The sequence below is a fragment of the Olea europaea genome, chromosome 8 (genome assembly GCF_002742605.1).
Source record: "Olea europaea var. sylvestris chromosome 8, O_europaea_v1, whole genome shotgun sequence".
NCBI lineage: Eukaryota > Viridiplantae > Streptophyta > Magnoliopsida > Lamiales > Oleaceae > Olea > Olea europaea.
The window spans coordinates 1374677-1440842 of record NC_036244.1 but is presented as its reverse complement, the minus strand read 5'-3'; the positions used below and the strand labels follow the sequence as shown (position 1 = coordinate 1440842).

The following is a 66166-nucleotide window of genomic DNA, read 5'->3' as shown; positions in this document are numbered from 1 at the left end:
AATTTTCAACAGCCCCTCGAGACATAGCCCAGTGGTGCAAAGGATAGGAGTGAGGTTATCTCACGCCTTACTGACAGCAGCAGTGTAGGGGTTTGATTCCTGAGACATAGAATTTGACTTCTTGTAAGCGCAGTGTACAGGCAGCTCTTGTTCCCTGGCCTGCTGGAGCACATCCCGCGATTTACCTTCTTCACAAAGTGTTGGATATTGGTTAAATAAATTGAGAATTGAAAATCGATTAAAGTTCGTATCGAATTCGGTCAAATACTCAAAAGCTCGACTCAATCCGTTTAGGCAAAATTGTTTGCCACTTCGCCACTTCGGGGCGCACAAACGGGGATCGACCTGGTGCATGGTTTGGCCTCAACCATTTCGTCCACACCCCTTCATGGTCTATAAATAGGACCCTTTGGGTGTCCTATTCCTCACAGTTTGATATGCAAAAACGTCTCTCATCCTCTCTTCTATCCAAAATCAAAATCATTTCATTTATTTTGATTTTCTTTCATTTCATCTGTGGAGTACATAAGCCTACATTGGGTTCGTTGTACTTGTGTTTTGGAGTGCTACAAACACAAGTGTAGCCGTTGTATCTTGGGAGTCGATTGTCGAAATCTGTAGGCACCGTTGCGGGGCAAATTCGACTTAAGGACAAAGAGTCCAACTCTTGCCTCGGCTTTGTCACCATCATTATACTTATTTCGGCGTCACTATTCACAAAATTCTTCCAACACAAAGCTCTAGGAGCGGAACGATGGAGGTCCTCAAGGTTGAGGTTCAACTTTTTTTTTTTTTTTTAATAATCAATTTTCAACAATATTATCTAAATCACCAACTGTATATTATTGGGCAATGGAACATCCAATGCCCCAATTTCGAATTGCATGGTTGTCAGAAGAAGTGGAGGGGATGGAGCTCACACCATATTGAGAAGGATTTTTTGATTGAAAAATTCAATACTATTAGTTTTGTCTCAATTTGTATTTTATAATGTCATTAGGAAAACACTTTTCAATGCTTCTAGATCCATTGGTGGTGTTCCCAATGTCTGAAAGCCTCCAGAAATAGGAGAATTTGGAATTGTAGGTTCGCAGAGTCAACAACCAAATTTGAATCTAAAAAATTGAATCAATTGGTGAATGATTTGGACCAATTTGATGCATATCCATTGAAGTATGAACCTAATTTGAAATGCCCATGGATGAATGGATAGAATGGAGCATGGTGGGCCAATGAATTGAAGGTGCTGGAGGGCGTTCGAGTTCGGTAGGTAGTTTGTGGTCAAACTTGGATCAATTTGGCTGTTAATTGGGGTAATTAAATTCACACCCACCATTGTGTGATGTTAACAAGGATTAATTTGTGGCAAATTATGTGAATCAACCCTCTCAAACCCATGAATTGAAAGAGGCATACTGGCCATGGTTTCTACACACAATAAAAGGGAATTACAAGGCATATCAGTATCATATTGTACTTTTGTTGTGATGTTTCTCCATGAGTATGGGTGACTAGATGAGATGGATTGACCAACAATAGTGGACGACCATGGGCATTGACGGAATGGCCAAAACCAGTGAAAAAGTATTGAATTTCTTATTGTATCTAGGGCTGATTTTGAGTCGAATTTGTGGCTGTTTACATAATTGTTTGGTTGTGATGGATCAAGGGAGTATTGGAACCGATGGAGAGGTGAAATTTTGGTGGTCTTGGAGGCGGCAACACGATGGATTTGAGAGGAATTGGTGGCAGCTCCATAGAGGGGCACCCTTTTGAGAGAAAAATGAGGAAGGTTAGGTCATAGATTCCAGGACATATCACTGAATTTGGACAATTCTCCAATTTCATAGAAGACTGAGGCACCAAAAGGATGTGGTTGTAGTGGTGGTGGAAAAGAAAGAAGTAAAGAAAGTGATTTTTGTTTTTTAATTATTTAGTTGGGATTTGTTTGTACTTTCTGAAAATTTTGGGAATATAGTTACAATTTATTTTATATTTTTCTTTTCGTTTTATTTTAATAACAGGGTATATTTGTCATATCACAATTTTTAGTTGAAAAAATGGATGAAAATAATGATTTCTGCAATCAAATGTGAAAATTTGAGGTAAAAATGCGAAACAAACGAACAAGGTAACGTTTTGTGCTAATTACAAATCCATATAAATGTTGTTTGTGTCAATTTTCCTAAAAGAAATAGTAAAGGCTTCCTAATATTATTGAGCATATGGAACTTTTTCTATGAAAATAGTTGTCGGAAAAATACATAAATAAGGTAGTTAAAAATACAATTTCAAAATTAAGTAACTTGTTTTAAAGTTTCAAAAATCAGGTCATGATTCAAATTTTATTAATTAAATAGATAATTAAAAACATATTATTAATTAAATAGGTAATTAAATATATTAAGTCACAATATCATAGAGTTTATGGTCACAATCATCGCAGAATGTTACAATCATAAATTTTATGTGCCACAACTTATTTATTGATCGCATATCATCAAATTAATTGGTCAAGCATTTTTTATTTTATTTTTATCAATAACGGATCACAAATTTTATAGATCAATAAATTTATCATCACAAATTATCAAATTAATATGTCACACATTATTATTCGGTACAAATCACAAAATTTATAGGACACAACTTATTCACGGTCACAAATTGTCAAATTAATTTATCACAGCTTAATACATTGTGAGTCATGATTAAAATTTAGCCATAATCTCACATTTTTTAGCTCACATATTATTTATTGGTCACAAATAACGAACGCCACGCTACCTCAACACCACCAACAACCACCATTTGAAATTGCAAAACAAACATCAGCACAAACCACAAGCAACGACCAGCAAAAACTATCCCAGGACTTTGGCTAAGCATGTCAGATTAGATTAGATGAAGAAGAAACCACCCCAAAATCATCGTCGTCACAAAACAACGCTGCTTAGCGTTGCTGCGTGCAATGGTGGATGAAGGCAAAAAGGCAGTGGAGGATGCAGAGTTGATGATGGAATGAAAGTGGTTGTCAACAAAAGCGAGTGGCTGTGGGAGTAGGGTTTAGATAGAGAGATAGAGATTTAATAATAATATCATTAGTGTTAAAAATTTGAATTATGACCCTATTTTTAAATAAGTAACTTTTTAAATATAATTTTTGAAGTTAAAAGTTGAAAATCATGTGTGGGTATAATTTTCACATAGCAGTGCTTCTTCGTTAGATCGTTTTATTTTGGATTCTTTTTGTTGCTTATAAGTCGAGAAAACTTATGGGACCCTTAGACAAATTCCCACAATATCAAGGGGTCCTTGGAAAAATCTGGTGAAAAAAAGTTACAAGGAAAAAAAAAAAAAAGTCTAAAGTTGATTAGGTTTTCATTAAAGTCACATGTTATGCACCTCTCTCTCTCTAATATTATTTTGATTTATTTGAAATATATAATGTTTGGCTAAGCTTAATGGTGATTAATGAAATGTTGTCTGTGAATTAAAATGATGCATTAGAATATGACATTCAGCATAATTTTTAAATGATATAAAGAACTTTTAAAAGTCACATAATTTTTATTTTGACTTATGTCAGATAGGTTCAGCATACTTGGTCGAGTTTAAAATGTGATTAAAGAACATTTAAATGATATTTAGTTGTAACTTTTTGCTTACAAAATTGTACACAGCGTAACTTTTTCTCTAAAAGTTTTATCAAAAATTCTATGTACAGAATTATGCCCTATAGAAGAATTCTAGATACTCACATGCGGAGTGAGCTCCACGTGAGTATAATAATCCAAAAAATAACTCACTCATCCCATGCTGTGTGTATTCTGTAAGATATCTGTAAAAAAAATTGTTCTGTACATGTGGCAGAATTCAAGTTTTATTTCAACTTATGTGACATACCATGATTCATTGAGTTTATAGTATAATTAAGGGGCCTTAAGATGATATTTAGCTGTAATTTTCCTATTTACTCTGCTGCCTATGAAAAGTCACATACAGTGTAACTTTTTATTTAAAAAGTCATATAATATTTATCTTAACTTATTCAAAATAGGATCTTTGGCTAAGTTTAAATAGTGATTATAAGACCCTTTAAGATGATATTTAGCTCTATTTTTAATGTTTTGTTGGATTGAGTGTGAAATAAAATGATGCATTAAAAAGTTATCTAGTATGCAACTTTCTGTAAAAAGTCACATAATGTTTATCTTATTTGACGTAGCATGCTTGCTCAAGTTTGACTCAAGAATATCTTGTTCACAACTTTAAAATTCACCCGACAGTGTCTGTTAGCAATGAAATTTTTTATCGAGTGTAAGCCTATCAACATACAATATTGCTAATTAAACATTTTGTATGAACCAATTCATATTGTTATAGTTTGTAATCAAGTTCAATCATGGTGGCATTTAGCACAATTTTCAAGATATACAAGGTAAAATCAATAAATTGATAATACTAATATCATCAATTATCTAATAAAAATCCACCCAAACTCCCGCTTTGCAATAACTATTCATACGCATAATGTTATTACGTAGAAGTAAATTTCAGTTGGGACATATTAGTGTGTCTACGAAAATCAGAGGAAAAGAGTGTGCAATTTAGCCCAAGTATCTAATCCAACATATTGTAATAGCAATTTTTCGATGCAATTCTACACAAACCCATCACAATCTATGACCAAAACTCCTTCAAATATATTCGAATTTTAACTTTAAAAAATGTTTAAGCCATATTACCTAGAAATTCATATGCTCACAGTTCTTGAAATTTGAAAAAGTTCCTTCAATACTCTTACGTTTTCTCTTGATTGGATTCAACTCACGGCACTAGTTTTATCTACTTCAACCATGGATAAATTTGACATAAAATCAACAAAGATTCACAAATAGCCAAGAAGCTATGATGCAAGAGAAGATTTTTGCTCCAAAATCGCCAAATCATCCAAAGATTTAGGGTCTCCGATTATGTAAAATAAATTTCATGTTTTTAACCCTTAGTGATTTTTGAGTTTAAGCAACATATTTTCTACTTTTATTTAAAATTCAGTATATTTTTCAAAGTCTTAAGTTTTGAACCATACTAGACCTAATTCATCCAAAACTTATAATTTGTAGGAATTGCTTTAATAATTATTTAAATTTACAAATTATAGAAAAAGTGAGGCCCTTGTTAATAATATAAACTGATCTATAAAAATATTAAAGAGGAATAAAATTTAGGGTATAATTAAAAAATACATTTAAAAGTTTATTTAATTTCAAACTTACTTTTAAATCTTTTTTCGTTCTAAAATTACTTTTCTTGTTTCAGTATAGAGAACCCCAAAAAAAATAAAAAAAATCTAAAACCAAAAACTCATTACCACTTTTCTTGTTTCAGGATAAAGAACCCCACCCTCTGAGGTTATTCCAAGATAGGCGAGCTGAAATCAATGGTGAGGCCGTACATGCTAAAACTCGCTGCCACTCAGAGAAGATGACATCTAAAGCGGAGCTGAAAGAATTCTTCATTTCCGCCAAAAAAAAAAAAAAAGGAAGGTTTTGTCGACAAGTAATTTCCTAATGAATTTGCATCTAGTTTCATAATGAAATCATGTCTTGTATCAAAAATCAGATCTGATCTCTGTCTCATTGGGATAGCAAAGGAGTATAGTAGAGGCAGGTGGTGGTACGGTATTGGTAATGGTGGTAAATGGAGGTGCTGGCGGTAGTGGTTGTCAACGGCCATAGATGATGGTGTAGGGAATAAAAAGTCAGTATTTAGATAATTAAAAAAGAAAAAATGACAAGTAAATTTAGAATTTTACCATGCTTAACACGTACAGAATTTTGATAGAAGAAGAATCTTAATAGGACAAAGCCTATTATTGGGAAAAAATAGAATTTCAAACAGTAATTTTTAAGAGAAAATGTGATTAAAAAGTAAGAAAAATTTTTAAATCCACGTACAAAATATTTTATTGTGTAAACGTGTAGTTGAAAATGAGTGTATAAAAAATGAAATTGAAAATAATGATCGTCAGAGGGTAAATCTATATACTATCACGATTTTCATGTAACATTTACCCGAGAGAGAGAGAGAGAGAGAGAGAGAGAGATTAAAATCTTCAATGGTGTAACACTTCATTTTTGCATTGTGATGTCGAACTGCATGTTCATTGAAAGAAAAAAAAGAAAAGAAAAAAGGATTAAAATCCAGACTAAGAACTTCATAATTTCTCCATTATGAAAAATGATTCAACGATATACATCTTCCTGCAATAGATACTCTACAATAATATATATAACCATAAAAGCATGAATTTTCAGCTCCCGAATTTAGGCATATAAGTTTTCCTCCATAAAAAAACAAGAACAAACATAGAAGCAAGCATTTATATTTGTTGATGAAATCAAATTAAATTTATGCAAACTAATTGGTGGCTCGTTTTTCGGGAGGTCCTATGAACAATGCCGTCTCGGCTTCCTTAATTTGAGCAAGAGCCCCCAAGTCTGGAATTATTGACAGTGACAATGTCACCATCTCACACTGCACATACCGAATATTTAATCAATTGCTTTAGTAATAATCAATGAATAATAATATCAATGAGAAGTTATTTCCACTCCATACAATTAGATCTGTCAAACGTAATGAGTTGAGTCAATCTATATTGGCAAACTGTAATGAGTGAAGCTCAAGTTGATGATGAACTCACTCAAAATCAGTACCAAATTGAAGGCCACGGTCCAAGGAAGCTGCAACTCAAACTCAATTTCATAAAATAATCACAAATGGGAAAATAGGCAAAAAGAATTTAAGTAGTAGAAGAAGAAGAATAGCGGAGAGAAATTTAGAAGAGGAAATAGAATAACTGAATTGGTTTTGTATCCAAAATCTCCTTGCCTCACTCGTCTGGTCTCTATATATATGCTACTGCAATTTAAAAAAAAAAAAAAAAACATATTCAAATACAAGAAAAATAATAGACAAAAACAACATTTAATTGCCAGGTGTGGACCCCACTCTATTCCCATTTGATGGTTGGTTCTCTTCTTCATTCTTTCCCACTTCTTCCACCGAGTTGCTGCCTCTTCATCATGACATCCCTCCTCTTTATCTAAACCTTTTCCCAAGGTTTAAAATTAAGATACTTCTTCTGTATGTCCAGTGAATCTTCCCAAGTAGCCTCTTCTGTGGTCTGTCCAGTCCATTTGATTAGTCACCCAGCTCCTGCATGATTTCCCTTTTTGAAAATTCTGGTTTGAAGCACTTCTTCTAGTTGTTCCACCACCTCCTCTCCAAATGGTAACTACTCTACAACCACTGTTCTGCTTCCTATCTTCTGCTTAAGTAGTGATACATGAAATTTGGGATGAATTTTTGCTTGGTTGGGAAGTACCAATTTGTATGCTACATTTCCAATCTTCTTTTCGATCTGATAAGGGCCATAGTATCTAGGACTCAGCTTCTGATTAATCCTCTTGGCAATGGACTGCTGCTTATATGGATGTAATTTCAAGTATACCCAATCCCCTTCTTCAAATTGCCTCTTGGTCCTATTTTTATCAACATACATTTTCATTCTGGCTCTTGCTTGTGCTAGGTTCTCCTTTAATTGCTGATCCATTTTATAGCTCTCTTGCAAGGTGTCTTCTAGCATAGCAACACTTGTTTGTTGATAAGGTCCCATGGCTAACTGGGGTGGTGGAATCCCATATAGTGCCTTAAAGGGTGTTCGCTTAATGGCTGAATGGTAAGTGGTATTGTACCACCATTCAGCCAAAAGTATCCATTTAGCCCATGCCTTAGGTTTGTGGTATGTCATGCATATGAAATATAGCTCAACGCACTGATTCAACCTCTCAGTTTGGCCATCTATTTGTGGATGGTAAGATGAGCTGAGCCGTAAAGTAGTTCCCATGAGCTTAAACAACTCCTGTCAAAAGGTGCTAGTAAAAATCTTATCCCTATTAGAGATAATACTCTGAGGCATGCCATGGAGTCTATAAATATGATCCAAGAACAATTGGGCCACCTTTTTGCTGTAAAGGGATGAGAAAGTGGCCATACTTAGTGAATCTGTCTACTATCACTAAGATAACATCCTTCCCTTCATATTTTGGTAGCCCCTCAATGAAGTCCATGGATATACGACTCCATGAATGCTGAGGTTCAGGTAGGCTGGGATATAGCAAGTGTTCATCTTTACATTTCTGGCATATGTCACACTGCAGCACCTCTCTTCTAATTTCTTGTGTCATGCCTGGCCAATAAAAATTTTGTTTGGCTCTAAATATGCTAGCTTGTATTCCGGATTGTCCCCCTTCTTGTGAGGCATGTATAGTCTGGATTAATTTTCTCCTGATATCCCTTCCACTACCAATATATAGCTTATCCCTGTACTTAAGAATGCCATTTTTATACTGATAATCAGGCTTCGTTGTTGCATCAAGAAGCAGGGCTGCGATTTTCTGTTCAACAAGATCATCTCCTTCATAACTAGAAATCACCTCTTCTACCCATGTTGGTATTAAGTGAGTAATAGTAATACATTCCCCATCAGGGACAGATCCAAGACTGGACTACAAAATTTCAAATCGGGCACGTGGGAAAAAAAAATTTACACAAAAAATTGGTTTTTTACCAAAAAATAAAAATAAAAAATACCTTAAAAAAATGTTATTGGGCCTGAGTGTAGGGGACTATAGCCCAGCCTAGCCCCCCAAATCCATCTCTGTTCTCCATCACTTTCCACCCTCCTAGAGAGTGCATCTGCTACCACATTCTTTGTCCCCCTTTTGTACTGAATCTCTTAATCTAGACCTATTAATTTAGTAAGCCACTTTTGCTACAAGGATGTGGTTATCCTCTACTCAAGCAAGAACTTCAAGGATTGATGATCAGTTTTAATGATGAAATGGTGACCCATCAAGTAATGCCTCTATTTCACCACCGCAGTGACTAAAGCCAAGAGTTCTTTCTCATACATTGACATTCCCAAGCTCCTTGGCCCGATAGCCTTGCTGATGTATGCCAAGGGCTTCCTATCTTGCATCAGTATTGCTCGTATGCCTCCATAACATGCATCTATTTCCACAACAAAAGGTTGTTCAAAGTTGGGTAAAGTTAGCACTGGAGTGGAGTTCATAGCTAATTTAAGATTATTGAATGTTGTTTCTGCTACATTAGACCATACAAAATTATCCCTCTTAAGCAAATTAGTAAGGTGCCCCTTTACAAACTTCCTATAGTAGCCAATCAAGTCAGGAAATCCCCTTAGTTGTTTGATGTTAGTTGGCACAAGCCATGACTGCATTGCAACCACTTTCTTAGGGTCCACTGATACCGTTGTTCCTTCTTTTGCCCAAAAGAGCATTTACTCAACTTAGCATACAACTGATGTTTTCTGAGTAGTTGTAGTACAGCTCCCAAATGCTCACAGTGGCTGGGCATATCTACACTATATACTTGTATATCATCAAAGAAAATTAGTATATACCTTCTCAACTGCCCTTAAACACCTCATTCATCAGGCTTTGGAATGTAGCGGGGGCATTGGTCAGCCTAAAAGGCATGACCTTAAATTCATACAGGCCTTGATGAGTCTTAAAAGCTGTTTTATAAACATCCTCTACTTAACTCTTATCTGATGGTATCTCGCTCTAAGATCAATCTTCTCTAAGTATTTAGCTCCATAGAGTTCATCAATTAATTCATCAATCAAGGGCATAGGGTATTTGGCATAGGGTATTTTTCCTTCACAGTCAAGCTGTTGAGCTGCCTATAGTCAACACAAAACCTCCAAGTTCTATCTTTTTTCTTGACCAATAGTACAGGTGACGCAAAAGGGCTGCTACTAGGTTGAATGATTCCCGATTCCATCATCTCTTTAACCAATTGTTCCACCTCAGTCTTTCGAATAAAGAGACATCTGTAGGCCCTGAGTTTGAAGGGTTGAGCTCCTTCTTTAAGGTTAATCTGATTATCATGGCTTCGAGTCGGAGGTAGTCCCTTAGGTTCAGCAAATACATCCTGGAAGTAAGTTAAAACTGGCTTTAGTTCTTCTGGGGTTTCTACTTAATCCACATCTGTGATGGCATACAGCTGTCCCATGATCCCATATCCTTGCTTTCCCATCCATCTATCCATCTGCTCTCTGCTGATCATTTCGATCCTACCGCTTGTAAGTTTACTGCTTAGCTCTACTTCTTTCCCATCATGCATGAATCTAATATATACCTTCGTAAAATCAAAGGTTATTGGCCTAAATTGACTAAGCCAATTCACCCCAATACTATGTCACTTTCCCCGAGTTTTAGGGACCTTAGTCTAAATTGGAACTCCAGCCCTTGCACTTGCCAAGTCATTGGCTGGTATACATCCTTACTCTCAAGCTTTTCTCCATTTGCCACAGCCACCATAATTGGTTTGGTATTATCTGTCAAGTATCCTAACGAATGAACTAGTCTCACATCTATAAAGCTATGGGTGCTTCCACTATCAATGAGTAGATTTGCGTAATTTCTTCCCCCTCAAACTCCTCATTCCCTTTTCCATCAGGATCACCAGTCTCTCTATCATCACCCTTATCTTATTCATCCACCACCATAAAGTTCAACATCCTATTCTTGCAAACATGCCCTAGGGTGTACTTCTCATCACACCTAAAGTAAAGCCTTAGGTTTCTTTTGGTTTGGATATCAGTTGGGAGATGGTCTTATAGGGTGGGGGTTGAATTTTCTGAACTCGACTAGATATTTTAGGGGTTAGGTTGTGTGGTTCAGGCTGAGGAGTATAAAGAGTGTTTGATGTAGTAAATGGCTTAGTGGTTTTAGAGTTCTTATTTATAGTAAAGATGGTGGTCTCTTGGAGTTGAGCTATTTTAAAGGATTGGGTTAGTGTGCTAGGTTTGAACATCTTGACCATGGATTTAATTTCTCCTTTCAGTCTACTGGTAAAAATGCTAATATGGTAGGATTCAGGTAGGTTGGGTAGGGCTTACATAGCTTGAGCTTTTAAATCCTCAAATTTCTCCATGTATTTAGCTATTCCACCATATTGTTTGATCTTGCTAAAGGTCTCCACTACATCATCGCCAATGGCCTCCGCAAACCTTCTACAAATTTTCGCAACCAACAGGTTTCAACTAGCACTGGGATTACTAGCTAGGAAGCCATGGAACCATATGTCAGCCCTTCCTTTCAAATACATTTCTGCAATTTCCACCTTCAATTCTTCTGTCACTTGATGTATTTGGAAATATTTATTGGCTTTTCTTACCCACTCTCTTGGGTTATCTCCCTCAAACTGGGGAAAATCGATTTTGGGGATTTTGGTGTTCATTCTAACATCAAAAGGACCCCCTCCTGATATGTCTTCCTTACCAGACTTCACACTTAACGCTCCACCATCAAAATTCGATCCACAGTTGGATCCTTCTACTCGTTTCTCTTGAGATGCAATTATTTTAGCCAGTAGAGCAACAACAGCCTCATGTATCTCATTCATTTGATGCATATATCGATCAATATTATCAAACTTTGAATCAACCTTATCAATGAGAGAAGCAACAACAGCACCCTACTCACTCAATTCCTTATCAAGGCTCTTTAGATTTTCTTCAGTAGCTTTCTATCTAGTCTCCATTCTTATCTAGGAACTAAGTGCTCTGATACTAAATGTAATGAGTGAAGCTCAAGTTGATGATGAACTCACTCAAAATTAGTACCAAATTGAAGGCCAAAGTCCAAGGAAGCTGCAATTCAAACTCAATTTCAGAAATAATCACAAATTGGAAATGGGCAAGAAGAACTTAAGTAGTAGAAGAAGAAAAAGAAGAACAGCAGAGAGAAATTCAAAAGAGGAGATAGAATAACTGAATTGGTTTTACATCCAAACTCTCCCTACCTCACTCGTGTGGTCTCTATATATATGCTACTGCAATAAGAAAAAAAACGTATTCAAATACAAGAAACGTAATAGACAAAAACTACAATTAATTGCCAAGTGTGCACCCCCCTCGTTCCCATTTGAAATATAGTTACGGTTGGTTCTCTTTCTTCATTCTTCTCCACTTCTTCCACTGAGTTGCTACCTCTTCATCATGACACAAATGGCAGACAAATTTTGACGAACCAGTCCATCCATAAAAATGATGCCCTACTCGAGAAGTCTCTCCAAACGCGGCAAGGGCAAACCTGACTAAGGTGCAACCCAACCCAACATTACACCTCTAGATACAACCCTAACTCAAAATAATTGGCTTCTGGTAGACTTTGTTGAATTGATAGTCCTATTATTCCTCAACTCATCAATCGTCCATCGATATAGACACATTATGATATTGTCTAGTACTACAGTCTATGTCTTACCCTATAGGTCATTATGGCATGTTTGGTTGTGTGCTGAGTAAACTTGAACTGCATAGGACAATGAACAAACATTTCACGTGTTTCTTCTTTAATAGTGTCTAATCTTATTCAATCTAACAGAGAGAACATGCTCTAAATTTGATTTTTCACTTGACTCATACTTTTACCGCATAAACTAGAAAGCCAAAATTGAAGATGTAGAGATCAAACATCACTTTCTTTAATAAAATTAGTGTGTAAGACTCACCTTTCTCCTTAATTCTTTGTTTTGTTTTGCTAGGATTTTCTCCTGCATTATCAAAGAAAAAGGCTCAAAATATTTTCAAAATATTTAACAAGCACTGGCAGAACATTTTTGTACATAAAAATGTGAATTTTTTACATGAGAAATCTTGATTTTTAAAGACATAAATTACCTGTTCTTTCAGCTGATCAATCTGCGCTTTGAACAATAAATTCTGAGCATTTTCGAATAACATTCTTAGTCAAGATTATTTTTCATGTCAGCAGTTTGTTTTAAGGACTGGAAAAAATGTTATGACATACCTTTCTTGCCCTAATGCTGATTAAACTTTGTTGCAACTGTTCTTCGATTTCTTCTAATTCTTCCATGGAACGTGCATCCAAATCATCACCCAGAAGCTTTCTGTATGAGTCGAAGATTCGAAGTTGCTGAATGTCTCTCAGTCGCATACTTTAAGTTACTTCTAAGTATGTTTTTGTTTACAAATGTAGTTTGATAATTTACATTTTTAAGGAGAAAAAAGTTACTTTCAAATCAATCAATAACTTTTTGTCAAAATTAAAAACTTAACTGTTCAAAGTTCAATTAATGCAAAGCGATTTATTTAAAACATATTTACAAGTACTCCTTTTGGGTTTAGCCAACATGAAGTAACCTTTTAGGTGTGCAATATTAACAATTAGCAGCTTATAAGGAAAGAATCAGACTAGGAGAACAACCTCTTTGAATCCTCAAGGAGCTCGATCTTCCTCATCAAATCAGCAGTCTCGCTTCTCAAATTCTGCCATAGATCCAGTAAACAAAAGGTAGAGCAAAAATAAAAAAATAATCTTTTGGAACTCAAGAACGTGACAGCATTTAAAAGATGGACGTACTAGACAGTTATAAACCGTGATCATACATTTAATCTAAATAGAACAGCTAAGATGATGAGTTGTAATAATAAAGCTATTCAATAATATTTGAACAGTGTAAACATCACAATAAGTAAGAATTAAACCGAGTTTGAATGCAATCAAAAGTTCTAATAAAAAACATTTAGCTGCAGATACACAGAATCCGTTTATGTACCCCAGTCGCGTTCATTTTTTTCACAACTTGGGTATTCCCCTTCTCTAATTTGATGAATTAATGTTCTGATGCATTGTATTAAAAATTTTAAGAGTTTATAATGATCCCTCCTTTAGTATCAAAATAAGTGATTAAAATTTAAATATTTTAACATATTTAGATCGGTTTCTCCTGTGCAAAAGTTGGTGCCAGACCATGTTCATTTGATTAGTTGAACAATTGAGCTTATAACTAACATCATCGAATTAATGGAAAGGCAAAAAAAGAAGACAAAGAACAAGTTAAGCTGTTGATTGCAGCTTATCAATCATACAACAGAATAATTAGCTTGACTGAGAAGAATGCTGACCTGAATATTTTCTTCAGTTGGTTTTTGTTTGATAGCTCTGTTCTTGACATCCTTCTGATAGCGTTGTATGGTTTTATTGACACTACAAAAACCACAACGGAGAAATATTCATCCAAAGTAAACCTTAGTCTCGTTGTGGAGATCATGAAATTTAAACGTACAACTTAGTAGATGTTGCGCATTTTATTGGATGTTAAACCATTTGATCTAAAAGTTTAAACTATTAAACAAGGCAAAATGTATATCACTTGAATATTATCTTTAACACGCCCCTCACGTGTAAGCGAAATTTTTATTTTTATTTTTTTAATGAAAGCCTTGCACTTGTACAATTTTTAATAAAATGGGTGGTGAAAGACTTGAACCCTGGGCCTTTGCATGTAGTGAATCTAGTGATATCATGTTGAACCATTTAATCTAAGAACTTATACTGTTAGATAAGATCAAATGTATATAATTTAAACATTGATTTCAACAATTGGAAACGTCTATCAAAGCAAGAATGCTTCCCAAAGGACAATAGACGGAAACAAAATCACTATACATGCATAAAGCATGTATATATAACTCTACTACATTAATCAACATTCAGCTATCATAGTATATCACATCAATGTAATTGCATACTGTTTACCAAGTTTGCAGCATTGTTTCTCCCATCTTGAAAGAGAAGACTTAGCCTAACTTTTTCTCCCCATTAGCACTTTGTTACTACCCTAAAAATAAACCTAGACAAATGCACAGAATTAGCCTACTTGTTTATCCCCCTTAGTGCTTTGATTCTACCATAGTTTTTAAGATAAAAACTAGACTAATGCATAAGATGGGCGCTACACTTCAGTATGCATAATTGCCGTTTACCAACAAAAAAAAAATAAAAAAAAAAAAAAAAAAAAAAAAAAAAAAAAAAAAAAAAAAAAAAAAAAATATATATATATATATATACACATATATATGGGGAAAAGATGAAAGGGAATTATCTTTCGGTTTCTCTTTGAGATTCTTTACAATCTCACTCAGTACACACTTTTATTGAGGATTCGTTTCAAGTAATTTGTAGTCTTTTCATATATTTAAAATATTATGTAGTTTCTGGAAATTTTGGTGTCTAAATATTTTCTACTGTCTGCATTCTTCGCTTTAGTTAATAGTGTAGTTCTTTTTGTATTGGTCCTTAAACTTTGGCCGGTGTTGAATAATATTATCCAGCTTTAAGGTCTCCACACAACACGTCACAGAAAAGAAATGAGAGGTTGTCAAGGGAGCAATTCACAAAAACACTTCAACAACAAAAGTGATTGAGATATTACTTTGTTTTTTGACTAATACTTATGAGCAACAATATTTTCTTGGCCATTTAGCCTGTTGATAACTGAGGTCTGTGTGTAGAATATTTCTGACAAAACCAAAATACCAGGAATTAAGGAATATTAATTCTTGGAAATACCCTGATATTTCGACCATCAAGAGTCTTACGTCAATTTTACAATCAAATTAAGCATGCCTATTAAGGAAAATTATGCACTTGATCAATACATTTAAAGTTCATGAAGGCAAACTGAGAAACATACTTAGGATCCATTCGACATCAGATAAGGAGAGGAGGAGGAGAAGGGAGAAGATCTTCAAATCAACCAGCAAGAATGTCTACTTCAATGAAACACGAAGTTGATACGCTGTTTTGGTTTAGATCATTAAAGGGGTGAAGGATATGTTACAGGATACTAATGATATTCCAAGGTATATTTAAAATTTGAGCACATGTACATTAACACCGAGTCAAAATAATGAAGGGCTAAGTAATCAAGTAGACTAGTAGAAAGAACAGATTTTCCCAATTACCTTCAAATAAAACCTTTTCTCAAGGAAAGTAAACTCCTCTCGGTCATCCTCTATTAAAGTCTTTAATTGAGGGAAAGAGCTCTTCACTATATCATCTAAGAATAAGCCTTCAGTCATGTAAGAACAACTCCACTCAATAGTCCTCAAATCAGATTGCCCTCCTCATATCAAGTATTTAGCCAAGGATAAATCAAATCCCTTCAACCATGGAAGAGTTTAATGACATATGGTATTCAATTGTAATTTCTTCACTTAAGCAGAAACCATTTTCATTTTTGATATTTTGTTCTACTTGGCAATCAAGGGCATATTGTGTGCATGCACATGGAGAATGCATTTTCTAATCACACGAGAAAATGATACATATGTAACATTCCTTCTTTTCTTTATATGTTCAATTTATAAAAAATGCCAGTTTTCTTCCACAAACTCCAAAGTCTCCCTAAACTTTTCTTACAATCATTTCACTAATGCGGTAGTTTAATTTCTTGCGTAGTTTCTGTTAATTGCTTTGGGCTGCCTCATATTTCTTGGCCTGCTTGGACCAGTGTTAATTGGACTGGATTGATCCGGGTTATAACATTTAAAGAAACACGTTTTAAGTGGTTATGGGACTTTGCCTCTTAAGGAATGAGTGTCAGCCATCCATGTGGTTGATTTCCGTCCCTTGGATCATGACTCTTGATTTGACCGAATATTTAACTTGGTCTTTGCTTTTTCTCATTCCAGATGCTTCAAGACTGCTTCATTCGTCTCTTCCCTTTCTCTAAGTGATAGTTAGAGTTATTCACTTTTTTGAGATCCGTAATCGAACCTTTGTGGTTTCTTCAATCTTGTCTTGTAAAATGAATATTTAGTAGTCATTTGAGATTGAGTGTAGAGTGATTATGGGTTGAAAAGAGGCTAGAAAGAACTCAAAGAAACTCATGGTTTCTTCGTACATTTTGTAACTATTTCTTGGATATTCTTAGTGGATCTAGAGCTATATCTAATTTCAGATGCTCAATGGGTGATTAGGTCACAAAACTGAACATCTGGGCCCTTTTTTAGGACGAAACATATTTTGTGTTTTGATTTTTAATTTTTTGCAATTTCTTTGTATTTGAATCAGTAATCCAAAAGATAAAACGTATCTGTGCTTAACAAGTGGTATCAGAGCGGTTTAATTGTGTGGAAAATTCTTTTGGTTAGCTTTACTGTGTGGATCTTGTGATGATCGATTCTTGTTTTGTGAGATAAAATTGTTTTCTCAAAAACTCACTATAACTTGCCTTTCAACTCTGCTTGATTTGTTATTTTTTACCGAGTTTTTGACAATTCAAGATACTGACCTTTTTTGTGTTTTATTGGTTCTTTGACTCATACTAAGTTTTGACGAGTTGGGCTGATTCGCTTCGATTCTTGCTGAGTTTTTCACTCACTACTGAGTTTGTACTGAGTCTTAGTGATTCGTTGATCTCTTGAATCTGTTCTGCAAATCTTGGTCCAATTCAAGTATTCTCTTGGTGCTCCCTATATTCTGGAACATTCAACTTTTAGATTTCTGATATTTCTTAAACCCCTCCTTAATTTGCTAATTCTCTGTTGTATTTGGAATCAGTTATTAAGGTAAGTAATCCTCCATTACTTTCATTTGTCGAAGATCCCAAGCGAGGATCTGAGAATCTGAGGAGGCAGTGGAATCAAGGGTTACGACCACTTAAACCCTTTCAAATCAACTATATACTATTTGAATTGCAATATATATTGATTTGACGAATTGCATAAACAAGTAGGCATAACTTTTGTATCTCCTTTACTGGTTATTCATATTTCTATCAATTCAATGAGTTGCCTGAATCATCATAATCTGTGTGTCGTATAAGTGCTGTTGTGTGCATATATCTGTCATCATATCTACGACACATAAATTTGAAATTGAGACTTGGAATAGTAATGGAGACTTTAGTTTCTGACGCCAGAAGATGAGGGAATTATTACTGCAACAAAGATGTGCTGCAACCCCGAATGGAAAATGGGTTGCAGAAATAAGTGCATATAGGAGATAAGAGTTAAGTGATACTGCATGGAGTACAATTTTCTTGCATTCGTCTATAATGTTATTAGAAAAGTAGGTGAAACTAGATTGGCTGAGGCATTGTGGACTAAGTTAGAATCATTGTACCTAACCAAAGCCATGCCAAATAAATGTCATCTCCTAAGACAGTTCTATAACTTTAGATTTGATCCCTCATCTAACTTGGAAGAAAATCTTGACAGATTTACAAAACTGATTCTCGACCTATCAAATTGTGATGAAAAACTTTCTGATGATCAACAAGTTGTTGCTCTGTTAAATTCTCTAAGTGATAAATATAGAGACATTGGAAATGCATTGGAGTATAGGGGTCAAGAAAGCACTATTGATAAGATAACTACAACCTTGAGGAGTAAAGAACTTTAATTAAAGGCTGAGTCAAGAGAATCTAAGTATCGAGAATTGTTACACATAAAGAAGAAACTAAATCAAAATAAGAAACAATATCAGTACTATCTAAATTCTCATAAGAAATGGAATCTCAGAATCCCAAACCCAAAGAAAAGAATAAGAATTGTCAAATAGGATTATTCTGGTTACTCTAGTTAGTATTTTTTGTATATAGAATAATATATTCTTTTTATATTTAGAGGTAGACAAATTGATGTAATTACCTATGTTTTTGCCATTTATTGAGCCACGACTCTCTATATATTGAAAGGAAATCCTCCATTGAAAGGTAATTGAAATCAAATTGACATGGTATCAGAGCTTTCCTTGAATTTTTGAAGAATTATCTCTCTCGGTTAATATTTTGGTCCTGGACTTGGGCTTTCGTTCTCGGATTCTGAGATCGATCGGCATCCTCGGGTGAGTAAAGTGCAGTCGACGATAGCCAGTGCACTCCTAGTCTTTAGAGCTCTCTGTAGGTCAATTTTCGATTGTGTCCTGGCGTGGAATTTTTTATTTCCCGTTGTGTCGATTTCTAGTTGCATCGTGGTGGTAGACATCTTCTCCTGTAGATTAGTCGTCGACGAGAATGCCTATTCTTGGATAGATTCAGTGCATTCATCGGCTAGAGGTTGGTTCAGTTCGGCAATTTCAAATTTGGGTCTTTGTTCAGTAATATCACAATTCCAGATTTGAGCTCTTTTATTTGGACAAATATTTTTTTTGGATTGGGATTTTCGTGATTGGGCTGCCATTATTAGATTTTTTGTACCTTAATCATTTGTTGGGCATTCTATTGGACTAGTATCACATTTTGGGCTTGGACTTAATTTAATAACATTGCTATTTTATTGGATTTGAATATTAAATTATTACCTTGCTTCATTATGTCGGGAGAAAATTCTATTATTTGATTTAATGGAAAAAATTACTCGAGTTGGGATTTCAATTCCAGATGTTTGTAAAAGGAAAATAACTGTGGGGTCATTTGGATGGATCTTCTACGGCTCCGACTGATTCCAAAGAACTTAATTTATGGGAAAGCAAGGATGCTAAGATTGTTTCATGGCTACTAAGTTCTCTTGAACCACATATGGTTAGCAATCCTCATTCATTCACTACTGTCAAAGAAATGTGGGATTACCTGAAGCATATTTACTATTAAAACAACAGTGCTCGAAAGTTTTAATTGGAGTTGGAAATTGCCAACTACAATCGGGGTAATCTTTCGATTGATGAAATTTATGCTGGATTTCTTAATCTGTGGAGTGAATACTCTGGAATAGTTCATTCCAAAGTCCCCAATGAAGCTTTAGCAGCACTTCAAGCTGTTCATACCGAGAGTCAGAGAGATCAATTTTTGATGAAGCTACGACCAGAATTTGAGACTGTACTGGCTAATTTATTAAATCATACTCCTGTTCCCTCCTTGGATGTATGCCTAGGAGAATTATTACGCGAGGAACGTCGTCTTGCCACACAACGTGGGATAACTATAGAATCAATTACTACTGAGATGGTTAATGTGGCGTATGCTACTCAAGGGAAAGGAAAATTTAAGACACAGGTATAGTGCTATAGTTGCAAAGAGTTTGGGCATATTACGAAAAATTGAAGCAAGAAATTTTGCAATTACTGCAAAAAGGAAGGGCATATAATTAAAGATTGTCGAGTGTGGCCTCAAATTAAAAAAGCGACGGCCTTTCACACTGATGTCCAGCCTAATTCATCTACTACACCTAATACTGGTTCTTCCCCTACTCTTACACCTGAGATGGTTCAATGGATGATTGTTTCTGCCTTCACTGCTCTTGGTTTTCAAGGTAAGAAACATCTACTTACATCTCCTTGGTTGGTTTATTCTGCCGTATCCAATCATATGACAGGTAGTACAGAGGCACTGTATGATATTCGTAAGTATGAAAGCGATCAACATATTCAAATAGCCAATGTCAATACTCTTCTCATCAAAGCAATTGGAAATTTGATATCTTCTTTTACCAATGTATTTGTGTCACCAGAATTATCTACAAATTTAATTTTCTGTTGGACAGTTGGTAGATGATAATTGTGAAATTCATTTTAATCATTCTACTTGGTGTTTGTAGGATTAAGTGTTGGGGAATGTGATCACGAAGGGGCCTAAAATGGGACGTTTATTTCCTCTTCAATTTTCTATTTCTGATTCATTTCCTTGTACTGCTATTGCTACTGATAGTAATATTTGGAATAAGAAATTGGGTTATCCAAATTCTCATGTCTTAACTCATCTCATAAACAATGGTTATTTACACAATGAAAATTCATTTTCTCATGTCTTTCGGTTGTAGTTCTTATAAACTTGGTAAAAAAGCAAAACTCTGCCTTTTTCGTCACATGCTAATTGAGTGAGCCCTATACCTTCTCATGATCATTGTAAGTATTTCGTAACTTTCACTGACGACTTTAGTCATTTTCCTTGGATATATTTTTCTTCGTTCTAAAGCTAGTGTGTTTTCCACGTTTAAATTTTTTTTTTTTTTGCATTTGTTGAGACCTAATTTTCTACTCGAATCAAGATATTACGTTCTGATTCGGGAGGGAAATACATGTTAAATGAATTTCAAGAATATCTCAAAACAAAAGGGATTCTCTCTCAGCGTTCCTACGCTTACACTCTCAAACAAAATGAGGTTGCTGAGCGTAAGAATCGTCATCTTTTAGATGTTCGTACTTTGTTGATTGAATCTTCTATGCCTCCTATATTTTGGGTAGAAGCTTTATCAACAGTTGTTTATTTGATTAATCGGCTTTCCTCTTCAAATTTACAATTTGATTCTCCGTATTCTCGTTTGTTTAGTGTTGCACCTAAGTATAATTCTCTTCATGTATTTGACTGTGTTTGCTTTGTGTATTTACCTTCCACTGAACGTCACAAGCTTACTACACAGGTTTCTCGATGGGCATTCCTTAGGTATAGTAATATACAAAAAGGGCTTGTTTGTTATGATGCTGATGCTAACAAGCTACATGTTTCTCGAAATGTGTCTTCTTTGAAACTCAATATTTCTTTCAATCTCTTGTTGATTTTCCTTGTACTTCCATTTCACTACCTGAGTTTGATGATTTCTCTTGTACTATCGAATGCTTTAAGCCCGGATTTGTGTACCAGAGACGTTCTCCATCGTCCTCTGCCCCCTTCTCACACTGAACCAATGATTGATCCCGTCATCACTGCACTTCGACGATCTTCTTGGATTTCACGACCTCCAGATAAGTATGGCTTCCCATATACTGCTCATCAAACTACTCTTGCTACTACTATTGTGCCCAAAACTTACTCTCAGGCTTCTACTCATGCGTGTTTGCGACAAGCTATGCAAGATGAACTTCAAGCTCTTCAGGCTAACCATACATGGGACATCGTTCCGTGTCGTGCTGAAATAAAGCTTATTAGATACAAATGGGTATATGCCAGCAAATATCGATCTGATGGTTCTATAGAATGGTATAAGGCTCAATTGGTGGCACTTGGAAATCGTCAAGAATATGGTCTTGATTATAATGAAACATTTGAGCCTGTAGCGAAGATGACTACTATTAGGACTCTTATGGCAATCGTAGCGTCTAAGGGATGGTCTCTTCGACAAATGGATGTAAAGAATGCATTCTTAAATGGGGACTTGAAGGAGGAAATTTATACGAGTCCTCTCTCGGTATGTTCATTCACTCTTCCACTAAGGCATGTCGGTTAAAGCAGTTCCTATATGGATTAAAGCAGGCCCTGCATGCATGGTTTGAAAAGTTTCTTTCCACTCTACTTGATTTTCATTTTACTCAAAGCCAATTTGATTCTTCTCTATTTTTTAAGAAAATTGTCATTGGCATTATTGTGTTGTTAGTATATGTGGATGATATTGTCATCACAAGGTCTGACACTCAATTGATTGCGGAACTACAGTAGCATCTCAATACTACCTTTCATATGAAGGATCTGGGGCATCTAAAGTTTTTTCTTGGTCTTGAGGTACATTTTTGTCTAAATGGTCTCCTTTTACATCTGCAAAATTATACTCAAGAGATTCTTACCTCTATCGCTCTTCAATCTGGGAATTTCGTTCTTACTCCTCTAGAGGTCAATGTAAAGCTTAATTAGGATGAAGGGGAGCTTTTACCTGATCCATCTTTATATCGACGACTTGTGGGGAGCTTGAACTATATTTGACGATTAGTCAACCTAATATCTCTCTTGTCATACAGCAGGTCAGTCAATTTATGCAAGGTCCTCGTCAGCCTCACTTAGCCGTTGTACATCGAATTCTCTGTTATCTAAAAGGTACATCTGGTCGTGGGTTGTTTTCTCTACTACAACTCCTTACAGTTAATAGGTTATAGTGACGCTGATTGAGCTGGTTGTATGGATACTCGTTGATGAGTTACTGGTTGATGCATGTTTCTTAGAGATGTTCTTATTTCTTGGAAGAGTAAGAAGCAAGATAGAGTTTCAAAGTCTTCCACCGAATCTGAGTACCTTGCCATGTCATCAGCTTGTTCAAAGATTGTTTGGCTTCGCGGTTTGTTAGGTGAACTTGGCATTCTCCAAATTACTGCCACTTCTCTTCATGCTGATAATACTACTGCTATTCAAATTGCTACAAATCCATTATTTCATAAACGCACTAAACATATTGAAGTAGACTGTCATTATATTTGTGAGGCTCTTGATCAGCAGGTGATTACACTCACTCACATTTCCACCGAACATCAGACTACTAATATTTTTACCAAAGCCTTATCTTGCCACCGCCATCAAATGATGATTGACAAATTGATGCTTATTGATCATCCAGCATCAATTCGAGGGAGTGATGTGAGACAAGATTATTCTGGTTACTCTAGTATCTTTTGCATATAGAATAATATATTCTTTCTATATTTAGAGGTAAACAAATTGATGTAATTACCTGTATTTTTGCCTTTTATTGAGCCACGACTCTCTATATATTGAAAGGAAAATCCTCCATTGAGAGGTAATTGAAATCAAATTGACAAGAATCATGTGAAAGCTAAAAACCATATCAAAAAATGTTATTACTGCGGGAAAACTGGACATATAATAAAAGATTGCTTCAAGAAAATTTTTGAGATAAAAAGAAAAGAACAACTTTGATGGCTTTGCAACTGTGGCCTGCAAAGATGAACCTAATATTCAGGGTGTGGCTCTTGTGAGTACCACTAGAAGATACTCAAAAGAGTGGGTCCTGACTCTGGATGTACCTTTCACTTGTGTCCCACAAAAGAGTGTTTTTCTGAATATTAAGCCCTCAATGGAGGACAAATTCAGATGTGGAATGATATGAGTTGTCAAATAAAGGGTATTGGGCAGGTCGATTTAAAGTTAGATAATAACTCTTAAACTTGAGAATACTAAATATGTACCTAAGCTTAAAAGAAAACTTATTTTCTTGGGAGAGCTAGATGATGAATACAGCATCATGATCCATAAAAGTTTCTTAAGACTCCAACAAGGAAATAAAAATGTGATTTCATCTCCTAAAATAAATGGAATATACAATGTCCTTGTTGAATCTGCAGCAAGTCATTGTTCTACAGCCTTAAACCTTGATTTAAATAAGTCTTTAATTTGGTATAAAAGACTAGGCCAAATTTCTAAAAAGGGACCGATGCTTTTAGAAAGACTTGGATGTTCTGGAAATGATAAAATTGAAGGGTTGGACTTTTGTGAAATCTGTATGCTTGGAAAACAAAAAAGGTTACCTTTTAAAATTGGAATCCACAAATCTACTTCTATTTTGGAATATTTACGTGCTAACCTATGGAGTCCAGCATATGTAAATACCCTAAGTGGATTTAGATTCTACTTGCCTATTGTAGATGATTTTTCAAGGAAAATATGGACTTTTCTTTTAAAATAAAAATCTAATACCTTTCAAACCTTCAAACAATGGAAACTTATGATTGAAAATCAAACCAATAAGAAAATCAAAACTTTAAGAACTGACAATGGAATTGAGTTTTGCAACTATGAATTTGATTCATTTTGTAAAGAATCTAGTATATTAGGACACAGAACTGTTATGCATACCCCTAAACAAAATAGAGTTGCTGAGAGAATGAATAGGTACCTATTGAAAAAGGTCAGATGTATGTTATATAGTTTTGGTCTTCCTAAGTTTTTATGGGGTAAAACCTTAAAAATAGCTGCTTATCTTATAAATAGAAGTTCATCCAGTGCTATTGATTTTCAAATTCCTGAAAATTTGTGGTCTGGAAATACATCTGACTATAAGAAACTCAAAGTTTTTTACTGCACTACCTATTCACATCAAAGTAAAGGCAAAATAGAACTAAGGTTCTTAAAATGTGTTTTTCTGAGCTATGGAGAGGAAACTAAAGGATACAGATTGTGGGTCAGATGTCAAAATGGTTTTAAGGGAAATCATCTTAGAAAATCAAACTGGAAATGTTGTTACTTGTTAATCAAGATGATCTAATTGAAGTGGAGCCCACTTAATCTAAAACAAATGAGAAACAAGATGAATCTGAAAATGAAAATGAAGCTGTAAATCCCACTCTAATTGATTATCAATTAACTAGGGATAGAGAAAGGATAACTATAATACCTTCTACTAGATTCAACAGGGAAGAACTTGTAACTCTATTTTCTGCTATTGATTCTTTAAATTCTGAACCTACTAATTATGATGAAGCTATTAAATATCCTGACTCTAAAGTTTGGAAAGAGACCATGAATGAATAAATGGACTCTCTCATTAAAAATGTAACCTAGACTTTGGTTGATAAACCCAAGAATCGTACGATAGTAGATTGTAAGTGGATTTACAAAATCAAACAAGGAAATACTAATTTAGAAAATAAGAGATATAAGGCCAAATTAGTAGCTAAGAGGGTTACTCAAAAGGAAGGGTGGACTATTGTGGAAATCATGTATCAATCATACTTAAATTATAGAGATTGTAATATTTATAGTATGGAATATTTAGGACTAATTTAGGAAATAATTTGTGGTAGAATATTATCTTTCCTTTTTCCATTCATGGTATTGTTGTATATATTGAAGGTGGTGTGTAAGGATTATACACAATTAAGAAATAAAAAATGTTTCTTCATCACTTCTTTATGGTATCAGAGCCAGGGTAAAATCAAACCCGGCTATCAATGGCAGAAACTATGCCAACAATACAACTTCAACCACTGCTGAGTCCAAAACCAGTGGGACTGAAGCTGGTCACACCATGGCATCAATTGGAATTGATAATTCCTCATTCCAACCCACAGTCGAGAAACTCAATTGTAGGAACTATAGAGAATGGGCTCAATCCATTAAGCTCGTGGTCGAAGGAAAAGGAAAAATTGGGTAGCTTACCGGCGACACAAAGCAACCTGCAAATCCCGTTCTTAAATAAAAGTGGAAATCAGAAAACTCCATGGTTATGTCATGGCTCGTCAACTCAATGGCACCGTCAATCGACAGAATCTACATCTGCATGGCGATTGTGAAGGACATATGGGACAGTGCTCGGGAAATGTACTTCGACGCGGAAGATGCATCCCAAATTTTCGAAATAAAGACCAAACTTTGGAAGGCGAAATAGGGAGTAAGAAGTGTCACTGAGTAATATGGAAATGACCTCGTTATGGCAGGAATTGGATTTGAGTATGGATGAAACATGGGATTGCCCTAGTGATGGGGTTCGGTATAAGAAGAGAATAGAGAATGAGCGCCTGTATGAATTTTTGGCTAGCTTAGACAAAGACTTCGATAATGTAAGAGGCGGGATTCTCAGACATCGGCCATTACCCACCACCCGGGACGCCTTTGTAGAAGTACAACCCGAGGAAAGTCGGTGTCTAATTATGTTGAAGAAGGAAGGGACTGGGCTGATGAACGTATGGATGGGTTAGCCCTATTATCTGATGTTATTGGGCCAGTTAGACCTCATGAAATTGGGCCTAAAGGAATTGCAGCGAAGACAAAAAAATGGCCAGCATGATGGGCCTGATTTGGGAGCCCAAGTACTTGGAGGCACAAGAAGAATTGGACCCGACCCAAAACAACAAAGTAATCGCCCGTGGTGTGAACACTGTCGGAAACCTAGGCACAAAGAGGATATGTGCTGGGACCTACATGGAAAGCCGTCTGATTGGAAACCAAGACAAGGCTCCAGGAATCAAGGCTATCAAGCTACAGTCAATTCATATGAAGTACAAAATTCCACTCCCAACAATGTATTCAATCCTGAACTGCTAGAACAACTCCGCAAAATGCTCTCCAACTTCCAATCATCCAGCTCCTCAAGTTCTTTAGCTCATAGAGGTAATATCCTAAGAGGCCTTAACACTATCTTACTCTCAAAAACACCTTGGATTATTGACTCTGGTGCGTCCGATCACATGATGGACTCACACCATCTCTTTATCTCATACTCACCTTGTGCTGGAAATCTCAAAGTCAAAATTGCTGACTGCGCTATCCCCAGTGGCTAGAAAATGGAGTATTCAAATCTCTAATTTAATCACAGTCGAAAATGTTTTGCATGTCCCAAACCTATCATGCAATTTATTGTCCATTAGTCAATTAATAAAAAGTTCCAATTGCTCTCAGAAAATATAATCGATCATGTACTCTTCACCGTATATCAAAATTTGTTGTCTGTAGTGCGCTATCTTCAAAATTTACATCATCTGTTTCTAACCTTTATAGCACAGAAATTCCAAGAAACATTCAAGAGGCCTTGAAAATTCTCAAATGGAGAAAAGCAGTGATGGATGAAATGGAAGCTTTGGAAGTAAACAAAACATGGGATGTGGTGGAACTTCCAAGAGGAAAAAAACCTATTGGGTGTAAATGGGTGTTCAATATGAAATATAAAGCAGATGGAACGATAGAATGGTACAAAGCTCGTCTGATTGCAAAAGAATATACTCAAACCTATGACATAGACTGCACAGAATCATTTGCACCAGTTGCAAAACTAAATACTGTTAGAGTTATCCTATCACTGGCAACAAATATGGATTGGCAACTCGAATAGCTGGATAATAAGAATGCATTTTTGAATGGGGAGTTAGAAGAAAAAATCTATATGATACAACCACCTGGATTTTCTATGGAAAATGAAGAAAGTAAACTATGCAAATTGAAGAAATCATTATATGGTCTAAAACAATTACCTAGGGCATGGTTTGACACGCAAACGTTTTAAAAGGACAGGGATACCAACAAGGGCAATAAGATCACACTATGTTTTTCAGATTGTTTGAAGATGGGACAAAGACTATTCTAATTGTCTATGTTGACGACATAATTCTCATCGGAGATAATGCAGTTGAGATAGAAAGGCTTAAAAGAGGATTAAATGTAGAATTTGAAGTGAAAGACTTGGGACAAATGCGATATTTTCTAGGAATCGAAGTGGCCAGATCAAAGTAAGGGCTCACCTGGAAAAGGACTACTGTTCAAGAAAAATGAAAAAAGAGATGCAGAAATATTGACCGATGCGGATTGGGTTGGAGCAACAAAGATAGGAGATCAACCACTGGCTATTGTACTTTTGTATGGGGAAACTTAGTAACGTGGAGAAGTAAAAAATAGAATGTAGTAGTCAGAAGTAGCACGGAAGCAGAGTTTAGAGCAGTTGCTCAAGGAATATGTGAAGGCTTATGGCTGAAGAAATTTTTAGATAAACTACAGATTCTATCAAAATTTTCGATTAAACTATATTGTGATAATAAAGCAGCTATCAACATCTCACTCAACCCTGCTCAACATGATAGAACCAAACATATAGAGGTGGATAGACATTTCATCAAAGAAAAGATTGATAGTGAAACCATTTGCATGATCTACATCCCTACCAGAAAATAGACTGCAGACGTATTAACCAAAGGACTAAAAAGACAAATATTCGATGATTGCATCTATAAGTTGGACATGATCAATATCTACGATCCAACTTGAGGGGGAGTGGAAATCACGTATCAATCATACTTAAATTATGGAGATTGTAATATTTGTAGTATGGAATATTTTAGGACTAATTTAGGAAATAATTTGTGGTAGAATATTATCTTTCCTTTTTCCATTCGTTGTATTGTTGTATATATTGAAGGTGGTGTGTAAGGATTATACACAATTAAGAAATAAAAAACGTTTCTTCATCACTTCTTTAACTATAATGAAATATTTTCTCTTGTTGCAAAATATATCTCAATCAGAATTTTGCTAGCTCTTACTGCCCACTTTAATTGGGAGTTGAACAACTTGATGTTAAAACAGTCTTTCTAAATGGTGACCTTGATGAAATCATATATATGAAACAATCCACTGGGTTTGAGATAAAATCTAAGACTGGAATTGTTTACCTGTTGAGAAATCTCTCTAGGGCTGAAACAAGCCCCTAGACAATGGTACATGAAATTTAATTCCTATGAGCAAACTTTTAGCTTTGTAAAAAGCAGTTATGACTCCTATTTCTTTTACAAAGATTCAGGAGGGCCTGAACCCATTTACTTGTTATTATATGTTGATGACATGTTATCTTCGTGCCATAATAAATTTGAAATTGATATCATTGAGTCAAAATTAAAATCTGCATCTAAAATGAAAGACTTAGGCAAGCTAAAAGGTTTATTGGGATAGAGATAGAAAGAGATAGGTATAACTGTATATTGATGCTAAAACATGGCTTTATATGAAGAAAATACTTGAAAAATTTTCTATGCTCGAGTGTAAACCTGTCACTTTACCCATTGCAAATCGTTTTAAACTGTTAAATGAATATTCACAAAAAACAGATGATGAATTTAGGAGAATAGAGAAAATTCCTTATATCAATGCTATAGGTTCAATAATGTACCTTATGGTTTGTTCTAGACCTGATTTAGCACATGAAATTAGTATTCTTATTAGGCCTATGGCCAATCCTAGTGAAACACACTGGCTAGCCATGAGTTGGTTATTGAGATACTTGGAAGGTTCTTCTGATCTGATTTAATGTTTAAAATAAGCAAGGAAGGGGTAAACTTGAAAGGTTACACTGACTCAAACTTTGTTGATAACTTAGATAAAAGGAGGTTACACTGACTCAAACTTTGCTGATGACTTAGATAAAGGGAGATCCACATCTGCTTATATTTTTACTTTGTATGATGACTGCATTAGTTGAAAGTCACAGTTATAATATTGATTTCATTGTCCTCTACTGAAGCTGAATATATAGTTGCATGTGATGCTGTAAAAGAAAATTTTTGGATGAAAGGCTTATTAAATGAAATTGGATTCATAAATGATTCTGTTAGGATATACACTGATAATCAAAGTGTTATACATTTGAGTACAAATCCTGTGTACCATGATAGGACTAAACATATAGAAATAAAATATCACTTTTTGAGAAACACGGCGAAAAAAGGTTTGATCATTTTAATTAAAATACCTACAGATTTAATCCTTTAGATTTGGGGACTAAGGTATTACCTTTGAATAAATTCAAAAATTGCTATAAGATTCTTAATATCACTTGAGGTAGTGATAATTAGAACTTCAAGTATATTTTTTGGAATATGTACTAACTAAATTCTTTTGCTTTTTACAGGTATTTTAGAGCAAGTGAAGCAATTGATATAGATGACTAGATCCATTAATAAATGCCAAGAAATAGTTCAACAATGTAGAGGTTGTTAATTGTTTTGGGTTGCCTCACATTTCTTGGCCTACTTGGACCAGTGTTAATTAGGGTGGATTGATCCGGGTTATAACATTTAAAGAAACACATTTTAAGTGGTCATACGACTTTGCCTCTTAAGGAATGAGTGTCAGGCGTCCATGTGGCTAATTTTTGTCCCTTGGATCATGACTCTTGAATTCATCGAATATTTAAATTGGTCTTTACCTTTTCTCATTCCAGGTGCTTCGAGAATGCTTCCTTCGTCTCTTCTCTTTCTCTGAGTGATAGTTAGGATTATTCTCTTTTACGAAATCTGTAACTGATCATTCGTTTTTTCAATCTTATCTTGTAAAGTGTGTTTAGTATAGTCATTTTGAGATTAAGGGGTGTGATTACGATTGAAAAGAGGCTAGAAAGAACTCGAAGAAACTCATGGTTTCTTCGTACATTTTTAATGATTTTTTGGATTTTCTTAGCAGATCTAAAGCTATATCTGCTTACAGATGCTCAACGGATTATTAGATCGTAAGACTGAACATCCGTGCCCTTTTTAGGGCGAAAATATCTTATGTTCTGATTTTTAATTTTTTGCAATTTCTTTGTGTTTAAATCAGTAATCCAAAAGATAAATCGTATCTGGGCCAAATAGTTTCTCTTACTAGTATAATTTGAAACCTCGAGGTTATCATCATTACGAGAAAAATCTTGATTCATCTTAAAAATGTTACTAATCAAGAACATGTTACATGGCTTAACAATTGCGCTTGTTACTTCTAGGATTCTAGCTATCACAATTGATCGGACTTGAAAATTCGTAAAAGAACAACTGCAACAAATTGTCAGCAATTGGATAACTACAATCCGATGTTGATGATGTCTTCCAAGTAAGAAAAAAAGAGATCATAATACTAGAATTCAAAACTGATATTCATCCTATAGAGCGAGTTAGAAAATTAGATAGCACCTATGAAAATAAGAGTTGCACGCTATGACAGAACAAAACGTGAGACTCTTTTACCTTAACCTAATACTTCAAATATGTTGATTCTAAATAGGTATCTAAAGAAGATGGAAGAGCACAAAGGTTCAAGCTTCACTTGGTAACAAAGGGATATACTAAAAGTTCTGACTTCGATTTTAGAGAAACATGTGATACAGTTGTCTAGACAACAAAGAATAAAATCTATTTATTATGAAGTTTCTAGAGCAATTCTTGTTAGAAAAATTGGGTGATTTGTGTGTAATTTATTATCAATTAACATAATAAAATAACAAATACAATTCAATGATAATATAACATAAAATAGAGGAGATTTTGTTAGGCAATTTGTTGTCAAACAACCTCCTCGGGCTGTCATGTTAATTCAGTTTAATTCCCAGTGGGCTTTGGTAAATAACTAAACGAAATTTTAGCACCACGATCAAGACGACTCGACCAAAGGTTAATTGAGTCATTTGAAGCAATCTAAATATTTTAGTGTTGCTCATGACCCAACTCACTTGTTTGGATAGCCAAAATAAGAGATGTCCACTTGACAGCCCATTTGTCTATTATTTGGACCTTACTTGACCCATTAGCGACCCTACTGTAACTTACCTTTCTTGGCCTCATTAGTTGAATATATTAGGTCTCTTATTCTTCTACCAAGATCGAACCGTGTACGCGTCCTTTGTGTGAGAAAATTGGAGTTCTCTTCTGTGCCTCTCCTACTCGTCTCTATCCCTTTTCACTCTTACCTTTATGGTGATTGTCATTGAGTTATTTCCTATCTTTGTGGTCCTTTGGGAACCGTAACTAGGAATACTTGTCTTGGGTCAATCGATGTTGATTGTGGTGAAATTGGAAGAATAAACTGAACTTGGCCAACACCTTGGTGGTTATTACATCCTTCACATTTGGTATCAAAGCGTGGCCCATGTGGGTGATGGAAAATTAGCCAAAATCCAGCCAAAAATCGAGAGAGGACCGATTTCTTCTAATAATCGGATCTGAAATCTTTCAATTCCTCCCAAACATGACCTCTGTTGGACAAACCTGGACCCATAATCAGCAGACCGAGATGCCTCCTGTAAGGCGGCACGTTGCGGTGACAGCGATGAATGCGGCAGTTTTTTAGCAAGATTTTTTAGGCAGAACACTTATTTTAATCTCCTGAACGTATTGATGTGGTTTGTTTAATGTTCTAGGTTACGAAGGAAAACTTGGACGATTTTGCCCCTGAATATCAATCTGCTTTTGTGGCCGATTGGTATTGGTATATTTGTTGAATCTTGAGTGCGAATAGTGGTGACCCTAAAGCAGCAAGTTCTCATCTCTCGACTTTACGACTCAGATAGGTCCACACAAGTAAATTGACTTAACTCGTTTAATTTCCGACATTAACGTGTCACCGTGTGGATGACAGTAGGGTTGTGGTTACCGTGAAGGGGTAACATTGCTTGTGTTAGAAATTAGGATTACTTGTTCTTAACTGTTTGATTAAGTAATTGCTTTCGATAAATTAGCGTATTGTTTTGTGTGCTAAATTGTTGTGAAACTTGTTATTTGTTAGACATTTATTTTTGTTGCATTGTTATTTCCACTGCTTACTAATTCCGTTAGAATACCGAGACCTTACCCATTCGAATATTTCCTTGATCTAACGCCACGAGTCTTACGAAACCCTGAAAATTTAAAACGGACTGTATTGTCTATGACCCTAAGACTATTTTGTGTGATTTGACTGTGTTTTGTGAAAATGACAACTCACAACTTTGACTTGGAGATTAATCTGGCAACAAAAAATGAAGGATATCTTCGTCCAACCAAAAAGTTTCAAAAACTATTGAAGATAATTTTCCAACCAATTTTTCAAAGAACAAAAGTGTTATGGAATTATGCATTAGTTTAGGCTTATATTTATACAATATGTGCATCTATGGTAGGTGCATAATTTTAGATTATTTCCTTATATGGAACTCTCTCTCCTTGTATATATGTAAACACATCTATGAATAATATGGTATGAAGGTTATCCCCCAAATTCAACATGGTATCAGAGCCATACCTATAGAAGAAAAAAAAACGAAATTCCTATTCTGGGTGATTCCGATTCTAGGTGATTTGAGACATTCTCCGGTACCCCTGTTGGTAATTTCCGCTTGTGGGCTCGACGTCTATTTTCTGGCGTCTCTTGGGTGAGTGACGCGGCATCTAATCGGCGTCCTCTCTGTGCAATTGACGGGATTTCAGCGTTTATGTGTTGGCTTGACTGATTTTGGGCGTTTCTTAGCTGGTCGAAGCAGTTCTGCTTCGGTGGGTTTTCCGACGGTGAGGGTTGCAGACAGGTCTTCTTCTGGGTTCGTCGGCGTCGACGACTTCTGGCTTCATCGGCGTCGGCTTCTTCTGGCTTCATCGAAGTCGCATACTTCTCTGCGTGACTCTTGTCTTTGTTGCGTGAATCCTCTGTCTATCGCATTTAGCCAGGTTTGGGCTATTTGTTTGGGCCGAGTCGGGTCGGTCTCATTTTAATTTGGTTGACTTGATATATATTGTTTCGTTTGGGCTACATTCTATTGTTGGATTGATATAATTATTAAGTTGGTTTGGAGTTTATTTTGTGTTCCTTTTTGGTTCTCTGATAATTAATGGCGAAAGGTGATAGAAAAATGATGAATGAAATCACAGTAACCCCATTTGCAAAAATCACGGAAAGAAAGTTGACGGGAAGTAGAAATTATGCTCAATGGAAAAGAATTGTCCGTAGATATGTATCAAGTTTAGATTTGGGCGACCATTTGACTGATGACCCACCTCCACATTCTAATACTAATCCAGGGATTCCAAAAAAAATGGTTAATGGAGGATGATAAACTCTTTAATCAAATTCAAAATACCCTTGACCCGACAGTTGATGATGTTATTAATCATTGTGACACTGTGAAAGAACTGTGGGACTATCTAGAGTTTACGTATGCTAGTAAACATGATGTATCGCATGTTCATGAATTGATGCTGATGATTTATAGGGTTGAGCAAAAGGGTCGAAATCTGTTTCAATATTATACCGAGGTAAAACAGGCATTTGAAGAAAAGTGGGTCATGTTTCCTATTACTAATGATGTGAAGAAGATGCAAGAACAAGAAGAGCAGATTGTGGTCCAGTGTTTTCTCGCAGGATTAGGTCCTGAATATGAGGTGACTCGTACTCAGTTACTTATCAGTGAGGCACTACCTTCGTTGAGTGATATATATGCTCGTCTCCTTCGGGTATGCAAGGACGATGAAAAGGAGCAGCGTACAGTACTAAATGAGACGGTAGCTCTAGTTGGCACAAATCCAAAATCAAATAACAGTTACAATAAAAAAGGGGAAGGAGGAGTTAGTCGAGATAAAATTTCTAGCGGTGGTTCTCGTGGTTGTTATTATTGTGGAGAGCAGGGGCATGTTAGGAAGAACTGTTGAAAATTGAATGGTAAACCAGCAAGGTACACGGGTCAATCTTCCATGCGAAAGTTTGCAAATGTTGCCACTCAGGATGGGCTTCTATCTACACCTTCTGCTCAGCATCAAATTACAATCCCAGCTAGCAGATGAATATGCTCACCTCACACAATTTTACACCTCAACACCCTCTTACACATTCCACTTCCACCCCCACCTCCACCTCCACTTTAGCCAACACAGGTAATTCTATAGCGTGTCTTTCTACCTCATCCCATAATTGGGTCATTGATTCCGGTGCCACAGATCACATGACTGGGAATACAGGTATACTTTCATCACTTCAATACTCTTCCAAGTTACCGTGTGTTACTTTAGCTAATGGCTCTACAACTCCTGTTGTTGGATGTGGGACTGCACATCCAACAAACTCTCTACCATTGTCATCTGTTTTATGTTTACATCAGTTTCCTTTCAATCTTTTATCTGTGAGTCAAATTAAAATTACTAAATCTCTTAATTGTAGTGTTCTTTTCTTTCCTGATCATTGCGTTTTTCAGGATCTTGGGACGAAGCAGATTATTGGTAGAGGGCGTGAGCTCAATAGCTTATATGTGCTAGATTCTTCTTCCATACAGTTGCCAAGGTCGATTGCATGCACGAGTACTTCTTCTCTTCTGCAGCTCCATTGTCGCTTCGGTCATCCTTCTCTCCCTGTTCTGAAGCAGTTATGTCCTAGTCTAAGTCAAGAGTCTTAATTAAATTGTGAGTCGTGTCAATTAACAAAACATCATAGAGTGTCATACTCTCCTAGAATAAATAAACGGGCTGCGTCCCCTTTTGATCTAATGCATTCAGATATTTGGGGTCCTTGTCCTATTTTATCTAAGTCTGGTTTTCGCTATTTTGTTACTTTCGTGGATGATCATTCTCAAGTTACTTAGTTATATCTTATGAAAAATCGTTCTGAACTATTTTCAATTTTTTGTACATTTTATGCTGAAATCAAAACTCAATTTAACAAATCTATACGTATTTTAAGGAGTGATAATGCCAAGGAATATTTCTCATCCTCCTTTACTTCCTTTCTTTCCCAAAATGGTGTTCTTCATCAATCTTCTTGTGTTGTTACTCCACAGCAAAATGGAGTGGCAGAAAGAAAAAATCGTCATTTATTAGAAATTGCACGAGCTCTCCTTTTTCACATGAAAGTTTCCAAAGAATTTTGGGCAGATGCAGTCTCTACTGCATGTTACTTAATCAACCATATGCCCTCCTCTGTATTAGAGAACACGATCCCTTATTCCATTCTGTTTCCCTCCGAGACTCTATTTTCCCTTGCTCCTAGAATATTTGGGTGTACTTGCTTTGTCCAAGAAATGAGACCTCAAGTTTCCAAACTTGACCCTAGATCCCTTAAGTGTATAATTTTAGGTTACTCTCGATATCAAAAAGGTTATCGATGTTTTTCTCCTTCCTTAGGACGATACATAGTATCTACTGATGTCACATTTTTCGAGTCCACACCATTTTCCAGTACTATCGTGTCCTCTAATCTATTGTCTGCTGCGTCTGATGATACTTTCCTTATTTACACTGTGACTACTCCCGTGTTACCAGTATCTTCTCCCCCTCCTATTCAAAGTGTTTATACTCGTGTGCAGCAATCCCCGGTGGCACCCTGACCATGACTTGCCACCTCTACCTGTTGCTTCGCCTCAGGATTTGTCGCCTTCTCATGATCCTACTCTTGATCTTCCTATTACCATTCGAAAAGGTAAATGGTCATGTACTTATCCTGTCTCTTCTTTTGTTTCTTACCATGCATTGTCCCCATCTTCTCGGTCCTTTATTGCTTCTTTAGATCATGTGTCTGTACCAAAATCTATCTCTGAGACTTTATCCCATAGTGGTTGGCGAGCGGCAATGCAAGAAGAAATGCTGGCATTGGAACATAATCACACATGGGAATTAGTTCCTTTACCCCTCAATAAACAGGGAATCGGGTGTAAATGGGTGTTTACAATCAAGATGAATCCCAATGCATCTGTTGCTCGATTGAAGGCTCGTTTGGTTGCTAAGGAGTATGCTCAAACTTATGGTGTGGATTACTCCGAGACTTTCTCTCCTGTTGCTAAACTAGCTTCTATTCGGTTGTTCATTTCTCTTACGGCTACCTATCATTGGCCGCTTCATCAGTTGGATGTCAAAAATGCTTTTCTCCATGGTGATTTGCACGAGGAAGTTTACATGGAGCAACCACCAGGGTTTGTTGCTCAGGGGGAGTTAGGGAAGGTATGTAAATTACAAAAGTCACTATATGGTCTAAAACAATCACCTCGTGCCTGGTTTGGGAGATTTAGTGAGGTTGTGACTGAATTTGGTTTGAGAATAAGTGCATATGATCACTCAATATTCTTTAAACAATCTACAGTTGGATGTATCTTGTTAGTGGTATATGTTGATGACATTGTGATTAATGGTAGTGATAGCAGTGGCATAAGTACATTGAAGGCTTTCCTAGGCACAAGGTTTCAAACAAAGGAACTAGGTCCTTTGAAATATTTCTTAGGGATAGAGATCTCTCGAAGTGGTAAAGGAATATTTCTATCTCAAAGGAAATATGTTCCAGACTTGCTGGATGAGACGGGTTTAACTGAAGCAAAACCTGGTGATGCCTCTATGATACCAAATGTGAAACTTGGAGCAGAAGATGGAGATGTGTTTGTTGATGCAGACAAGTATAGGAGGGTAGTGGGAAAGTTGAACTATCTCACAATTACTCGGCCAGATATTGCATTTCCTGTAAGTGTTGTTAGTCAGTTTATGTCATCACCTAGAACTTCACATTAGGATGCTGTAACTCATATATTAAGATATCTTAAAGGAGCTCCAGGACGTGGAATTCTTTATAGAGACCATGGTCATTGTAGGGTTGAGGGTTTTTCAGATGCTGACTGGGCAAGTTCTCCTGTGGATAGGCGATCTACTACGGGGTATTGTGTTTTCGTTGGAGGTAATCTAGTTTCCTGAAAAAGTAAGAAACAGAGTGTTGTATCTCGGTCAAGTGCAGAATCTGAATATTGGGCTATGGCGCAGGTGACTTGTGAACTTATGTGGCTACGTCACTTAATTGGAGAAATTGGTATTGATATGTCTCACTCTATGAACTTGTGGTGTGATAATCAAGCAGCTATTCATATTGCCATGAATCTCGTATTTCATGAGAGAACAAAACATATAGAGGCAGACTGTCATTTTGTTCGTGAAAAGCTACAACAAGGATTGATTTCGACTAAGCATGTCAAGACAGGAGATCAATTAGCCGATGTGTTCACTAAGGCCCTAGCTGGAAATCGAGTAAAATGTATTTGTAACAAGCTGGGCATGATTGATATCTATGCTCCAGTTTGAGGGGGAGTGTTATGGAATTATGCATTAGTTTAGGCTTATATTTATACAATATGTGCATATATGGTAGGTGCATAATTTTAGATTATTTCCTTATATGGAACTCTCTCTCCTTGTATATATGTAAACACATCTATGAATAATATGGTATGAAGGTTATTCCCCCAAATTCAACAAAAAGGAAGAAACCGACGAGCTTGCTTATACCTCAATCATTTTATACTTGTCTGATGTCGTTTTACAAAAGGTGAGTAAACTGAAAACTACCAAAGAACTTTGGAAAATCTATATTTGCTCAAATCCACCCTGAACAAGCCCTACTTGAACTTTTTTTAGCTTTAAAATGGATCATTCAAAAGATCTCGATGATAATTTAGATGTGTCTAACAAATTAGTGCAAGATATTGTAACTGTGATAAGGCAGTGTCTAAAACCTATAAGACCATATTTTTCTTAATTCTAAACGTGACTCATATAAGGAAATTACAAATACAATTAAGTATCGCAGGGACACTTTAACGTCTGAATTGTCATAGACTCTCTTAGAAGTAAAGAGATGAAAATTAGAACTGAAAAACATGATAAGAAAAGCAGTGAGTTACATATGATACGAGGTAGAACTTAGTTTAGGCAAAACAGTCAAGATAGATACCAAAGTAGTGGCGAGTCAAATAATAATGGTTCAAAGAAGAATGGCACGGGTAGGTCTAGATCAAAGTCTAGAACAAAGGTTAAAAAATGCTGTGACTATGGGAACACATGGCATTTTAGTAAAGATTGTTATAAAGAGAAGGGTAAGCTAAAGGTTAAGGAGAAAGACGAGATCAACTTGTTGTCTTCTACTTCCGATGTAGATGAAAGTGAGGTTTATATGATTACAAGTCCAATTGCGTATACTGCTGAACTAAATATAACTGTTAATTCCCGCATGCATGAGTAGATACTTGATTCTGGTGCACCTTTGCATGTGACATCTGAAAAGAATTGATTTGAAAATTTGCATGAATCTAATAATGGACATCTTGTGCTGTGTGATAATTTTGACTATATGATTACTGGAATTGGCGACATTAATATAAAGTTTGACACTGGTTTTCTGTACACTTAGAAAGATGTTAGATATATTACTGAACTGTCTAAGAATTTGATTTGACTAGGAAGACTTGAAAAAGATAACTCACAAGTAAAATTGGAAATGGAATGTAAAAGATGATTAAGGGTGCATTAGTCTCTATTAAGGGAACTAAGAAAAACGATATTTACATTACTACTGGAGAAGTGACTAGAGATTTAAACTCCTCTATTTCTTCTACCAAGATTGATCACACACATACATGCCATAATAGGCTTGCACAGTAGGTATTAAAGGACTTAAACTTCTTAATGAAAAAAGTGCATTCGGTAATGACCATGTGTCTGATTTATCATTCTGTGATCACTGTGTACTTGGTAAGCATCATAAAACATCTTTCTCCACTAGTGTTCATAAAGTTAAAGGCATGCTTGAATATGTACATTCCGATCTGTGGGGTCCTGCTAATAATCCCAACTAGGGTGGGAATAGATATTTCCCGTCTATTATTGATGACTGCACTAGGAAAGTGTGGGTTTACCTTTTGAAGGATAAATCCAATACTTTTCAAAACTCTAATAATTGGAAAAGATAATTGGAAAACCAAACTGACAAAAAGATTAAGTTCTTAAGAACAAATAATAGCCTAGAATTTTGTAACACTGAATTTGATAATATGTGTAAAGAAAATGGAATGACAAAGTATAAGACCATTCCTTACAATCCCCAGTAAAGCGGGATAATGGAAATGATGAATAGAACCATACTTGATAAAGTGCGTTGCATGATATTAAGTTCTGGTGTCCCAAAGTCATTTTAGGGTAAAGTTATTATGACTGCTTGTTACTTAATTAATTTGACTTCATTTGCTGCTTTAAATGGCAAAACTCCTCATGAAAGATGGTCTGTTAAGTTGAGTGACTACTCTATACTTAGAACTTTTGGCTGTGCTACTTTCACTCATTAGAGTGAGGGAAAGCTTGAATCTAGAGTTAAAAAGTGTGTCTTTCTAGAATACTCTGAGGGTGTTAAATGTTATAGGTTATGGGATAGAAGCCAAAGGGGGTTAAGATTATCGTGAATAGGGATGTCACATTTAACAAGGGTAAGATGCCTTATCTTAGGGGTGAACTGAACCTATAAGGGAAACAAAACCAAGTAAAGAGATCGGTTTAAGGTGGAGTTAGGAAAACTTATCACATCTATCCCTACTACTCCAAATGAGGTGGAGACCCCGTTTCAAAAACCCGAGGTCGAGAATAGAGATGAGGTAGTGATAGAAAAACATCCTAAAGAAGAAAATCCCTTGGCCAATTACAATTTCACTAGGGATAAAGAGGAGACAAACGAGAGAACCTAGGAGATTCGGATGACGTAAAAACTTTTTTTTTACATTGTGAGCTGGACGAACAAATATTTATTAATCAGCCAAAAAGTTTTAAGGATAAAATAAAACCTGATCATGTATGTTTTCTTAAAAGATCCTTGTATGGCTTGAAACAGTCACCTAGACAGTTGTAAAAAAGATTTGACTATTTTGTACTCACTATAGGGTTCCAAAGAAGTAAGTTTGACCACTATCTATATTTTCAACACGAAGCTGATTAACAATTATTTGTCTTTGCTGCTCTATGTAGACGACATGCTTTTGATTGGTTCATCACCTAAGTGGACAAACAACATAAAAACAAAGCTAAGTAGTGAATTTGACATGAAAGGGTAAGACTAAAATAATTCTAGGTATGGAAATCAAAAGAGATAGATCAAATTCTACTTTGTTTCTACATTAGTCTCATTATATTTCTAAAGTGTTGAAAATATTTGATATGAATGATTGAAAATTCATCTCATTGCCTCTAGCTAATCACTTTGCATTATATAAAGATCAAGCTCCTTGTAATGAACGTGAAGTAGAATACATGAGTGGAGTTTTATATTCTAATGTGATTGGTTCCATAATGTATTTGATGGTTTACACTAAACCGGATTTAGCTTTCCTTGTTAGTACTCTTAGTAGGTACATATCTAATCCGGGTCCTAAATATTGGGAAGCCTTAAAATGGTTATTTATTTGAAGGGTATTAGTGATGTAGGTCTTAAGTTTGGTGCTAGCGAGGAAATTGTAAAATTGAAGGATTTTGTAGATGCTGACTAATTCACTTCCTCTTATGTGTATACCTTATCTAATTCTTGTGTTAGTTGAAAATCATAGTTACAACATATCGTTGTACTATCCACAACAGAGTCAGAATATATTGCTACCATTGAAACAATTAAAGATACTGTGGCTCAGAAGTCTACTTAATAAACTGCCTTGAATGATTATGTGGTAGTATAATTCAGTAGTCACTGTTCTATACATTTATGCAAGAACCGAGTTTTTCACAAACGCACTAAACACATTGATAGACTACATTTGATTAGAGATATAGTATCACAGGAGGTGGTAAGATTTGAAAAGGTTCGTACACAATATAACCATTCAGAAATGTGCACGAAAGTGCCAACACAAGTAAAGTTTAGAAGGTACAAGGATCTTCTAAACATTGGTACAGGTAAATGATTTCCAATTTTATTGGTTCTCTATTCGAGTGTCACTAACTGGAGATGTTTTTCGTTGCAGGTCCATTGACACCAAGGTGGATGTTGTTAGGCAATTTGTTGTCAAACGATCTCCCCAGACTATGATGTTAATTTTGTTTAACTCTTAGTCGGCTTTGGTAAATATCTGAAAGAAATTTTAGCACCACAATCGAGATAACTCAACCTAAAGTTTAATTGAACCATTTGAAGAAACCTAAATATTTTAGTATTGCTCATGTCCCAACTCACTCACTTGGTAGACCATTTGTCTATTATTTGGGCCTTACTTGACCCATTGGCTACCCTATTTTAACTTACCATTCTTGGCCTCATTAGGTGAATATATTAATTCTCCCATTTCTTCTACCAAGACTGAACTGTTTACGCCTCCTTTGTGTGAGAAAATTAGAGTTCTCTTCTCTGCTTCTCCTGCCCGTCTCTTTCCCTCTTCACTCCTTCCTTTGTGGTGATTGTCATTATTTAATTGCCTACCTTTGTGATCTCCTAAGTGTGTAGTCTCTTGCAATCGTAAGTGGGACGACTTGGCTTTGTCTTGGGTCAATCGATTTTAATTGTGGCGAAATTGGAAGAATAAACTAAGCTTGGCAAACACCTTAGTGGTCATTACATCCTTCACAGATTTAGAAAGCAAATCTTGAGAGTCTCGTCGAAGACGATGTCTTAAAGTCGTGTTGCATCCCTTTCGTGCGCGTGATTTTGGCACGACACTGCTCTAAGATAAAATCCATGTAACTCACAGCCAGTTTTCCTTCTATGGGCATAACCATAAGGAAATAAGTGAATAAATCTTTATCAAGTTATCAAAAATATATGAACATAAAAAGTATATGGAGTACTTTCAAATGGTTTTTAAGATATATACAACAATGAAACCCAATCACCTTTTACATGTAAAATTTCAACCCTCACATTTATACCATTAAAATGCAAGTTACAATATGTATTATGGTCTTTTAATTTTATGTTAAAACTTTAAATTACAATATTATAATTTGAAAGGTTGAAACTTTTATTTTAAGTCACAAGAATCCTCTACAAGTTCTAAACTTTCGAAATAAATAAATATATATAATAGTGGCAACATAATACTGTGCACTATCAAATATATAGATGCTTTTCAACTTGAATATCACTTAGTGATAACAATTTTCATTTGAGGAAGTCATAATGGACTAAACTTTGAATTAGCCCTGTTTAGCCAAACTTCAATTGTTCCACAACAGTATCGATTTAGGCTCTAGCTCATAGCGAATAGCGCTTTTAATAGACATGCGCTCTAATATTGATTCTAATAAGAGCATCTATGGAATAGCACAATCCCATAGCCACTGCCTCATGGGAATTCTTAAATCGGCGAGTCTTCCAATAGTGTGTGTGATCCACACCTCACGAGAATTGTCGTCCGATACTCATTCAGGGTTAAACCCTTTCTAACATTACATTATTATTAGCACTATCATAATAGGGATGAGTACAAATAATATAGTGCTATTATGAGTCACGCTGTACGGATTGTTTCTACCATATTGAACTTTCTTCATGGAATCTCTAATCACAAAGGTTTGGTTACTTTAGGAAGTGCTCCCTTATGGGCTTAACCCATCCCCCCAATGATTTATGTATGTCCATCTCGAACTACAATTTATTTATGTCCATCTTGGACGACATTTTGGTATCATCAATTTGTAAAACTCTTATTCTTTTCTTGCATATCAACATATCTATAAAGTCTTTTTAACTTTTCAAAATATCAATATAATTAAATTTTAATAAGATAAACATATAAAATCTAGAAATTGATTTTTAGTAACACGTTCGAATAGATGCATTCATTGAGCTCTTGCATTTCACCTACAATCTTCAATTTCATTTTTAGCACTTTTCAAGAGTTAGTTTACAACTAGGAAAATAAAATATAAGGTGTATCTAAATGAAATTTAAACACCCCCACATTCCAATGATACAATAATTTTTAGCAAGTATTCTCAAACTCCTTATATTACAAAATAGCATTGATCTATGTAAGAATGATCAACTATAAATGCATACCATACACATCACATATGTAGATTACTATGTTAATTTTTAATTACCATCACGACCATCAAATTGATGTAAATTGTCACAGATTAGCACGCATATATCCAAAATTTTAATACCTACTAACTTATGGAATTTCTTTTTCACAGTGAAATTAATATTAGGAAGATAGTATAAATATCAAGGACAATAGTCTAATTGTCAAGCCATCTATTAATTGAAGGAATTTTAAAGCAAGTTCAAGTTATGTGATGGTACTATATAATTAGGAGCTAAGGAAAAAGTTCACCTCACACCTCAATGAGTATCATCGACGTAGTTTGATGTGATATGGAAAATTTTTATTTTAGTCCAATTTCTTATTTTTGGTAATTTAGATATTCTAGGACTCTATTTCCGATTTTAATAAATTTCTAGGTATTCTAAAATTTTATTCCATTTAAACTTTATTCTAAGTTTTTAGTATAAATAGGTTTATTTTTCTACATTGTATTACAAGACTTTTATGATGGACTATTGAATGAATTTTCTTTCAAAGCTTTGCTTCAAAATACCGAACTTATCAAGATTTGATATCTTGTGGCGTTCAAACAAAACATCAGATGTGAATCATTGAATTGTGTAATAAAAAAAGGTCTTTCGCATTGCCGTTATCATTGGATTGTTTGATTCATTAATTTGTTGGGTCAAATACACAAATCAGGAAAAGATTACAAGATTGTGTGATTAAGAGGTCGTTCGTTTCATATACGTTCGGTTGCTTAGTTCACTTTTGCGGGTCGATTCCTAAATCTTGATCATTATTGGGACGTTCTTGAGATCCGTTGTCAATTCTTGTGGGTTTGATAGTAACCTTGTTAACTGGGTTCGCATCATTTGGTATCAGAGCTAAGGCACCAAGATCAAGGTTATAACCAGTCTTTATTTTATTTTTGTCAAGTCCTTTTGTTTTCTGCGTTTTCTTTGTGTTATTGGTGTTCTTGTAATTTTCAATTTTTGATGAGTCTTTAATTCGTCATCAAGTTTTCAAAAAAAAAAAAAATTTACTGGTCATGAAGTACTGTTCACGTCCGTACAGTACCCAAAAAAAATTCGAGTAAAAAAAAAAGTCAGAAAAAAAGAAAGTGTCAAAAAAAAATGTCAGAAAGAATGATGAGGCGGTTTGAGATGATAATTGAGAATATGGAAAATAAGATGGATGTGATTGATTCGAAATTGGCTAAGTTGCATAGGGATCAATGTGATGAGGTGCAAAATGTTTGGAGACGAGAGCCTAGAATTAAAATGTGTGATGCATATGAATATGGTTGTCGTATTAATGAGGTACGGGGATTGAGGAATAAATATGATAGGTTCGAAGGAAGGAATGTGAGAGATCGACGTAAACGAGAGTTTAGGGAGATGCCTAGGAAATATTATGGGGATTATCCAGTGGAGAAGAAAACATCATTTGCTAAGTGTGAGGGTAGTACATCAAGTAAGAGTGTTGGGCTGGATTATAAACAGGAATTCTACGAGATTCTCGACATTCTTAAGTCTCAAATTAGTCATCTGAAGGAACGGAATGAGCAGGAGAGTAAAACAGAAATTAGTAGGGTGGTTGATTGTGAGAAAAAGGGGTTGAGCCACAAGAAAGTGTAAGGGGCAAAGTGATCAAAATAGAAGTGGAGTCACGGAATGAAAATGAAATAGAGTCTTTGGAGATCGAAAAGGAGTTGGGAGTAAACTTGCATGAAGAGGAGGTTAAAATTGAGGAGGCGATGGCGAACACTAACATCTCCCTCCCTATTTTTGCTAATTCTATTTTGCAGGTTAACGAAGATTCAATTCCATAAATTAATCAGATTGGAATCCCTTACAATCAAGGCATTAATTACCAAATGGTGGATACAATTCAACAACCACCACATTCTAGTTTGGACATCACTATATTACCGAAGATTGATTTTGTTATCCCTAAGGAGACGAAAGAATTTCAAAAGCAATGAAAGGAATTAATATGCAAGGAGTTGAGCTACAAAGTCAATATGTTGGGAAACATGCATCCAGTGGAAGTAATATTGTCACCATCACATGGGCCGAGTAAAGCATGGAAAATGAACAGTGATTTATCAGCTGAAATCATTCTTAGAGCACCACAAAATGGCAAAAAGAAACCGTCAAGGCATACACACTAATCTATGTAAGGGTGATTCGGTCTACATTCAAAAGAGGAGAGTTCGAGTTCAAAAGAGGTCCAAATTGCATAGGAGAGGTGATGGGCCATTCCATGTGCTTGAGTTGACTGAAAGTAAAGGCTATAACTTGGATAAGGATTCGAGGACGAATCCTCTTGAAGAAGGAGGGTCTGATGTGATATGGAAAAGTTTTATTTTGGTCCAATTTCTTATTTTTGGAAATTTAAATATTTTAGGACTCTATTTCCGATTTTAATAGATTTCTAGGTATTCTAGAATTTTATTCCATTTAAACTTTATTCTTAGTTTTTATTATAAATAGGTTTATTTTTCTACATTGTATTACAAGACTTTTATGATGGATTATTGAATGAATTTTCTTTCAAAGCTTTACTTCAAAATACCAAACTTATCAAGATTGATATCTTGTGGCGTTCAAACAAAACATCGGGTGTGAATCATTGAATTGTGTAATCAAAAGATCCTTCACGTCGCCGTTATCGTTGGGTTGTTTGATTTATTAATTCGTTGCGTCAAATTCACAAATCCGGAGGAGATTACAAGATTGTGTGATTAAGAGGTGGTTCGTTTCATATACGTTTGGTTGTTTAATTCACTTTTGTGGGTCGATTTCTAAACCTTGATCATTATTTGGGTGTTCTTGGGATCCGTTGTAAATTCCTGTGATCTCGATAGCAACCTTGCTAATCGGGTTCGCATCATAGTTGCTTTATAAAGTTAATATCGTGGCTCACGAATTATCACAAATAGTTGATTTTTCCTAGGGGTTCAAGTTTTCCTTCTTCTTAACAAAGCAACTCTTCTCTTCTCTTCAGGGTATCACTAGGACCATCACAGGGTATTGTATGTAGTTGTCTAAGATTCGTGACAATGTGTGAAGGACTGCAGTTTTACTTAGCCCCTTGACACTATTGCAACCGCAGTTTGCCCAACTTCGGCCGCACATTGTAAATATTACTTCAAGTTTGAGTTGTAATTTTTTTTCATTGTAATAGTTATTTCAGTTGTAAAATAGTTCTGATATTAGTAAATGTTTAGTAAATTCCCCGTCTTTTAAACGTCTACTCCTATCACTTAAATTTTTCTTTCGAATGTTATTATATGGGGTATTAATCATTCAAAAATCTTTCAAACTCACTGGTGTCCGCCCCCTGCACCAGCAATTGTAATTTTCTTCTTTCGTCAATTGTAGTGTTTAGTTTTCATCAATCAATTTCAATTTACTTTCAATGCATTCAAATTCTCTATTGTAAACTTTTCACAAAATTGTAATCAAATTTTCTTTCGTCTCGACGTGACCGAAAAAAGGCGGAAGGTAGTTTAGCGGAGCAAACTACTGCCGCACGGTGTCCCTTTTTGTGCTAAGAAGAAAGGCACCTCGTGAAAGTTGGTATCAGAGTTGCGGCTCACGACCCTCGATAAGAAAGCTATGGATCCAATTATATCCAACACCACTGAAGTGGAAGAGCCTCAAAAGAAGGGTACTACTTAACAGAGCGTGGATGCACTTGATGAGACAACTACTAGGTTGTGCTATGCCTTGGACGGTCTCGAGGAAAAAGTCGAGATGGCCGAATCCGAGATTCGTGGATTACAGATCCAATTGGATGAAAGTCAAAGGGCTTGCGCAGCAATGACTGAAGCTGCCGCAATCATTCCTGATCTGCAGGATGAAATGAAATCGTTGAGAGCTCAATTGCGGGTACTCTAACGTGCGGTGGGCAATGGGCAAGCTCACGTACCTGAGTATGCTCCTAGACTCAAAATTCCTGAACCGCGTACCTACAAAGGGGCACGTGATGTAAAAGAAGTCGAAAACTTGTTGTTTGACATGAAACAGTACTTTCTCGCAGATTCGATCGAAGACGAAGCTAGAAAGGCAACTACGCTACCATGTATCTGGGTGGAGATGCAAAACTATGGTGGTGAACCAAATATACTGACATTCAAGCCAACAAGGTTCGAATAGATTCTTGGGATCTCCTCAAGGAAGCGATTAGATCGTAGTTTTTCCCGAAAAATGTCGAGTATTAGGCTTGACGGGCACTTCAAGACCTGAAACACACAAGCTCTATCAGGGAATATGTGAAATCCTTTTCAGGGCATATGCTGAATATTCGAGATATGTCGAAAAATGAAAAGCTCTTCACCTTTATGGAAGGGTTGAAATCGTGGACACGCACGAAACTTCAAAGACAGAAAGTTACTAATTTGAACACGGCCATGGGAGCCGCCGAATGCATAAGCGACTACCAAACGGAATCTAGAAAAAATCAACTTTCCAGGAGTAATCAAGCAATTGGAGGTGGTAACAGACCTTACAGACCCAACTCGAACCCAAATGGGAGCGTTACTATCAGAATAAAGGAGCCTATCAAAGCACCCGTGGCTTTCGGGGAAACTATCATAATAGCCATCAAGGAAATTTTAACGACAGCAACAATAATAACTAGAACAAAAGAAAAGCAACGGAGGGTCGAACTGATGCCACTCCCAAATTGAAGTGCTTTTTATGCGAAGGACCTCATCGGGTGTTGGAGTGTCCTCAGAAGCGGATGGTAAATGCATATTGTCAGCTAGCAAGTGGCGGGTCAAGTTCAAAGCAAGAGGCCACGCAGGCTAATTATCATAGTGAGACCGACTCCGAAGAGGATGAAGACATAGTTGAAGCATTTTCACATCGGTGCAACACACTGTCGCATCGGGTTGCTGAAAAGGATGATGTCCCATTGAAAGAGGTAAAGATGGAAGAAGCGAAGGCTCGAATTTGTAGGGTCAAAGGCTTAATGTACATTGATGTAAAAATCAATGGGAAGCCAATCAGGGCTATGGTGATACTGATGCTACCCACAACTACCTTGCATGTACCGAAGTAGAGCAGCTCAAACTTGTTCTGGAAAAGGGTAATGGAAAAGTCAAAGCAATCAACTCCGTTGCTCAACTAATAACTGGAGTAGCGAAATCGGCGTTGATTAAAGCAGGTCCTTTCGAGGGAAGAAAAAATTTATCTGCAATTCAGATGGATGATTTCAAGCTAATTCTGGGATTGAAATTTCTTTGGGATACTAAGACAGTAGTGTTGCCATATTTTGATTCGTTAATGATGATGGGTAATAAGCTGTGTGTCATCCCTATACAGGTTGGGAGGATGGGCAAGAAGAGTATCTCAGCCATGCAATTTAGTAAGGGTTTTAAGAGAAATGAACATTCTTTTTTGTGCACTCTTCGATTAGAGGAGATCAAAGAGGCGAATGGTCCTATTCCAAAACACGTTAAAAGGCTTATTCAGAAGCCGGACGAATTACCAAAGAAATTACCACCAAGAAGGACAATTGATCATGAGATTGAACTTAATCCAGGCGTCAAACCTCCTGCTAGGGCACCATACCGTATGTCTCAGCTTGAGCTTGAAGAGCTTAGGAAGCAATTGGGAGAAATATTGGAGAGTGGGATCATTGTGCCTGTGAAATCGCCATATGGAGCTCCTGTATTGTTTCAGAAAAAGGCCGATGGTTCTCTTCGAATGTGCTGTGACTATCGAGCCTTGAAAAAGATTACTGTAAAAAATAGCTATCCTATCCCACTGGTTGCGGATTGTTTCGATCGACTGAGTCGGGTGAAGTATTACACAAAAATTGATTTTAGGTCCGGATACTGGCAAGTTCGGATCAACGAGGGAGATGAAGCAAAGACTACAGTGGTAACCGAATATGGAGTTTTTGAATTTAAAGTGATGCCTTTTGGTTTGACAAATGCTCCAGCAACATTTTGTACTATGATGAATCGGGTACTTCACGAGTTCTTAGATGATTTTGTAGTGGTGCACTTGGACGACATAGCAATTTACAGTGAGACATTGGAGGAACATGTCTAACATATGAGGCAAGTTTTTAATCGGCTATGGAAGAATGAATTCTATGCCAAGCCATCTAAATGCTCATTTGCTCAGACATTTATCAGTTTCTTGGGTCACATCATTGAATAAGGTAAAATCTGCATAGATTCAAAGAAGGTTACAGCCATCAAAGATTGACAACCACCGAAAACCGTACATGATGTACGTTTATTTCTTGGGTTATGCAATTACTACTATTGAAGATTTGTGAAAGGCTACTTAGAAATTGCACTGCCACTTACCGAATCGACAAAGAAGGATAAGGATTGGAATTGGTCATCCCAATGCCAAACTGCTTTTGAAAAGTTGAAGAAGTCCATGTGGACGAACCTGGTTTTAGCCTTACCAGATATGACTAAACCATTTGAAGTTCATACAGATGCTTCAGATTTTGCACTTGGTGAAGTCCTCATATAAGAAGGACATCTGGTAGCATATGAGAGCCGGAAGTTAAATCAAACAGAACGTCGTTACTTAGCACATGAAATGGGATTATTGGCAGTAGTCCATTGTCTCAAAGGATGGCATCACTATTTGCTTGGGTCTCCATTTATTGTGAAGACAGATAACACTACAGTTAGTCACTTCATGTCCCAACCAAAACTATCGAGCAAGCAGGCTCGTTAGCAGGAATTTTTTTCAGAGTTCAATTTTATGTTAGAGTATCGTCCCGGATCTAGTAATCATGCTGCTAATGCTCTTAGTCGATGGGCTAATTTGTCTGCCATTTGCTCCGTAGCTGCTCTTTCAGGGAGCGTCGTCTCCACGAACACTAGAAACCAAATTCGGGCACTTATGGAGAAGAAGTCGGCTACTCAATATTTGGTCGACCTCATCAAGTTGGGTAAAACTCGACAATTCTGGCTCGATGGGGAACTAGTGAAAACAAAGGGAGACCGCCTATATGTTCCTAAGGACGGAGATTTGAGGAAATCACTAATTACAGAATGCGATGACACGATTTGGGCAAGGCATCCCAGAGAAGAACACACTTGTGCACTGCTACAACGTGCATACTATTGGCCTCAAATGCGGGACGACATTGCAACCTATGTAAAAACTTGTCTTATTTATCAGCAAGATAAGGCAGATCATCAGAAAAATGCGGGCTTGCTAGAGCCCCTTTTCGTCCCAACCCGGGCATTCGAAAGTGTATCGATGGACTACATTATTGGGTTGCCAAAAGTTGAGGATTTTGGCACTATCATCGTCGAGGTGGACCGTCTATCAAAATATGCATCTTTCATTGCAGCGCCTAAAGTATGTATCCGCGAAAGAGACAGCTCAACTCTTCTTCAAACATATTGTCAAATACTGGGGACTGTTTAAGGACATCGTCAGTGATCGAGAACCTCGTTTCACTGGCATATTTTGGACTGAGTTGTTCAAACTTCTTGGTTCAACTTTGACCATGAGTTCTAGTTTTCACCCACAATCTGACGGACAGACGAAGCGCTTCAATTCTATGCTAGAAGAATATTTTCGGCACTTTATCTCTACTTCGCAGAAAAACTGGGTAAAACTTTTGGATGCGGCTCAGATTTGCTTCAATGCCCAAAAGAGCTCTTCCACCAATAAGAGTCCTTTTGAGATTGTTACTGGCTAGCAACCGCTATTTTCTCATAAGTGGATATCGAACAAAGTACCAAGTCCCCTCAAACAAATAACTTTTCTCAAGAGTGAAAATGAAATATTGGAATTGCTCGGAGTTATCTTGAGAAAGCTCAAAAAGGGTACAAAAAGGCTGCAGATCTAAAGCACCGTTTCATTGAATTCAATGTTGGAGATTTGGTAATGGTTAAGCTTCCCGACATAAATGTTTACAAACTAACAAGAGGGAAGGATTCAAGATTGACGTCAAAATACATTGGACCGTTACCCATCGAGAAAATGATTGGAAGAATTGCATACAGAGTTGAACTCTCTTCATGGTGTAAAATCCACAAGGTCCTTCATGATAGTGTGTTTAAGTCATATTTTGCGGATAAGGAGGATGCATCTAGAAATGAGCCAAAGCGACCTGTGTTTGAACTGAAGAAAGTTGAAAAGAAAGTTGCTGAAGCTATTCTTGACCATCGAATCACTCGAGCTTCTAAAAAAGATTATCAGGAGTACTTGGTAAAATGGATTGGATGTAGCAGCAAGAAGAATACTTGGGAAAGAGAAAAAGATCCCATAGCCTTCAAACCATTAATTGAAGCATATCATGTATTGATGGCACCGAGAACATCCCCCAAAACAAATGGGGAAGAATATCGAGGACCGCAGCTTTACTTAACCCCTTGATACTATTGCAGCCGCAGTTTGCCCAACTTCTACCGCACATTATAAATATTACTTCAAGTTTGAGTTGTAATTTTATTTTCATTGTAATAGTTATTTCAGTTGTAAAATAGCTTTGATATTGGTAAACGTTTAGTATCATTCCTCATCTTTTAAACGTCTACTCCTGTCACTTAGGTTTTTCTTTCGAATGCTATTATAGGGGGTATTAGTCATTTAAAAATCTTTCAAACTCACTAGTGTCCGCCCCCTGCACCAACAATTGTAATTTTCTGCTTTCGTCAATTGTAATGTTCGATTTTCAACAATCAGTTTCAATTTGCTTTCAATGCATTCAAATTTTCTATTGTAAGCTTTCTAGAAAATTGCAATCAAATTTTTTTCGCCCCGACGCGACCGAGAAAAGGCGAAAGGTAATCTAGCGGAGCAAATTACTGCCGCACGGTGTCCCTTTTCTGTGCCAAGAAGAAAGACACCCCGTGAAACAATGTCTAGCAAAACACTTTGCATGTTTATCAACGAAGTAAGTTCACTTATCGCATGTTTATCATAATAGAGGGATGCAATACAATAGTGTACATTTGTTAAAATTTCAGTATTAAATCATTTAAATATAAATTAAACTAAAAAATTAAGTATTTTAATTTTGTATTTAAACTGAAATGTAAAGCCAAGACACAATTGAAATTAATCAATTTTTATGTCTACCATCTGTATCCCAAATAAGTAAATAAATAATGGGATTTTGAACTTGAACTGGACACAGAAAAATTGAAACGAACCCTTTTCTCTCCCTCATCTTCTTAACTTTGAATGTTAATAACTCATCTTCCTCCAAATTAAACATGCATATATAGTTGAAAACTTACAGAAAATTCTTCTAAACATCCAACTTCATAGCGCGAAAACCAACATACATAAACGTCCAATTTCGAAGTTTCATTTATTTCAACTATGGTTTCATTTTCCTCTTGAAATAAATAATGAAAAATTATGAAATTCTACAGATTTGATCTGCATAGATCATATATTGAAAATTTCATGAATTTTAAATGTGTCTATCATAGGATGCCATTAAAAACAACAAGTTACTTAAAAATTAGCGTACACAATTCAGTCGCAGGTTGGAGCAGTAAGAACATTTTTGAATCTAAATATAGAATAATGTTACTTAGGATCAGTAGTGTTAGAGCATCAGTCTAAGTGGTTGCACCTTTTAGGTTCCACTGAATCAGTCATGTGACTTTGCAATTAAATGAATCTATCATTTACTATCATATAATTGTCACCTAAATTGCTGCTTAACATGATGAATAGCTTTACTCATAAATGTAAGTAGTGATATCAATTTTATAGTCTTTAATGTCAATGTCAAATTAAATAGTATGTTTGATATTAATGAGTTCTAAGAATTTCTTTCTTGAAAAATAATAATGTCCAAGATCTTCATGATTGATTTACCTTGCTAATTCATCCTCCAAATGTACATTTTATTACATTTCAATGGTCTGAATACGATCACAATGAAACAAATTCAATGGGGAGAAAAAATAAAAAAGAGAGAGAAGAAAAAAGAGAACAAATATAATTGGTAGAAGAAAAATAATATCTTTTAATTATAACTCTAAAGTTCGTAAAAGGGGAAGAGAAAAGAGAAATATTAAAAGGAGAAAAATAAAAAAATCCTTTTTTGAAAATCTCCAAGAATAACAGGGGTGAATGAGACATACTTTTTTTTTTTCTTTGGGTAGTTTGTGCTTAAAAGTTAACAAGCTAAAGAACTTTATAAAAGTCTTTAAAAGTTATTGATATACTAAATACTATACGACTTATATAAATTTCTAAAAATTTATTTGAATACACCACAATTTTTACAGACTTTCAAAAAAACCTATAAAAGCCTCTATTAAATATACTTGTACTTTTAGAGAGCCTTAAAAAATCTATATTGAATACCTCTAAACTTTTTAAATCTTTTAAAGTCTTTAAAAGTCCTAATTTGACGTTGTAGAAGTTTATAGGAAAGAACAAAATCTCACGATAAATCCTAACCTTTTGATTTAGAATATCAAAAACCAAGGAAGAGAGAAGAATTTTGAGAAACTTCTAAAGACTCTTTATTTAATTTAAATTTATTTAATTATTATAAAGCTTACAACTCATACTTAAAGCAGTAAATACAATCTGAAAAAGAGTATCATTATTTACATTCACAGTTTTTATATTTGCATCACACTCTATATACATCTCTATTAAAATATTAAAAATTGAAAAAATAACTATTTTCATCCACGTTAAATTTCAATATTGTCCTCATTAAATTCATTCATTTAAACATTATATATACATTCAAATTTTATATATTCATCCTACAATAAATACATTTCTAATACAATTTTGAAAATCGCTATATTCATCCGATCACTATCAATATTTAATTTAATTCTTACTTTTTATATTGTCATGTCTATGCTCACTACTAAAAACTACTTTTCACCCACGAAAAATTACCAACAGATGCAATGTTGACGCTCACTACTTAAAAACAACTTTTCACCCACGGAAAATTACCAACGGATTGCATCCGTTGGTAATTAGAAACAGATTATCCGTTGGTAAAAGTAATTCACTTTCAACTACGATAATCATTAACGAATTTTTCATTGATAATGATGATATCTTTTTACCAACGGATATTTCGTATCTCATGTAAACGTTTAATAATTAAACCTTTCACCTACGGATATTCCTTAGGTGATGTACCGAATATTATCAAAGGATTGCATCCGTTGGTAATTAAAAACGGATTATCTATTGGTAAAAGTAATTCACTTTCAACTATGATGATCAGTAACGAATTTTTCATTGGTAACGATGATATCTCTTTACCAACGAATATTCCATGCCTCATGTAACCGTTTAACATTTGGATATTTTACCTACGAATATTCTGTAGGTGACGTATTCAATATAACCAACGAATTGCGGATTACCCGTTGGTAAAAGTAATTCACTTATCCCACATCGAAAATTCACAACAAAATCTTTGAAGTTGTCCTCTATAAATTTGTGATCCAATAAGTGGCTAAAAAATATTTTGGTCTTTCAATTCAGTGGGCTAAAAGTTTAAAAAAGAAAAAAAGAAGACTAATTATTAAATAAATAAATATTTTTTTTCCACTATGCCTCACACCTATGCGGCTATTTGCAACATTGAGTTTTACCAATTATAATAGTAGACATTTACCAATGGAAAGTTAGTTGGTATTGGTTAAGATTTTTATCAACGAAAATTTTGTTGATAAAAGATTCACACTTTACCAATGAAAAATTCGTTGATAAAAGGTTTACTCTTACCTACGGCACGATCTGCTGGTAACTATCAGCGATCCCCAAATTTAACAACAAATTTGTGGTTGCTAATATTCCGTTAGTAAAGAGTAATAGCAACAGATATCGTGGTTTCAAAAACGAAAAAATCCATGTCTAAAGCCATTTTTTTTGTAGTGGCTTTAATATTTAGTTATAAAGGTTAATAATCTCTTCTCTTAAATTTATAAGATTCTCCCAAGAGGAGACTGCGCAACCAAATAAATCCATCCTCGAATCATATATTAATTAATTTTTTTTGCTTATAAGCTCATAATTTTGGCTGTTTGTGTTTTGGTTGGTAATTATAAGTTTGTTTCCTTTTATATTATAAGAATATTTGGACCGGTAGTAAAACATATTTTGAAATTTCTCATATATTTTCTTCCATCAAATCAATACTTAAAAAAAGCATAAAAAATAAGATTTCAATTTTCATAACATGAACGATTTATAACTCAAATAATGTGTTGATTTTTAGGTTTCCATTAAAGATAATATTTTATGATTAGGGTTTTATGATTTTAATTAAAGATGATATTTTATATATGATTATTAGAATTTTAGTTAAACACAATCTCTAAAAGAATATAAAAAGGTCTAAAAGAATTTATGAAAATAAACATTAGTGGATGAATTTAGAAAAATATTTTTTATTTTAAATCTATATATGTCTATTTAGGTAAATTTACATAAGATAAGAAATATAGACCTTATTTGAGCCCATTTTGGGGAAAAATGTATTTTTGAATAGTGTATTGATAGGAAATGTGTGACTGAAAAATAAGGAAAAGTTTTGATTTTGAGTGTAATATTATTTTATTGAAAAATGGGATTGAAATGATATCAAAATATTATCTAAAAATACTTTTTTTTTTCCAAAGAATGGGGCTCAAACAAGGGCATAATATAATTATCTTTTCAAAAGTGAATGTATATATAAAAACTATGGATGTAAATAGCGGTATCCTTTGAAAAATAACTAAACTCTTATATAATGATAAGAATGAAATATAACAACTATAAATGGAATAAAATCCTAATCCAATTAAAATTAAGAAAATTATCTAGAAAAGTAAAAAATGCATTTTTGGAGCCCTAACGATGAATTTTGTCAAAACGAACCATATATCATGGGCAAAGCCCATGAATTTTGCTCATTAGGACAGATCCACTCAAAATAAATACAAATCTCCGAAAATGAACAATCCAAAAAAATTTTGGCCTCAATCCCACTTTTCCATGAACTCTTCTTCTTTTTTATTGCATCACAGTTGAATAGAAACCCCAGTTTCTAGAAAAATAGGCTACATTTGAAGATGCAATTGTACGAGTTAAAGATGGATGAGGATACCGACGTTAGAAATTATCATAATAAATTTAATAAGTTCATGACTGAGCTACTTAATGTTGATATCAAGATTGAGGATGAAGATGAGGATATAATTTTATTGACTTCCTTACCCAAGTCGTATGAAACATTGATGACCATGTTATTAGTCAAAAATTTTACTTTAACAGTGAATTGACTGTCTTGTTAGAAATAGCCAACATTAAGAAGTCATATTGTGAATGGTGATCAAAGTTCTTTTGGCAACTTTTGCGAGTAGGCGTGGTAGAAGTAAATTGCTACAAGGAATTATGGTCAGATGGATGACCATTCTTATATCGTATTAGGACAGATATGAATGTTATTATTGTCACAAGAAGGGACATATTTGAAGAAATTGTGAGGAATTGAAAAGGGACCTTGAACTTGAAGTGAAGAGAGATCAAGAGTCTAAAGAAATTTCAAAGAATGCAAATTTGGTTGAAGGTGATTGAAGGAGATATTTTAAATATTGTTTATTATGAAAGTCCAACTAGCTAATGGTGTTTGAATTCTGGATATTTTTATCATATGTGCCTACACAAGGGTTGATCTGCAAGGCAAAAAGTCATGCAAGAGCGTAATATTTTTTAGTTGATACTCAAAAACTTGAAATTAAGGGTTCGGTTAGGTGAAAATATTTGATGGAGCTAGTGTAATGCTGGTGAAAAAAAGAATCTTTAGAGATAATGAAAGGGGAAAAGATTGGTAATTTATGTATAGGCTCATAGGGAAGAAAGTTTCATGTGGACCGAGAATAGTCTTCTACGATCTAAGTTGCCAAGAGGTGTTCTCTGAGTAGTGATAAAAAGGATGAAGATCGTAAGTTCGAAAATATCAAAGCATGGAGTGAGGTTTGATGAATTTTTGAATATTGTTCATGTATACTGAAATTGAATGGGCTATAATGGCACCTACCAATAAAGGGGTATGAAGTTAGATGCTAAGAAGTGATCGTGGATTTAATATTTTAATTCAAGGTGGAGATTGTGAAATTGACTTAATATAACTAAATTAAATTGAAGAACTAAAGCTGCAATTTCCTTAAGACCTTAACTATGTAATTGAAAAGGTCACAAAGCAAAAGATTGTGTTGAAGCTGCAGTAAAAGAGGAAAAAATTAGAAGAAAAATTAGGGTTGGGGAAAAACTTACCAAAAAACTTCAAGGCCAAGATATATATACAAGCAAGAATTGTTGAAAACTACATAGAGTACTCGGAGGCAGCAGAGAGAATAAAACTGGTGCAGCTAAATTCTTGAGAATCGAGAGATAGATAAATTGAGGAAAAGTTATCAGTTTGTTTTTGTCTTACTTTGTTTGATCTAGTTTTGTATAGGGATATTTGTGAAGGGGAGTTAAGCATTATTTTGAGTAGTTTTTCTCAACTGATAGTCTCCTCACTCGTGATTGTTGATGGTTTGTCGAATCACGTTTAAATGTTATTTTTCTCTTTTTTGTCTCATTTTGTGTTTTATGCTTCTACTGCATTTGGTGGGAACTAATTTTCCCAACAGCATGTTTACTTCCTCAGAAAGTTCAAATTTAGGTTTATTAGAGCTGTAGTTCAATGAGTTTATCCCATTCCAGATATCCTATTGTCTTCCTATTGTTTTCTGTCTAAGAAACCCTAATTTTCAACATGAATAAATTGTTTCAGCAATCTGCTTTACTTGTCATCATGTATATCTATGGTTCGAATTAAGAGTATAATTCCATCATTTCACAAGAAAAAATTAACTCTACTAGATCAAGTTTGAATATATAAAGGTTGCAGATTTGAGACAGAGAGGTAATTGAGTGAATTGAGAACAATTGAGGCAAATTTAGTTTTCTCAAGTACAATTAACTTAAGTTAATTACGCTATTTAGAAAGTTATTAAAGCCACACACATTTCACATCACATGATTATGAATCTGGTACTTTTCCTCTAATTTAATTACAAGAATACAAACAAATGAATTTAACTTGCTGATTACTTTATCCATCATAGTCTCCCATTCATTTAAAATTTCACTCAAGTTGTTACCTTCCTGAAAAGTATAATTACTTAAACATAGAATCACACGACCAAGTAAATACTCGTCCATATCGAGTGTATATAACATGTAATATTATCTAAAAAAGTGAAGAACAATTCCACTTTTTAAAGCCAAGATTGAACAACTAAAATAAGATAGAGGGAAACTTTATAACAAAGACTTTTACCATGATTATGCTTGTTATGATGTTTTAGGATTGGATCACATGATCTTTTTGTCCCAGTAGAGATTTATTTATCCAAAAGCTTCAAAGTGCATACAGATAGAATTTAACTGGTATCTCTTCTGCTCAAACTGTAGGAGTTATACATGACTTAGCAAAACATAGCCACTTGTTTAATTCAATAGCCAGTCCCCTCCCGGTCCCATTTCGTCATGACCCTAAAATTTCACAACGGTCTTTACCTTTCTTTGTCATAGTACCATAAATAGTAGTATTCTTAGGCCAAAAATAGTTGGAACTAACGTTTAACAGAAAACAAGGGCCACTTATTTTCATAGTAGTAGTAAACAACTAAAACTGGGTGTGGGGCTTTAAGACGAACATTGAAAGTTCAAGCTGTGATTTTTCTTCATGATCCTCATTTTCTTCAAGGTTAGTGACCTTGGCCAGCTTATCAATGGACCTTTGACGAGACAGTGCTTTTATCATATCCAAAAAATTATGAAAACTTTAAAAAGTTGTATTTATATTCCACTAATCGCTCGAAACTACACTATTAGATTATGTCATGCCTTGAGAACGACAAGGACAATTATCTATCCCTGCCGAATTACTATAATTAAATACTTAATTGCTTTTATTAAAAAAATAACAAAACAGCATTGAATAGATTATACAGCACTATAATTTCCTGTACTGGATGCATCAATGGTTTTAATTTAAGCATAAAATTAATGAAAAAAATAAATTATTTATTATGTAACTAATTTCATGGGGTTCTTTCGATATGGTATGTTTTAAAAGGAAAAACAAAGGAAATCATAATCTGTAAAATCAATGGAAAGATTAACATATAAAGATCTGCAGGTAAGATTTCTCGGACCTATAATTATAGATCAAGAAGCAGGATTGAGATGACCACTTTTTCACAGAAATAAAGCCTGGTCATTGTACTTGTTTGATAAATACAAATCACCAAAATCTCAACTTGCATCCAATGTACAAATTCTATTTCATGTATAGTAAAAATAAGTATATATACAAGTACGAAACTACATAGCCAAATAACAAAAATACAGCATAAAAAACAATCAATTTTAGTGTTTAAACGTGTGTGTATATATATATATATTTATTTATTTATTTATTTATTTATTTATTAAAAGCATTAATATAGTATATACCTGGAACTTGAGAATTCATAGAGTTTTCCTCCGGGAGAGAAGATTATAAGTGCAACTTCTGCATCACAGAGAACAGAAAGTTCAAAGGCCTTCTTGAATAGTCCACTTCTGCGCTTGGAAAAGGTAACTTGCCTGCTTGTTGCATTTTCAATCCTTTTCATCTGAGTTTTCCCTCTCACCATTTCTATATATTTATTTATATATGCAACAATTTCAATAAAGGTTGAGTGAAATGTTAAAAAAAAAAAAAGGTTAAGGGTTCAATACAAGTGTCGGAAAAGAGCAACCAAATCAAGATAAGCGTCCACCTAAGAGGGTTTCCAGAAATAGAAAGGGATATGTTGAAAAAACAGACAGAAATTATGATGGGTTTTTCAGATCTGTGAAAATAAGGGAAGAAAAAGGAAGAAAAATTTGTGGGTATTAGAAACCCTAAAGTGATTTTCCAAGAAGATTGAGCAAAGAAATGGATGACCTTTTTCTATTTGTGTGCTTGATTAAGGAAGGAGCAGAGAGGAATAAGAACCTCATCTCTTTCTTGATATGGAAATCTCACCAGGAGCACTAAAATAGACAACCTAAATTGGAATGGAGAATAATACTGCAAGCAACAAGTGGAAATTAACTGGAACAATTCTTCATTTTAATTATTGTGTGAAGTTGATTTTTGAGAAAAAATTTCATAAGAAGTAATTTTTTTGAGAATCTGTAATTAAGAAATAAAAAATAAATATGAAAATAATTTTTTTGGAATGCATAACTAAAAATGAGTATGAAGAAAAAAATAGTTAAAAAATTAATTTCAAACCGGGACTTAGATAGGATTCTTCGTCCCTTCGAGACCTACAGAGCTACGAAATTTTCATTTTTATATACAAGTATAGGTGTAGACATTATAATGAATTCTGACTATCAAAGTTTCATTTTAAAAAACCAATATTTATTAGATAGTAGTTGAAGGTTTACTTATTACTTATTCTTTATATATTTTGGCAATGTAAAATTTGCTTTTGAATATTTTTGCAAGATGGTAACTTTATAGTGTTTTTTAAAAAGAATAACTTGGTACTTATATTTATTTGATAGCCCTTTTTATAATAAACTCATTTTTTTTGTGTAGATTAAAATCAGATATTCAGTGTATTTGTAAATAGTTGATGGTATATATAATTGAAAAATAGTAAATCCTATAAAATATGTAATTAAAATTAATTGTCAACTTTAACTTGAGATCTAATTGAATTTTAACTCAAACCAATCAAAAATTAATTTGTCATCATTCAGTCATGTAAAATGACTATGGCACCATTTTATTAGAGATCATCTATGCAAATGTAGATAAAAATCATGAGATATAATAAAGTGTCTAATGGAATAATAATTCTTGTTAACTTTGTTGAACTTGACGAGAATGTTTAAATGGTTCGAAGTTGGTACATAAATGAAATGCTCAATTTTGTCTTGTTTAATGAAATGCTCATATGATTTGAAGTTCGTACAAAAATGAAGAGGGAGAAATTCGAAATACTTTTAAATAGATAAAGGGAATGTTATAAAAAAAATTTAAAATAAATAACTTATTTAGAAACAAAAAGTTGTGAACATATCTCGCGATATCCACTAAAAGTGACTTCCACATCTACTTTCCTCGTTATTATTTTATTTTTCATAATTAAGATGAGCGTGATTTTACCTTCAAGATATGCACTTCGTAAGTCAATGTAATTTACCAAAATTGGAAATTAAAAATATTTGTATTAAATTCTCAAATATTGTCACTTCTTCCACTATATTAAATTAAAATACTTTGAAATATCATTGTAAAAGATAATTGGAAAACCAAGGTATAAACTTAAAATAATTCCCTTTTTAAATTGGATTTTATTAGAATTTTCAACTGATTTAGATCTACATGAATTTCATTATGGGTTGTTTGAGCCCAATTTTTTTTGAAAAAAAAAAAGCATTTTGTAATTGTGTTATGATGAAAAATGTATGATTAAAAAATAAGGAAAAAAATTTGGAATTGAATGTAATATTATTTTATTGAAGAACGAGTGGTTGAAATGAAAACAAATCACTATTCAATATCGCATTTTAATGAAAAAGGGGGACACAAACAGGGGCATAAATTCATCTAAAAATAAAGCATTAATATTAGAAAGTCTAACAATGTACTTAATTTCAAAACGGAAGAAATTATACCATTGTACTTATGTGGAATCTTGTGTCCTTTAAAAAGTAGAATTCAATAGGTGGGGTTGGAAATAAATTTGCTTTTAGATACTTGTTTCAATTTTATTTTGTGGTTACAATTATTTCATTTTTCGAAAATATTGACTAAGATATTTCAAATAATATATAACTCATATTTGATAGAAATTAAAATCTAGATTTTAACATATATATCAAACTCAGCAACTATTTTTAAATATATATTTCATAAGATTCATAATTTTTCAACTACACATTTTATTAGATTTTATCAAATTCTATTAAAAATTTAATTTTAACCCTCATCAAGTAGGAGCATAATACTTACACCATAGGTGTCAAGGAGGTAGGGTCCATGCTCACCTAACAAAAGTAGTTAATTTTCACTTGGCCCTTGTTTGAGTCACATTCTTACCAAAAAATGTATTTTTAAATAGTGTATTGATGAAAAATATGTGATTAAAAAAATAAAGAAATTTTTGAATTTGCATATAATATTATTTTAATGAAGAATACGTGGTTGAAATGAGTCAAATCACTGTTCAATAATGTATTTTGATAAAAATAATGGGGCTTAAATAAGAGCTAAATATAAAAATAAGATTAAACAAGTTGAGGACCATTTCCAATTTTTTTTCCAACTTTTCATATCAGAATGTTCCAACGTTTGTCGAAGGTATTAATCCTTGATATATTGAGTTAATAAAATTGACAAGTGATATTTAAATATTCATTTGTGTCAGCTAAGAACATATACTACTATATAGCACTTGTGGATAAGAAAATACTAATAAAAATTTTCTTAAACAATAGTATTTTCTGAATTATATTAAAATATTAATAGATATCATCTGATGGAAGTATTTTATATATTTAAACAATAAGATAAAAAAAAAATTACTTTTAATAGTTTGGCGAGAAATCTTTTGATCCTTTGGATCCATCATAGGAAGGCTGTAGCTCTTATTGTTTCATTCCTAAGGAAAATAAAGCACTCCACATACTCGCTTCACTTGTTATAGATTGTTTAGGTGATAAGGAGTGAACTAATTGTATTTTGATTTCTATAATCTTCGCAGTTTGCGATGATCAATATTAAGCTCCCATTTGACCCTAATTCTTTAAATTCCATTTTTTCAAATTTATTTTTGATCACAATTTTTATCAATTATTTAATTATACATTTCATCAACTATTATCAAAATCTATTAAAAATCTGATTTTTATTCAAACCAAATAGGGGCAAATAAAGTTTATATTTAGCGAAAGCATGATTCGAAACTTCTCTTGAGTTGAACGCTCATGGTGATTGTGCGGTATATTCTACAATATTGATTAAATAATATTATATTATATTTAAAAACACAAAATAAAAGTAAATTCATTTATGGTATTTTGTATAGTTTAATTTTATGTACCAAACATATTTAATCCCTATTTAACAATTATTATTTTCATACTCTTTTACTTACATGCTCATTTTCAATTATATATTCACACAATAAAATATTTTACACGTAAATTTAAATTTATCCTACTTTTTATTTTAATCACATATTTTCATAAAAATTACTATTTAAAATATTATTTTCTACTTTTAATAAAAAGGGGAAGGAGAGTCTATTATTCGTGCAATAATAAAATTAATCCAATTTTACTATGCATGATGTCATTTTTTATTTTTCATTTTTTTATGTCAAACAAATGTTCTTCCACACATCATCCCACTAGCATTAAAAAATAATTATGTCAAACAAATGTTCTTCCATACATCATGTTACTAGCATTAAAAAAATTAATAATAACTTTAGTAAATGTAAATTGCCATAAGCAAAAAGAAAAAAACTCTTCGCACAAAAGTTAAAAAAAAAAAAAAACTCTCTGCACAGTGCAGAGAGATGTCAAACCATGTGCGGAGTAAAAAAAGAAAAAAACTCTCCGCATAGTGCGAAGAGATAACAAGCCATGTGTGAAGAGTTGACAAACTCTCCGTACAGTGCGAAGTAAAAAAAAAATCTTTCCGCACAGTGCGGAAAGATGCAAACACCATGGCAAAACTTTCTGCACAGTGCGGACAGATAGCATTCTATACGGATACTGTCCTCACAAAGTGCGGACTTTCCGTACAGTGTTGAGTAAAAAAAGCAAAAAAAAAAATAATAATAATTCTCACGGTGCGGAGAGTTGGCAAACTCTCCATACAGTGCAAAGTTATAAAAAAAAACGTCTCTTCACACAGTGACTGTCATGTGCGTTACACAAATTTTACATTTATCGTATTTTTATTAGTATATGAATTTTAGTTTTTTGGAAAGTTTTTGAAACAATATCTAGAAATATTTTCATGATATAAAAAAATAATTGTAAATTATTTTTACAATTGTATAACAATATTGTGTCATCTATAAAAAATATATTTGTATATTTCATATTAAAATAAGAAATATACGAGATTATACAAATTATTTTACTTGTATTTTTTGATAGTGTTGATATGATTGAGTTGAATGTGAAGATTATATTTCTAAATTTTGTGTAATTCAATATTGAAAAATTGATGATTGAGCACCATATTCATACGTATTTATATTTTGTACTTCGTATATATTTAATATTTATTTTATGCTTATGTTTAAGAAATAAAAATCTGAATTTTTTTTTTTTGAAATTTGGTTTGGTAAGTGAATATACGGGTTCTGCATTTTTGATATTTGTAAGTGCAAAAATCGGTATATAAAATACAGTAAGCTGCAAATACGGTAGGCAGCATATATGGTAAGTTGTAAATACGGTAGGCAATATATACGGTAAGCTGCAAATACATTAAGGTGAAAATATGGTAAGTTGTTTGCAAATATGATAAGCATCATATACGTTAAGGTGCAAATACGATAAATTGTTTGCAAATACGATAAGCAACATATATGGTAAGGTGCAAATGTGGTAGGCAGCATATACGGTAAGTTTCCTGAAAATACGGTAAACTGTATATATGGATTTATAATTTGCAATAAATGTATAAAATTTATTTAATATTGAATTTCTTAAGTATTAAATGTTGTAATTCAATATTGTTTCCTTTTTTATAATTGTATTTCCGCGAATTAAAAAAAAAGTAGTTATGAAATTGATAATTTTTAAATGTGTTTTTCGTTGATTTGTCATCTTTCCGCACTGTGCGGTGAGTTTTTTTTTTTTACTTCGCACTGTGTAAAGAGTTTGCCAACTCTTCACACGTGGTTCAAATCTCTCCGCACTATGCGAAGAGGTTTTTTTTTCTCTCCGCACTTTTTTTACTCTGCACATGATTCAACTCTCTACGCACTGTGCGGAGAATTTTTTTGCTCTTCGTACTGTGCGGAGAGTTGGTTTGTTATCTCTCCGCACTGTGCGAAGAGGTTTTTTTCCTTCGCACTGTGCGAAGAGTTTATCAATTCTCCGCACATGGTTCAACTCTCTCCGCACTGTGTGGAAAGATTTTTTTCTCTTCGCACCTTTTTTTTATTTTTACTTCGCACTTGATTCAACTCTCTCCACACAGTGTGGAGAGTTTTTTTTTTCAATTTTACAATTTTGAATTACACAAAATTTAGAAAGATAATCTCCACATTCAATTCAATCATATCAACACTATCAAAGAATACAAGCAAAATGATTTGTATATTTGCTTATTCAAGTATGAAATATACAAGCATATTTTTTTTTAGATAACATACTGGTATGTAATTGTAAAAATAATTTACAATTATTTTCTTATATCATGGAAATATTTTTAGATATTATTTCAAAAACTTTTCAAAAAAAATCAAAATTCATACACTAATAAAAATACGATAAATATAAAATTCGTCCAACGCACATGATATCGATT

General features: G+C 34.4%; 1 protein-coding gene across 6 annotated transcripts; it reads right to left on the bottom strand.

Moving 5' to 3' along the window:
- Positions 1–6119: 6119 nt before the first annotated feature.
- LOC111398467 (MADS-box protein SOC1-like) lies at positions 6120–60687 on the bottom strand. 6 transcript variants are annotated; one of them, XM_023025376.1, is made up of 8 exons: positions 60082–60684; positions 14030–14111; positions 13329–13390; positions 12912–13011; positions 12782–12823; positions 12613–12654; positions 6625–6749; positions 6426–6540 (listed from the first exon to the last, which is right to left on the bottom strand). In XM_023025376.1, the coding sequence occupies exons 1-7, from the start codon at positions 60261–60263 to the stop codon at positions 6660–6662; spliced, it is 600 nt and encodes a 199-aa protein (XP_022881144.1). In that variant the 5' UTR covers positions 60264–60684; the 3' UTR covers positions 6426–6540; positions 6625–6659. The 6 variants fall into 6 exon arrangements, with proteins under 6 accessions (XP_022881148.1, XP_022881143.1, XP_022881145.1 ...); XM_023025379.1 differs by having other exon boundaries at positions 6434–6540; positions 6710–6749; positions 60082–60683; XM_023025380.1 differs by lacking the exons at positions 6426–6540; positions 6625–6749 and adding an exon at positions 6120–6158 and having other exon boundaries at positions 60082–60682.
- Positions 60688–66166: the final 5479 nt, after the last annotated feature.

Coding starts and splice junctions, on each gene's coding strand:
- LOC111398467 (XM_023025375.1), bottom strand. CDS start 60,263: ATGGTGAGAGGGAAAACTCAGATGAAAAGGATTGAAAATGCAACAAGC. Junction 14,112..60,081: donor TATGAATTCTCAAGTTCCAG/GTATATACTATA, acceptor TGGTTTTTGTAG/TGTCAATAAAACCATACAAC. Junction 13,391..14,029: donor CAACTGAAGAAAATATTCAG/GTCAGCATTCTT, acceptor GATCTATGGCAG/AATTTGAGAAGCGAGACTGC.